Below are 69,216 nucleotides of genomic sequence, written 5' to 3'. Positions count from 1 at the left end.
TTTTCAGTGTAATCTGTCTCTAATAGTTAGCAGAAGGGGAAAAGCCCTACCTGGTTTTGAATATTTAAACCTCCACATAAAAACCGTAAACCCCAGGAGCGCGAGCGCATTAAGGAACCTAATATTATCTTTAGGGGAGTGGGCTGCCCCCCCGTCCCCCCCTCCCCAATGCAAATGTCCCGTTTTTATCTGTGGCTGACAGGCGTGTCGCAAATAGGATTAGAAAACCATTCTGTGAAATGGAAACGAACAGGATTTAATGGAAAAACCAAAAGATGGTCCAAGACCCATTTTTCCTTAATGGTCTTTCTGGCCAGGAGGCACCCCTAAATCACCTGCCAGGTTGCACCCCCAGGACACCTTCCCCCACTAGAAGAACAAAAGGCAGACAGAGCTAAGGGACCCGTAAGAGGGGGCACAGAGAGGAAGGCCATCAGAGGATGGATCCGCCAGCAAAATTCACTTAACGGCTTTGCTGGGGCTTGATTACCGTGAACAACTTAATCCTCGCCCTGGAAGTCCACCCTGGGCTCCTCTGGGGACCATCCTCCAAGCCCCAGGCCCAGGAAGGACGCAGCTGGGCACGCGGACCTGCAGGCCAGCCACACACCCGCAGGGGCTTCTGACGTGGGGGCCGCCGGCCCGCCCAGCCCTCTGCCCGTCGCCGGGGCAGCCCAGGCCGATCACTTTTGACAGATGCTGCTCAGCCTGCTCGTCCCTCACCCCCTTCCTCCCCAAAGAGAGAGGGAATTCCAGAGTCTCCATGTGGCTGCATAGGAAGCCACGGCTCCTGCCCACCCTCGGCCCAACCCCAGACCCCGCCCCACAGGCCCGCTGCCCAGGGCCGTCTGCCTCCAGGGGGCATGAAGGCTAGAGCACAAGAGGGGGTGGGGATGAATCACGTGCCTCAGGGGCTACTTGCCCCGATCTGGCCAGACCAAGCGTCGTGGGCTGGAACGTGTGCCCAGATCTGCGTGCTCAAGTTCTAACGCCCACAGCCCAGAAGGGCTCAGGCTGAGACGCAAACGTCTGCTATTTCAGCCCCAGGCCGTGGTCCTCTGTTCTACGCAGCAGCCAAGCAAACTCCAGGCCGGGAGAGGAGGAGGAGGAATAATGGGAAACCGGGCCAGGCGGCCAAGGCATTAGGGAGCCATGGATGGTGTGTGAGCGGGGCAGGGCCACAATCAGAGCCGTGCTTTAGGGAGCTCATCCTGACAGTGCAGACCAGACAGACGGCCGTCTATCTGTCTGCCCCCGACATACCCACAGCCCGTGGGCATCTGGGTCTGCTCAGATATGTGGCCCAAGGCCATCGCCTGGGAGCAAGTGGCCACTATGCAGAACGCCCTCCCCCTCCCCACAGCCAGAGGGGCAGGACCGAGTGAGCCCCACTCTGGGCTGCCTGGGGGGGTCAGGGAGCTTCCAAGACCAAGGGGCCTTTTTATACCTGAAATAAAGCCTTCCTCAAAGTGCTCGTCTCCCCCCAGCATATGCTCAGAGGGACGCAGGGGGTGGGCAGGCTGGAGCATGCCCCCCACCCCAGACCACCCTCCTTCTCAGGGAGACAGGACGTTTTCACCCACAGGACGAGGCAGGCCATGCTGAACCCCAACCCAGGCTGCTGTGGTTCCCCGAATGAGTGAGTTAAGGAGGAAGGAGCCGGGAGGTGGAGCACGCCCCCCCCCCCCCCACCGCCCCGCTCCCGCCAACAACCTTGCCCAGACGCTCCCCAAGGGCGAATGTTCCATTGGGTTCCGGGGCCTCACTGCAGGACTCCAAGTCTCTTGGTTGGAAATGAGGACTCTTCGTGACTGTGCCCACCGCTCAGCTTAAACCCAGCCACTCTGTGTCCTGTCCTTGCAGCGACCTTGAACATTCTAGGAGCTCAGATACCCAGGGACTGGGGGCCCAGTCTGCCTCCCCCCACCCCCACTCCGCTGATGAGCGGATGTGCCGGCCACTGCAAGCTCCCGTCAGCTGTCCCCAACATGTCACCAAGCCCATCACCCCTCGGGTGAATCTGTGGATCTGAGGGCCAGCCTGGGAGCTGAGTCGGTCAGGCTGCCTCTGCCTAGGCCTGCCCGGGAGAAGTGAGGTGTTACTAGGCATGAGAAAAGAAATCTTCTTTTAAAAATCAACTGTTCAGGTATAATCCCTTAAATTTCTTTTCATTTGTTTCATCTGTTTCAAAACAGCTCAAGCTGGGACGGCCCTGGTGGTGCAGTGGTTGAGAACCCACCTTTCAATGCGGGGAAGCAGGTTCCATCCCTGGTCGGGGAAGTATTAACAAGATCCCACGTGCTGTGGGGCAAGTCAGCCTTCACCACCACTCCAGAACCCACAAGTGATGCCTAAGATGCCACAGGCTGTGGCCCAGACCTGATGCAGCCAAAAATAAACAGACGTTATTTTAAAAAAACAGCTCAAGATCATGGTAGGAAATCCAAGCACACAGAAGAGACAGCTGTGTGGTCCCAGGAGAAACCTTGCATCCCAGGATGCTTGCCCAGCATCCCCCCTTCCCCATGGTCTTTGCGCCCCTGGGGAGCAGACTTTGGGGCAGAGTCCCTCTCCTGGCATCGTGCTCCTGCCCCCTTCCATCACTGTTCTGCAGTGAACAGCTCCGAGACTGCACTTACCAGAGGCACCTTTAACAAAGACAGGACGCGGGGCTTACCTGGCGGCTCCATGGTAAAGAATCTGCCTGCCAACGTGGGAGACACGGGTTGGATCCCTGGTCTAGGAAGATCCCACGTGCAAGAGCCACTGAGCCCGTGAGCTGCAACTCCTGAAGAGCCCGCAGGGGAATCCACCACGATGAGAACCACCCTCGCCCCGACTAGAGGAAAGCCCACGCGGCGATGGCTCGGCACAGCCAGAAATAAACACATAAATCAGATTTCAAAAATCCAGAACAGAGACAAGACAACAGTTCCCTACAGCTGCCGTCCAGGCAGAGGGCAGGCCTGGGGCTGTCCCGGGTAACTCCACGGGCGACCCCGGCCCGTCCCGGGTAACTCCACGGGCGACTCCGGCCCGTCCCAGGTGTAACTCCACAGGCGACCCCGGCCCGTCCCGGGTGTAACTCCACGGGCGACCCCGGCCTGTCCCGGGTAACTCCACAGGTGACACCCCGGCCCGTCCCGGGTAACTCCACGGGCGACCCCGGCCCGTCCCGGGTGTAACTCCACAGGTGACACCCCGGCCCGTCCCGGGTAACTCCACGGGCGACCCCGGCCCGTCCCGGGTAACTCCACGGGCGACCCCGGCCCGGCCCGGGTGTAACTCCACAGGTGACACCCCGGCCCGTCCCGGGTGTAACTCCACAGGTGACACCCCAGCCCGTCCCGGGTGTAACTCCACGGGCGACCCCGGCCCATCCCAGGTAACTCCACGGGCGACCCCGGCCCGTCCCGGGTGTAACTCCACGGGCGACCCCGGCCCGTCCCGGGTGTAACTCCACAGGTGACACCCCGGCCCGTCCCGGGTGTAACTCCACGGGTGACCCCGGCCCGTCCCGGGTGTAACTCCACGGGTGACACCCCGGCCCGTCCCGGGTGTAACTCCACGGGCGACCCCGGCCCGTCCCGGGTGTAACTCCACGGGCGACCCCGGCCCGTCCCGGGTGTAACTCCACGGGTGACACCCGAGCCCGTCCCGGGTGTAACTCCACGGGTGACCCCGGCCTGTCCTGGGTGTTACTCCACAGGTGACCCCGGCCTGTCCCAGGTAACTCCACGGGCACCGGCAAAGGTGAGGCCACTGCAGGCCGTACCCCCTGCCCTGGGTCCGCGCACTGAAGCCAGAGGTCAGAGACTGCCCACGTGGTACTGAGGCTGGAGACCCACAGGACGGCATCAGGGGACACCTCCGTGCTCCCCTCGTGCCGGGCCACTAGGCCGGGCCACACCCATGCCCCGCACACCCCCAAAGCCCCCTGCACACCTCCCCTCGGGTCAGCGTCACTGGTGGCTGGCGTGTCTCCGCTCAGAGCGGACTCCGTCGAGGAATGAAAGCGGGCTGAGCCACTGGCATCCGTCAGGGGTGCAGACAGCCAGGAGCCCCCAGCCCGCCCCCCACCCCACCCCCGGGCTCCACTCCAGCCCCCGCCCTGCTGATCTGGAGAAGTGTGGCTCCCGAGGCTGGGTGTTTATGTAATTAGCGTTTCACACACATTTCTCAGCCCGAGCGGCTTATGGCATGCCACGTGCCACCCACCGTACCCCGGGAAGCCCGCCCGCTCCCCAGCCCCTCAGCAGCCTGAGGTCCCCGCCCCAGCCCGCCATGCAGGGGGGTGCTCCCCCCACAGCAGCTTCCAAGGCCGGAATGTCCCAGGCCCTGAGCTCCACCATGAATTCACAGTCCAAGGTTCTCGTGGGCGCTCAAGGTCGGCCCCTGGCAAAATGCAGAGACTGGAAAACCTGGGCCCAGCCGTGCCCCACGACTCTGGGGACCCTCCCCGTCCAAGCCAGCTTCACTCACCCCATCACTCGATCATTCCCTCAGCCCACAGCAGCGACAGGGCCCCCCAAGGGTACGCCTCCTTTCGAGGGTTCTGGGGGGTGGTGTGAGCCCCAGCCTCCCCTCGCCCCCCATCCCCCAGGGCCTGCTCATCAGGCTGTCCGCACCGGGGCCGGCAGGTGAGGGGGGGCCCGCCTGTGTGTGGAGGCGCAGAGGGGAGCCCCCCAGGAAAGACGGCAGCGAAAGAGCCCTGCCAACCGCGGCTCATTATCCCTGTGATTAGTGCTAACAGCTTTCCTGGGCAGCCTCTGCAGGGCCGGTTCCAGGAGCAATTAACTGTAATTATCCTCAGTCCCCCTAACTCCCCTCCCCCAGCCTCTCCCACACGTCAGGGGTGCGTGAGGCCCCGGGTGGCAGCGCCCGTCCTGCAGGGGCCCTCAGACCCCGCCCAGCCATGGGTGGGAAAGGGGGAGGGAAGAGGGTTCCAGACAGCCCGGGCTGGCTCCCCCTGGCCAGCCCCACCCGCCGCCCACCCAGGGGTACCAGCCCCCCAAGGCCGTCCCCCTCCTCACCCACCAGCACTTTCTGTGTCTCAGCGCTCTTCCACGCCATCGCAGGCCTCGGATGACGGGAAGGAGGCGGAGGCCTGGCCCCACCCGGGGGACAGGAATCCAAGGCTGGGGGACCACTCCGGGGCGGAATGGAGCCAGCCCTGGACAGGTGGCCTCCGAGACTGACCGAGAGATGGGTCTCTGCCTCCCACCACCCTGGCACGGCCCTGACCATGGGGTGGAGGGCATCACGAAAGGAGGCACCTGGTGACCCCAGCTTCCCACCCTGGACCAGGGGTAAACAGAGACCCTCCACTGGCCCCGGGGCCCAGGCAAAGGGCAGGGCAGGCTGAGAGCCATCATGGGACGTGCTGCAACAGAAGGTCATCCAGGGGACACGTGCAAGGGGCAGCTGGATACCCAGTCTGGAGCTAAATCAGCAGGGCCGCCAGCGGTGGGGGTGTGGATGGCACCACCCAGGTGAGGCTGCCGTGCCCCGAGGACCCGGATGCAGGGTGTGGGGGTCTGTGTGGGGTGAGGGGGTGTGGGCAGGCAGCAGGGACAGCGAGGGGACAGTATGGGGCTGGGGAGGGGACAGTCCAGGGCTGGGGGAAGGGACAGTCTTGCTGTCCGGGGCTGAGCTGTGGGGAGGGGACAGTCTGGGGCTGGGGAGGGGACAGTCCGGGGCTGAGGGAGGGGGAGGGACAGTCCGGGGCTGGGTGTTAGGGGCCATGGACGCTGCTTCTCAGGAAGCCCAGGGCCCGTCTGCGTGTCCTCCACCCAGCAGAGCACATGTGGCTGTGGGCAGACCCCACCATGCGTCCTGCTTCCCTTCAGACGGCAGGGCAGAGGGCCAGGACACAGGCCTGCTGGGGGTAGAACACAGCTGAGTGGACAAGGAGGCCCTCGGGGCAGCCAGGCCCCTGGGGACAAGCTGGGACCCTCCCCTCCATCTCCTCTACTTCTGCGGCTGAGGAGGCTGGAAGAAGCCAGGTGGACCCAGACACCAAGGCCGGTCACGAGGAGGCTGGCAAGAGCTGAGTGGTGTCCCCCCGAGCTCGCGTGTCCTAGCTGAGCCCCCGCCCCTCAGAACGAGCCTGCAGAAGGAGGCGGGCCTTGGAAAGGGGTGATTTGGCAAAAATGAGGTCCTGTGGGCGGGCCCCAAGCCAACGTGACTGGTTGTAAGGGGAGAAGTGGACACACAGGGGAACACCAGGGGCTTGGGACACATAGGAGTGGCCTTGTGAGGACACGGCGGGTGGGTGATGGCCATCTGCAGGCCGCGAGAGAGGCCTGGAAAAACCAGGCCTGCTGGCACCCTGACCCCAGACTTCCGGCCTCCAGGACTGCAAGAGAATAACCGTCTGACGTCTGAGCCGCCCGGGCTGGGTGCTTGGCTGTGGTGTGGGGGACACAAGGAAGGTGGACACAGATGTCTCACACCGAGGAACAAGGCTGAGGCCAAGTCCCAGCGGAGGACAGCCAGGTGATGGAGCTCAGCCCGTCTGGGGCCTCCTCCGGGACCCCAGCCCCAGCCCCTGAACGGCCCTCCCTTCCCTCACCTCCTGAAACCCACCCAGGTCCAGCCCTCCTCCTTGGAGCCTCCCCGGGACCTCACTCTAGCCACTCTGGGTCCTGTCCACCCTGCAGCCGCAGACCCCTCAGGGAGCAGGGAGCCGCCCCCCGGAAGCCCCCCACCCCAACCCCGCTCAGACAGGCCTCCGTGAGCTGGAGGACCTAACACCCTCCCTTCCCTGGCCCATCCCAAAGCAGCCTTTTGCCAAACACAGTCAATAAATTATTCAGTTTGCAAAATGCCATTATGTGTGAGTTTACTTAATTGAATAGAATAATTTATGGTAAAACCCGGGGAAAGGAAGATCGATGAGGCACGGTAGAGAAGAATGATTGAGTTTCAGGGAAGGCAATTTGATTTTTATCCCTCATTATAATAATGTTAAGGGGAAAACATCAACTTGGGTCAGAATCAATATTTGCCGAGTGGCCGGACCATGAATTTTAACTGGAGGTGGCGAGGAGGTGGGCAGGCGCGTCAATAATTAACGCCTGGTCCGCCGCCACAAATAACGGTGGGGTTCGGGCGCCGACACCTGCCGCCCGCGGACGCACGGGTGATCATAAAAGATAATTTAGGAACAAGTCTGTCCGCGACACGAGTGTAACACCCCTGACATGATTCAGGACGCAGCTCCTGCCGGCTTCACAGCAAATCACCCGAACAGACAGATGGCACGAAGTCTCGCCTCCTCTTCCCAGCGCCCTGCCTCGGTCATCACAACGCCAGCGGCCGGGGCCAGGCCTCGGTCATCACAACGCCCTCCAGCCCTGGTGTCCAGAACGGCCGCGGCCAGCTACCAGCTGTGGGACCCTGGGCACATCTCCCGCCAGGAACCTCGGCACCCTCGCCGGGAGAGCGGAAACGGGGGTCCTTGGGTCGGCACAAACGTCCGCTCCTGACGCTGCTCCTCCCTGACTGGAAGGAGGCTCCTGAGTGGACGTCTTCAGTCCAGATAACCTGCCCCGTCCACGTCCACAGGCGCCTGTGTGCGCACACCCGCTGCCCACAGCCCCCGCAGGAAACCTCAGGCTCCAGTCCTGCAGGTTCAGGGGCAGCAGAGGATTCTGAGCCCCCGGGAGGGACTCCCTGCACCACACAGCCCCTAGGCTTCCTGCCTCCTGGCTCTGGAGTCCCCTGAAGCCCCAGGGGCCCTTCTGGGCCCCCCACCCCCATAGACACCCATGTGGTCAGCTCCAAGAAGGACTCAGTGCCCTGAGCTCCTGGGTCTCTGTCCCCAGTTTACAGATTAGAAAACAGAGCCTTGTGAGCTCACGGGACTTGCCTGAGGCCACACGCCCAGGTGGCCCAGCCCCACCTCTGCAGGCCATCCGGACACTTCTAGAGGCAGGTCTGGACAGCAGGGTCAGGGTGAGACAGACCCCGCAGCAGGTCCTGGAGGCCGGGCAGGCAGCCCAGGGCACAGCCACTGCTTTGGGCCCCTGTGGGGACCAGGGACATCTGCTCTGAACAGAAAGTGGCATTCAGCTATTTGCCTTTATGGGCAGAGGGTGGTACCAAGGCCTGTGCTCACTATGTGACCTTAATCACGGCCTTCCCCTCTCTGGCCTGACTTCCACTTTTTAAGGACCCTCTCTGACCCTCTGACCCTGGGCTGGGTGGCAGGGAGGTGGGAAGCGGGCCATGACCCCCAGAGTCAGTACCTAAGGGACCCTTGCCCACCCACCTCCCCTCAGGGCACCCTCCCCTGCAGGCGGGTTGGCCAGAGCTCAGCCCCAGCACCCTCAGGACCCACGTCACCTGAACACCGACAGAACTGCACAGACCCCGCAGATACACCTCCCACAGGGGCTTCTCCTGCAGGCCAAGGGGTCTCCAAGGACAGGGGTGGAGTCTAGCTCCTACCTGTGCCCTCCTCCCAGTGCTGAGCCCTAATCCTGTTGGATAAGTGAATGGGTGGGTGCTTGGGAGGGTGGATGGGTGGACAGGTGGATGGAAGCAGGAATGAATGGATGGATGAGAGATGGATGGATGGGTGGATGGATGGATGATGGATGGGTGGGTGGATGATGGATGGATGGATGGATGGATGATGGATGGATGATAGATGGATAATGAGTGGATGGATGGGTGGATAATGGGTGGATGGATGGATGATGGATGGGTGGGTGGATAGATGGGTATATGCATGATAGACGGATCAGTGGACAGTGGATGGATGGAGGGGTGATGGGTGGATAAGTGGGTGGCTGAGTAGATAGGTGAGGATATGGAAGAGTAGGGAGCTGGACACACGGCTGGGTGCCAAGGAGCTGGAGGACAAGGAACAGAGAGGTCAGAGTGTCCGTGAGTAGTGGACGGAATGAGGGGAAGAGAGGATACCTGGGTAGCTGGGCGGGTGGGCGTACGGGGAGCGAGGTCCGCAGAGCCCTGGTGCTCAGTAGACGTTTATCAAACGAGTGGATGACTGGCCAGGTGGAGGTGGGCCACTGGAGCAGCAACTCCACCCACCTCACCACACTGGGATGACAGAAGAGCCCCATCGAAGGCTCTGAGCCTTCGATTTTCCCCCAGTGGTGGAGGGCGAAGCTGGGGCAGAGCTCAGAGCCAGCTCCCCAGGCCCCGCCACATCAGTGGACGGCGTGGCCCCTGGCCCAGCCCTGCCTCCCGGTCTACTTGCCGCCCCTCCTGCGGCTCAGGTCTCAGCTGGTGCCGTGAGCTCCTGGGGTCTGCAGGAGGCAGAGACCCCGCACCCTCTGCTCGCCCCCTGGGGCCCCCGCTGCAAGCAAGAGGGCCGGGCAGACCCCTGGGGCCATCAGACGGCTGCCCCTTGGAGGACACCGCCACAACTTCCCCGCCCAACTGACAGGCACCCAGATGTCTCATCACAGCCGCGAGGCTCAGCCCAGACGTCCTGCTCCTAACAGCGAGCTTGGCGGGACGCCTGTCAGCGCGGGGACAGGCCGAGGCGGCTGAGGGTGGGCAGGGCAGGCCACCGGTCTGGGGGCTGGGCTGCTGTCTGTCACCACAAAGGATGGGAGATTGAGATGGCCGGAAGTGGCCTGGAGGGAAACTGGATGGCGCTTTGGGCATGAGCCACCTTGGTTTCAAAAAGGGAATGCAAGGCAGTAGACCAGAACCCCAGCGCTGTGAGTCTCGGGGGCCCCTGCCACCCACCTGCCCCTCCCCACCCAACCCCACCAAAGTCAGCCCCCCACTGTGTCTGCGCCCCCCTCCCCTTAGCAAGTCCTGTCTGATTTATCCCCCCCCCCAACCTTCCCCACGAGCAGCGCTGGGTGCCTCCGAAGACCTTCCAGGTGACTCAGTAGAGAACCCACCTGTAATGCAGGAGGCACAGGAGACGTGGGTTCCATCCCGGGCTCGGGAAGACCCCCTGGAGAAGGGCATGGCAACCCACTCCAGTATTCTTGCCTGGAGACTCCCTCGGACAGAGGAGCCCGGCGGGCCCAGAGGGCAGTGGAGTCGGGCACCACTGGCGGGCTGAGCGAGCACGCAAGCGCCCTGGGAAGCAGCTCCTCCCTCCCGCCCCCGCCCATGCTGACAAATGGCGAAGCGCTGGCTCGCCGAGCAAACGGCTCGCCCAACACAGGCACGCGGTTTATCAGCAGTCTCACCGCCATAAGGACGTGTCCGTGCAAGTTAAAGTCAACGGGAAAGGACACCCCACTCTACCCTCCGGGTCCCACCTGGCCTCTGACGACTCCCCGCTCCTCGAGTTTCCAAGGCCGACCCCGTGGCCACAGATCCACCGACGAGGCCACGTCCCACACCCGGCTCTCCCCACTCGACTCGTGGTCGTGAGGCCCCCCGTGTAAGCCACGGTCCCACAGTCTCTCACCCTCCGCTCTGCCCAAGCCTCTATCCACACCAGCACTAAGGCCTGCAGTTACCAGCTTCCCACACCATGGCAGGGATTGGGACGTGATTCCATTCGACGATATTCAATGACAAATATGCTTCATAGATGGCTCACAAAAGCCCTGAAAATGTCGCCACACTCACTGGCCAAGAGGACCCAGCTCCCAGCTCGACCTCTACCTCCACACCCACCTGGCGTGAGTGAACAAAGGAATGAGCGAACAAAGGAATGAGTGAATGAATGGATGGACGAATTTTGGTCTCAGCCCAAAGCTTCCTTCTGGAGCCTCCTGCGGGTCCCCTGGAATGTCCAAAACATTCCAGACTAAGTGAAAGTCACTCATTCATGTCCAACCCTTTGCGACCCATGGACTGTAGCCCGCCAGCTCCTCTGTCCATGGGAGTCTCCAGGCAAGAATATTGGAGTGGGTTGCCATGCCCTCCTCCAGGGGATCTTCCCGACCCAGGGATCGAACCCAGGTCTCCCCCATTGCAGGTGGATTTTTTTAACCATCTGAGTCACCAGGGAAGCCCAAAAATACTGGAGAGGGTAGCTGATCCCTTCTCTAGGGGAACTTCCTGACCCAGGAATCGAACCAGGGTCTCCTGCATTGCAGGCAGACTCTCTACCAACTGAGCCACCAAGGGAGCCTTACTCAGACTAAACAGGTTCCCAAAACAGCACTGACAATCCCGTACTCTGGGGCGGCCCACTTAGAAAGGCTGAAGGCAAGGCCATACCCAGAGGCCCTGCGGGCAGGACACCGGCTCTGTGCTGGGTCCCACCCCTGTCCTCCAGTGGAGGGTCTAGGAGAGACCTGGAGCCATGGGCAGGGGTGCTGCGAGGGCTGAATGAGGTCTCGGGCGCTCAGCGGACTGCACAATGCTGTCCTCCCAAGGTCCCTCCTCAGCCTGGCCACCCCCGATGGGCCCCCCTCCTCCTGCAGCCAAGGCAGGAGTGGAACAGAGCTGCCCGCCTCACCAGGGACATCCCTGCCGTCAGGAGGACCCTCACCCCTGCCGGTCTAGTCCTCTGCCTTCCAGGATCCCATTAAGTGCCTCCTCTACCAGGAAGCCTTCCCTAACAACTTCTGCCTCAAGCGGAAGGACTCCCCTTCTCCTGAGTGCCCTACCTACGTTCTCTGCTTCTCTCCTAGCCTAGGTCACCTGGCAGATGGCAGGTCACCTGCTGGCCCATACCTCCTGCTTCTGGACCCACAGGCGCTCAGCCTGGGCAGCGGTGAGACAGGCGGCAGGTCCCTCTCCCTGCAACACAGCCTCACTCCCGCTTTGATGGTGCGTGGGGCGGAGCTGGGGTCTCTGTGGACGGTTCCCCCCCAAGCTGCCCCAGCCTTAGCCGGACCTTACCACTCCCTGCACTGAGCGTGGCATCCCCCTTGGCCAGAGGCCCCCTGGGTGGGCTGAGCGGAAAACAGAGCAAATATGTGTTTCGTTAAAAGAAAAGGAGACCCTCGGGGGCGTCCCTGAGGAAGTCGTCAGATGGACCACGAGTCGCACTCCAGGCCTGCCCGGCTGGTCCACATTGAAGAGCAAATCAGCAGGCACAGAGATGACCGAAAGGAGGCCAAAAAGAGCCAGACGGACTTCTCGGGAAAGACATGTTCTCCGTGAGTGAGATGCTGGGCTGGGAGTCCAGGGACACCGGGGTCTCTCCCACCCCACCCACCACGTGTCTGGGGGCCAGAGGCAGGGCGGGTGTGGCCGTGGGTGGGGGCGGGGGCCTCAGGGGCAGAGGGAGCCCAGGTCACCCCAGATTCTGGGGGGAGGATGGAGTTGAGACAGTGAGGGGGGCAGGGTGAGGGGTGGGGCCGGGGGCAGGGTGAGGGAAGAGGAAGCCCTGGGTTTGATCCCACAGGTGTATGGAGTCTGAGGGGCATGGGGTAGGGGTGGGGAGTGTCAGAATCACAGATCTGGGGAACATGAAGTCACCAGGCGGGACAAGGTGGTCCAGGGGGAGGGGGAGAGGCAGGAGGATCACTGCAAGGACTGGGAGCCAGCAGAATCCAGGAGGAGGGGCCCAGACGTCAGGGGCAGCGGCCCCATGTGGCACCTTCATCTGCAGCCTGTGACCTCAGGGCTGGAGGGGCAGCCCTGAAAGAGGGCCCCCCACCTCAGTCTCACCCCTCACGAGCCCCTCGCCAGCCGCCCTCCCGCCTCTCCCCTGAGCACCCCACTGCCTGCCTGCCTTGCACTGGGGTGCCGCCTCCGCTAGCAGGACCAGGTCTCACCCTGGGCCCTGCTCCTAGGCTGTGGGTCCATTTGCAAGTCTAACTGCTTGCTCCCGCATTCACACCCCATACATTGGCACCCACAGCAGAGATGCCGCCTGGGTGAGCCCACAATTAAGGGGCCCCCTCCTCACTTAACTTACACACAGGAGCCAGCCCCCAGGGGCAGGCAGGAAGGTGTGGGGAGAGGACCCAGGCCAGGCTGGGGCCTGGGGGCTTCCCGGAGGAGGGGGCCTGGAAGGAGCCAGGGTAGGGTTCAGTCCCCACCCTGCTTCCCCACTTCCCACTGCTCACAGCGGGACCACCCCCACCCCCGTCACAGCCCCCATCCCAGGCCTCCTGAAGCATTGACTGGGGCTCAAGTTCCCCGGTGAGCTCAGCTCCAGAGGCCGAGCTGTCCCGGGAATCATGGCACCGATGGGAACCCGGCCCCTGGGACAGCCCCCCGGGACTTCCAGGTCTCAGAGGAGCAGGGGCAGAGCCCTGGCCAAGCACAGGGGACCCTCTGCTCCCCCCCCCCCCCACAGTGGCCTGCAGCTCCCCCTGACACACACCAGGGGCAGATACCACCTGGCATGCAGGCCCCAGACCAGGGCCCTCCCCACCCCACTGTCTCGGGGTCCCCAGGGTCCTTGATGGGGAAACTGAGGCCTCAAGGGCGGAGGTCACAGATCAGGGCCAGCGCTGAGACCGAAGGGTCAGTGTCCTCATTTCATCACAGAGGACGGTGACGAACAGAGAGGTCAGGGCGCTTTCCTGGGTCACACAGCTGTGTTTCACGACGCGTCTGGGACTGGAGCCCACCCTCTAGGCGCCCCAGCATCTGCTGGGTCAGCCTCTGGCTCAGGGGCAGGGGACGGGGGAGGAGAGGAGGGACCGGTTCAGGCAGGGAGCAGCTGGGGCCGCCCTCCCCCAGGACCGGGAGTGGAGAATTCCAAGGTGGCCGCAGCTGAGCATTAGCACAGCGGCCGGAGCTGCCCCAGTCCTGCCCCCGCCCCTCCCGCCAGCTGCCCCCGCTCCAGCCCAGAAGCTTCCCTGCCCCTCCCCCGAGCCCCACACCTGCCACCTTCACACAGGCCCACTGGCACCGCCCTTCAGGGGCTCTGGGCCAGACTGCCCAGGACTCCGGGAGGCCAGGGGCCCTGGAGGCACGGCCCCTGCACGTGGGCCAGCCCACGGTCAGTGGTGGCCAACAGAAGCTTCTAAGAGAAAGTCCTTGTACGAAACTCAAGGGACAAGGGAGACCAAAGAGCCCGAGGCCCTGAGCTACACCCTCAGACCCCAGCCTCCCCTAAATCTGCCCGCTCAGTTCACAGACCCTGAGACACCTAGAACCTCATTGCCCTGACCCCCAGGCCCCTATAACCCCAGACCCCCTGTCCCCCAGGCTCCAGACCCTGAGCCCCAGGCCCCCAGACCATCAAAGGCACAGGCCCCCACGCCCAGAGGCAGAGGTTCTCATTCCTACAGGTCAGAGCTCAGGCCCCACCGGGGAGCAGGTGGGATAGAGTCGGTGGTTTGAGCAGAGCTCAGGGTGAAGGCCTAGAGTAGGTGAAAAGCTTCTAGAAGCTTCCATCACCCACCTAAAGGAATGACCCCCTCACCTATACTTCCCTCTCTGCGAGGCAGCCTGTCCCGACCCCAGCACTGGGTCGGGGGACACGGGGGCCTGCCAGTCAGGGGTGCGAGACCCTCCCCTGCTGCCTGAGGCCCCGTTCCAAGAGGGTTTCTGCTGGGGGTTGAGAGGGAGGCAGGGAGGCCAGAGAGCAGGGCGGGAGGAGTCTGGCTCCGAGGGAGGCCGGCAGGGAAGCGGCCTGAGCCAGAGTCGTCCCCCACCCCCTCCCACGGCCCCTCCTTCCGGCCCCATTCCCAGGGCCCAGGGACAGACAGGGGGCCTCCCGGGGAGCAGCCCCCCTGTGCTGTAAGTGCCAGGACCAGTCCTCACTCCCAGCACCCACAGAGGGCCGGCCAGGGGCTGGGCAGGTGACCACCCTCAGTCAGGGCCAGAGAGGTGGGGACTGGGGGCCCGGCAGGACAGATGAGGGAGGGGACAGAGGCCTGGGGACCTGGGGGCCAGTCCTGACCCCTCTAACTGCCTGGGCAGCCCCAGCCCCCGTACCCCCACCCCCTGGCCCCAGTTGCCCGCCCCTTGCTGAAGGAGGTGTCCAGACTCAGCCGTTCTGAGCTGACGGCTGGCCCCCAGCCCCCACCAGACCCCGGGAAAGGAGCAGGAACTGCAGAAACCTGGGGAGGGTGGGTAGCGGGGAGTCCTCCCTGGAGGCGGGCCCCTTTCTGCCCATGGAGCCACAGGCGTTTGGGAGACAAATGCTTCTGGAGAAACAAGCCTGGATGGAGGATGGAAGAATACTCATGTTTTAAAAGGTGCGTGCCTCCCAAACAGCACCGACTCAGCGGGCCAGACGGAGGCCAGAGCGCCGTCTCCTGCCGCCTCCCTGACCCCTGCTCCTCCTGGCCGTGGGCCCCCAGCCCCTGGGGCTCCAGAGAGAAAGGGTTCCAGGACTTGCCTGGCAATCCAGTGGTTCCCCGGGAGAGGCAGGGATGGGGACTGGGGGGGAAGGAAGGTTCCCCTACAGAGCTTCCTCACCTCAGCTTTGGCTGCCAGAAGCCTGGACCTCTGCCCTCCCGCCACCCCCGCCCCTGGGAGAGGGAAGCAGGGCTTCTCATCCAAGCCCGCCCAGGATGGCCCGGCTGCAGTCAGCCGGCAAGGCTCACTGGGGAGACTCTTACTGTGTGCTAAGTTGCTCAGTCGTGTCTGACTCTTTGTGACCCCATGGACTGTAGCCTGCCAGGCTCCTCTGTCTCTGGGATTCTTCAGGCAAGAATACTGGAATCCCCCTCCTCCAGGGGATCTTCCTAACCCAGGGATCAAACTTGCATCTCATGTCTCCTGCATTGGCAGGCGGGTTCTTTACCACTAGTGCCATCTACACTTAAAGTCCCCTGTGAGACCCAGTGGGGAGGCTGGTGAGGGGGCAACCCAAGGTGCCCACCAGGCCCTGCTCCCCCGCCTGTCCCCCCTGCAGCGCAGAAGCCCACCCCAGCCCCTTCTCCCCCAGCAGCTCAGGGGCCCTCCTGCTACCCGGCTGCCCCAGAGCCTGCATGGACCCTTCATCCCAGCAGCCCCAGGCATCCAGCCACGCCAAGTTTGGGACCCTCAGCCCACCCACCCTCTGCCCCAGGGTCGCACGCTCATGGATCGGAGGTCACCGTGGAGCCCCTGAGCTGTCCCCACAGGACCAGGGCAAGGGGAGAGGCCGAGGCTTCTGGTGGGGATTCCAAGAGCCCTGAGCACAGAGCTCAGGGCTGGAAACTCCACACGTGTGTGCATGCATGTGTGCCCATGCGTTCCAAGTCATGCATCTGTCCTTCTGGGGGAGGCGTGCTTCCCACCAGCTAGTCCCTTTCCGGCTTATTAACAAATCGCATGGCCTGACACGCGCTTCCCCCGGGACTAAATCTCCCCATCAAATCAGCATAATGTGAACTAAGTAAACACTGGGATGCTCAGGCCACGCTCGGCCGGCGGCCACCTCCCCGCCCGGCCACCCCCCCACCCCCACCCCCACCCCGGGGCCCTGCTGCAGGACTGGCTGAGTCTGGACCCTCCCCCCAGCACTCAGAGCCTTCCTGATTCCCAGCCCACACTGCCTGTTGAGGCCCATGGGGGGAGCCTGGGACCCCTGGAACTATCCCTCGGACACCCTAGTTCCCCTCACACATGCACCAGCCCTGGGAACCTGCCCCCGCCCATCCTCCTGGATGAAGCTAACTGAGGGTCTTCAGGGCGGGCCCTTGGAGTCACTGTGGCATCTGCAGCGAGGCAGTAAAGTGTGTGTGGAAGCGCCCAGCCTCGGCTCTCACAAGGGTCCGCGGGCTGGAGCATGAGGCCAGCCTTGCCCTTCCAGGCCAGGCAGGGGCACCAGCCCACCCACGCCATGGCCACTGCCTCCCGGAGCCCCGATTCCCTTCCGGATGGTGGAGGAGGAGGGGGTGGGAGGAGCCCCAAGGCAATGGGAACTTGTAGTGCTCCCGAGGACCTGGGACTCGGAGGAGGGGTAACTGCCAGGCGCGCAGTTCACAGCTGTCTGCTCTGCTGCTCCGAGGCCCCAGGATCTAGGGACCAGCAGGCATGATTCCAGGGTCTCCCTCAGGCCAGGGTCTCCAGGGCCAAGGGCCTGAAGACAGGAGCACCGGGCTGATGCTCACCAGGCCCGGAGGGTACCTCAGCACCCCCCGCCTAGCCCATGACACAGCCCAGGACAGTCCAGACCCCAGGCCTGCTGCCCAATGCCCCGCTCTGAGGGGACCTGTTCAGGGTTTAGACGTTTGCAAGATACATCAACATCTAGGGATACGTTCCTGAAAGGCACAGTCCAGCCTGGCTTCCAGAAAGCCCAGAAACCCCCAGAAGGCCCCAGAAACTCCAACCTAGAAGCAGGTGTGGGGGGGTGGGGGTGGGCAGGGCTGCCTGAGCTCCTCCCCAAAGCCCTGGCAGGGCCCAGAGGTGTCAGCCGGGAAGGTCAGACTCTGCGGGGCCGAGTGTCCTGCTGGAATGTCACTGATGGGCAGTGACCACAGGGACCAGTAGGTGACGTCACATCTGGGAACTAGAGTGTCCTGGGGACAGTCCCCCGAGCAGTTCCCCATCCCAGGCCTGCCACTCCTCGCCCGCCCGTGTCAGAGGCGGACAGGCGGGACCCACCTTCCTGCCTCTAGCCCCGCCCACAGTAGCCCTGCCATGCCCTGCCCACATGCACTTGGCCCCGCCCATATGCACTTGGCCCCGCCCACGTGTGCCCGGCCCCGCCTCTCCCCCACGAGTGCCCCGCCTCTGCGCATCCTTGTAGGTCTGGCTCCAGGAGCTCAGCGCCTCGTTAGAACCCTGTCCACTTCTGGGCAAATCAAATCACCCAAAGGTGAGCCTCCAGAGACTACAGCGGGCCCTTTGCTCTGGGGAGGAGGCAGACGGTTCTTGGGGGCGGGAGCAACACCCCAGCCCTACCCCTGGGGGGCGGGGGGGGGGGTGTCCAGCTTTCCAGGAGGCTGCACTCCCAGGGTGGGAGGGTGGGGGGCGGGACCATGAGTCCAGGACCCTCCCGGGTGCTGGTGCTTGCTGACACACGTGAAGAATTGTGTACGTGGAGCCCCCGTGACCCTCCCCATGGCCACATCGCCCTGTTTTGAGATGGTGAGACCCCAGGTGCAGAGCTGGGGTTCACACCCAGGCACCGTGCCAGAGCCCACCTGTGGCATCGGCATCCCTGGGAAGCACCGCTCAAGACGCCCTCCTCAGGCCCCCAGGCTCCCGGCCACCCCCACATAGACCTCTCCTGCCCCTGCACACAGGAAGCCTGGTTCCCCGCTGCTGGATCTGGGTCTCCAAAATCTGCTCCCCTGGGTTTAGCTCCAGACACACGGCTGGGCACACAGGGCTTGGAAAGTCCCCACCAAAGACTGTGTCATGAGAATTCCTTCCTGAAGCCAGATTTCAAGGTCCCTGGAGCAAGCACCAGCCTCTTCTGGCCCTCAGTCTGGGGCCCAGACAGCGGCTGATCTGGGTCGGGCTCAGAGGACACAGTGGGGACGGTGAGCGGATGGGCAGGGCCGGGTCGGGCTGTAGATCACCCCCGTCCTGTCCCGAGTTCTCAGCTGAGGCTCATCCCGCCTCGTAAAGATGCCAGCAAGCCCCGGGCCAGCACAGGCAGGCCCACAAATCAGCAGCAGGCGCTGGATTTAGAGCATCACCCCTCTGCCAGGCAGATCAGCCTCGGCGGACGGCCACCGAGGCCGCAAGAAATACAGCAGCACGTCTCGGCTGCTGGAGAAACAGGAGAGATTTATTCCAAACCAAGGAGGCTGAGTACGCTGTCGGGGCAGCTCAGACGGAGCCCTCCTTCCACAGGAGGGGAAACCAAGGCAGAGGAGGGGGAGCTGCCGGGACCCATATGCCACGGGGGTCCAGTCCCGGGGGTGCTCGGGTGACTGGCAGCCCCCACATCGGGAGTTTTCTGTCAATGGAGCACCTGAGCCATCTTCTGAGGACAGCTGAAGCCAGTTAGTCACTTGGACCATGCTTTCCCAAATGACTGAGAAAAGCGGGAGTCAGTACATGTGGGAAAGGCGGGGCCCATGGCAGCCGCCCTCCTCTGGACTGCGGGTGGGGGCAAACGGCTGCCCTGGGGGTGACTGGGCAGGAACAGCAGCGGGGGACGTGCAGACCAGCTGGCTGATGGCTGCCCGGGGGTGGGAGGCTGACCTCACATTCCCCAAGTGATGACAGCATGCAGGCAGGTATAGGGTGACCTCACCCCGGAGCCGCCCTGTGAGTTCTCAGGGACGTCACTGCCCCTTTGCCAGCCCCAGGGCCAGGTCAGGCAGCCAGGGCACACAGCAGTTAGAGAGGCATCTTCATAGGCGCTGCGGATGCAGCCCCAAGCCCTCCAGCTGGCAGACGGCCTCCTGGGCGCCCCTCCCCAACGGGCAGCCACTGAGTTCCCTGAAGACCCAGAGCCTGGCACGGGCTACGGCCAGGCAGGGGACGGACCCAGCCTCAGACAGGCCCCAGGGACCCCATCACCACTCCCAGGTCTCCGTGGCTGCATGGGGGGGGGGTGGCGGCTGCCTCCCCGGCACAGCCTCTGACCCTGGAAGCTCCCCTCAACTGGGGAGCCCCAGGAGAGGGCCTACGTCGACTGCTCCCCCCAGCTGGACACTCAGAGACCGCAGACCCCCTTCCCCAGTGCCCCAGACTGCGCCCACAGACGGGAGGCTGGCGAGGACAGTGTGGCCACCGACACAGAGTCAGCAGAAAGCCCAGCCTGGGTGGAGAAGGGCCCAGATTTGCCCCTAGATGGCTGGTGGGCCCCCCGGTCCAGTCTAGACCACCCGGGGAGGGTACAGGGGCCTCCAGGCAACCATCAAGGACCTTCAACATGACTCTGGCCAAATGCAAGGGCTCCCAGGGGCCGAAGATGGAGGATTTTAGTCGCAAAATTCAGTAGTATTGGGGTGCAGCCCAGCATATAAAACAAATATCCTCAAGTCCATTCCTGTAGACGGGAGTGATGGTGTAAACCAACGGGGGAGAAGAGCCCGCCTGCTTGTGCAGGACAGTAATTTATGGAGGCACTCGTCCTTCCACCCTGTGTCCTGGGCAGGACCCTGGACCAGAAAAAGGACGCGAGGGGAAATCGGAACCAAGTATGGACTCCAGTCAGTAACGATTATAACCAACCACTCTAGTGTAAGATGTGGGTGTGAGAGGAAAAGCGTCAGGTGTATGGGAAGTCTCTGCTCTGGCTTTCAAACTTTGCTATAAACCGAAGAAAACATTTGTTTTCGAAAGGTGATTCTGAAACAAATACAGGACTGTGGGAGGCTGATGTTGGGGGCAGCTGGGTGGTCAGTACATAATAAAGTTCTGTGCTTGCCTCTGTGGCAGTGTTTCTGGTGGTACAGAGATGGGGGCAGGGAGGTGTCCAGGGCCGGCTACCAGGCCCCCTTTGTTTGGAAGGCTGAGCAGAGCACTGAAGGTGTTCAATCCCTGGGTCAGGACGATCCCCTGGAGGAGGCCATGGCAACCCACTCCAGCATTCTTGCCTGGAGCATCCCGCGGACAGAGGAGCCTGGCAGGCTGCGGTCCCCGGGGTCACAGAGTCGGACACGTCCGAGTGACTGAGCACGCACACTCCTGGCTGCCCCGGGTGGAGAGGAGTGTGGAGGGGGTGGCCCTCAGGCAGAGCAGTGGGCCTGGAGGGAGGCCCCCCAGTGACTCCAAGGACAGCCCCTGTGGAGGCCCCACCCTGGGCCCCACCTCACCTGGAAGGCCCTCCCCTGAGACCTCCCGAAGTCCCTGACCTGCCCCTGGGCCAGGGTGCGCTGGACTCTGGGGATGGGGAGACACAATGCCCCTGGGCCCTTTCCGCATCTGATGGGGAAACGTTAAGAGTCCCTGGGCCTCAGCGTCCCGAAACACAAGGTGGGCTGGGACACAAGGCCTCCTGGGCTCCCCCGCCCCGGGGAGGGGCCTCTCTCAGCTCGTGGCTGACCTTCCCCCAGCCTACCCTCTGCAGACCCACAGGAAGCGCGGTTTCTTGGCCAGCCCAGGGAATTCCTTCCCGGCCCCCTCCCAGCCTCCCAGGTTTCCTGTGTGGAAATGGGTCTGGATCCTGCCTTGGTAAACACAATGTCAGGAGGGAGAGATCACCCTTTGAGCTTCCTGTTTGCCGGGAGCAGACTCCAGCCCCTGGGGGCTTCCACGCAACCCCCCCCCCCCCCACCCCCAGACAAACCTTCCCCCACCCCGGGCTGCAGGACCCCCTGGGACCACACGGCCAGGGACCCACATGAATGTCGTGCACCCTGTGTAGCGGGAGGCCAGCTCCTGGCTGGGGGGGGACCAGGGGGACAGTGACACTCAGCCACGAATGTACAAATTGCACCAACCAAGGCCCCCGCCCTCCTGCCCCAGACCTCAGGAGAGCACAAGGCGGGGGCAGGCTGGTGGGCAGGCCGGTGGGCACTGGGCAGAGACCTGCTGTCTATCTAGGGCCCCAGGTACCCCAGGCCACCACCCTCAGGCTCAGTGGGAGCCGCACAGAGGCTGCTGCTGTGACTTCACCCCCGTTTCCCGGGGGGACAGAGGCCAGGAGGGACAAGGCCTCACAGCTGGCCTCCCTGGGGCTGGAGCCCGGGAGACAGACGGCCCCACAGGCAGAGGAGGCCCCTGCGGTCTGGGCTCCAGGAGGCTGTCTGCAGGCACCCCACCTCTGACCCTGCCCCACCACCATCCCCGCCACTGCCCCCACCCCAGGGCCCTGTGGGTGAGTGCGGGCTGCTCAGAGGCTCACTCTCGAAGCTCTGGACTCTTCTCCCAGCCCCTGACCCTGGGCGGGGTCGCCGGGCCCCTGGTGCAGATGAGGCCCAGGAAGGAGGCAGGATGCTCCTGGGGGCTCAGGCCAGCTGGTCAGTTCCGGCCCCCCGTCCCCACCCACCCTACCTCCCTCCCTAGCTCTGGCCTGTTCCTAGCCATGCACTGGGCCCAGTGAGGCCCCCATGCGGCCCGGCGTGACCCCCGCCCGGCTCCTCCTCCCCTTGCGGGCAGGGCGGGCGGAGCAGGCCTGGACTCGCAGGGTGAGTCAGGCGGGCACCTCACCCGGGGGAGCCAGCTGGCGGGGTGCCAGACCTGCCTCAGAGGCCGTGAGAGACACCGCCTGAGCAGGCTCACGCCCCTGGCCCCGAGCGGCCCAGGCAGGCCCCCTGCCCCCTCCCTGGGGGGCCAGCTCCCAGGCCTGGCTGATCCCCGCCTCCACTGGGAACGGCCCTCTTCCCAGCCCTGCCTCCCCTCCCAGGAGAGGGGACACCTGGGCAACCCCGCCCGCCCTGGGTCTCGGCTTCCCCGGGTGTTGAATGAACAGGGTGCCCACAGCCTCACAGGAGCAGCTGGGTCCCAGACGGCTCCGCCTTCCCATCCATAAAATGGGCGTCTTGTCCTCAGCTGCTCCCTCCCTGTAATGACAGGGCTGACGGCTTTGATGGCCAGATGAAAGGCCGCCCAGGCTCCCGGGCTGGCCCCAGGATGGGGGGCTCCCCCCACCATGGGAAAGGCAGGCACCGCCTCCCAAGCCTCCCCTGGACTGTGGCAAGTGGCCACCAGCCCCGAAGGTCACCTGCACCAGCCTCGGCCGGCTCCACAGAGGACCCTGCCCAGGACAGGTGCTGGGGTGGGGGGCCAGAGCGGGTCTTGGTGGGAAGCAGGCTCTGGGCCCCTCAGTGACTGAGGGCGGGGAGGGGGTAGGAGGGATTTGTGCAGAAGGAAGGGGCTTACCCAGCAAGGCCCCCACCTCACCCTGAGTCCCACCACATGTGTCTTGACCCCCCATGACCTCCAAATTCAGTGATGGAGAAGCAGTTTGGGAGGCGCCTGCCTGGGTCCCTGCTGGGAACCAGACCTGACCCCAGAACAGACACCTGCGGGGCGTGGAGGGGGGTGGGCGTCCGGAGTCCCGCAACCTCCCGGCTGACGCGTGACCCCGATCCCAGGGGTCGCGGGGCCATTGACAGCAGAGAGCAAGGAGGCAGCCTGGGGCAGGGGCTTGGTACGGGCGCCCCTGCGGTGGACCGGGGGTCACAGGAAGGACCAGACCCACTTAAGGACGGGGAGGGGCCTGCAGACTGGAGAGCTTGGGCCCTGCTGGACCCTCCTCGGGACGGGGCTCACGCGTCTGTTCACCTTGTGCCCCGAGGCCTACTCAGGCCCAGCCCTGCGCCCGACAGGGGAGCAGCAGTGAGTCACCCCACCACGCCCCCGGGGGGCCCCCACGACGCTGGGAGACAGGCGGAGAGTGCAGAGGATGCCCCGGGCGGGGGCTGCACCCCAGGACAGCGAGGCCACCGGGCAGTGGGCCCCACACTCGCCGGCTGGGGGGTGGGGAGTCCCAGGCACTGGCGGGCTGGGCGGGGCTGCCAGGTGCCCGCGTGGGTGCGTGGGGTGGGGGCCCCCAGGGCTGCCGGGCGGGGCGGCCTGAGCACAGCAGAGAGGCACGGAGGGGACGGTGACGGTGCTGGGTCAGGGGCCCCTGCCGGCTCAGGGGGTCCTGGACCCTGACCCCGCGGAGCGGCCGGGCATCTGTATTCTGGAAAGGCAGGCGGGGTACGGAGACGGGGGGCTAAGGAAGGAGCTTGGGTGTCTCTGAGGGGCTCCTCCTCACCACTGCCAGGGTTCCCAGCTAACACAGCCTCTGGCAACAGGGTCAGGGACCCCCCAGAAAGTGCTGGTTCCTGTCGGCCCAGGCCCCACCCCCGGCTCCCTGCCCAGGCCCAGCCCCCAGAGAAAGGGATGGGAGCAGGGACAGAACGCAGGTGGGGGCTGGAGCCCCGGGCTTGCAGCAGGACCTCCTCCCCGTCAGCGCCCTCTCGCCGATGGCTGGCCCCCGCTGTGGGGTTTGTGGGTGGGGGCCCCCCGCAGCCTCCTCGCCCCAGGACCCTCAGAGGACGGCACGCCAGGTGGACTCAGGAGCCTCATGAACAAGGGACGCATCTTTTATTCACAAATAAAAGCTGCAGCAAGCTGTTATCTACACGTTTGTACAAAGGTTCGGACGACCCTAGAAAATCCACAACGGTCGGAAAAAAAGAACCCGTCATGACGGGAACGTCCTGCTCCTGTTAGCAGGCTCATCCGGGTCTGCATATGGCCTCCCAGGGGACCCCCACCCCGGAAAGAGCCCAGCCGCAGTGACACCTTCCATAAAAACCATAAAAACATAGAGATCATTTGTCTTCAAGTTCCCACTGCAAATACCGCATCTGTAGGCAAAATGATACAAAAATACGAACCTAACAGCACCTTTACAAGACCCTTATCTCCCAACGTGTGTGTGTGTGTGGGGGTCTGTTTTGTTTTGTTTTGTTTTTTTGCTTGTGGTTTTGGTAAGAATTCCTGCCGTGGAAGAAGGCGACAGGTGCCTTCTGTTCAGCCCTTGGGCGCTGCCCTCCTGGCAAACTCAGGACAGAGCAGGTCCCGCCCGGGGAGGGAGAGTCAGCATGGCTGCCCCCGCCACCCAGAAGACCCACTCCACCCCAGGCTCCATCTGAGATCAGCAGAGAGAACACACGGGGGGTCTGCAGACCCCTAAGGCCGGCTCTGTCGAGAGGAAAACGGCTCTGAAGGACAAGTAACCCTGAAGCTAAAGCGGAGCCTGGCGAGCCCAGGGCCGCTCTGCCGCACGGAACCGCCCAGCCGTACCCCAGGCGCGATCCCATCCGACAGCCGGGCCAGCGGCCCCCAGACGGCCACAGGCACCGCCCGGGGGCACGCTGTGTGCTGGTGTCTGAGTCCTTAGCACCAAACGCAGAAAGGAGAGAAACCCAGTCCCAGGTAAAGGCACTTGCGTCACAGTCCTCCGTGTCCTGCACACTCGCTCCTCCGCCCGCGGGCTCGGCCGGCCCCTCCCGTCCCTCACGCTCCATCGCCTCCAAGACGCCCCGCCCCCGCCCCCGCCGTCCCACAAGGGACCCCGCACATCCTCGTCCCTCCGACCCCCAGCACATCCTCGCTCCATCCCACGTCCCATCCTCGAGCCCCTGACGCCCTGTCCCCTCCCCCGGGGGGCCCGTGGCCCAGCCTCAGACGTCCACCTCCTGGGGCCCCGGGGCGGCGGCAGGGGTGGCGGCACTGATGTCGAAGCAGGTGACCATCATGACGTGGGCCTTGCACAGGTTCACGCACTGCTCCAGGGCGGCCGTGGCACGCTCCAAGGCCACGAGGTACTCGGCCGACTCAGGCTCCAGCCCCGGGTCCACCTCGACTGCGGGGAGGGGCAGCAGAGAGCCGGTCAGGCCCGGGGTCCCCGCAGGGCTGAGGAGACGCCTCTCCCCCTTCCAGCCTCCAGGTCCCCCCACCGCCCCTGGGCCCGGGGTCACGTGGCTGCACTGGGGTGCTGGGCGGGGCTGGGGGAACTCACACTGCTCCAGCCAGCGGCCCGGCTCCAGCATCAGCCGGCCCTGGGTCTCGGCCAGCTCCCCGCGTAGCAGCTCCCGCTTGGCCTGCACCTCCTGCAGCCGCTGAAGCCTGCGCTCGGGCAGCCGCAGCCTGGCACCGACGCACACCGGGCCCTGGGCAAGGTGAGGGAGGGGCGCGTGGGGGGCGGTGCTTAGGCATGGGCGACGGCCTGCTCCCCGGGGCTCCGACACCCCAGCCTTGACCCAGGCCCCGCTCCACCCTCCAGGCCTGGACAGGCGCACGGTGGGGCCTCCAAGGCAGGCAGGGGTCAGGCCCTGCCCCTCCCTCACCGCCCCCCTCCCCACCCCTGCAGGGCTCAGACCACGGGCCCCCGAGGCCGCCTGTGCCCGCCTGGGACCCAGGCCCAGGATGAGCGCCATTGCCATGGGAATGCCCCCCACCCAGCCCAACTCCAGGGCACAAGAGAGGTGGCCATGGGACCCTTCCCCTGGCAGGGGCTCAGGCCCAGCGGGGCCGCTCCTACCTTCTCTGAGCTCTGGGAGGGCTGTGGACGAGAGGGGAAGGTGAAGTCAGCGGGCTGCTGGTCGCACCAAGAAGCCCTCCCGCCCTCCCAGCGCCCCACCGCCGCCCCCACCTCTGCCGGGCCCTCCCTGGGGGGCAGACGGCGACGCTGCAGGCGCTCCACATCGTCAATCTCGTACACCTTGATCTCGAAGGGCTCCTTCAGCGCGCCGGCCAGGGGCGGGGGCAGGTCCACCCACTGCCCAGGGAGGCTGGGCTTGCGGCCCAGGGCGGCGGCATCGGGCAGGGGGGCTGGGATCAGCCGTCGCCGCTGCAGACCTGGAATAGACAGCCAAGCGCTGGACGCGCAGAGGCCAGCCCCCAGCCCCCAGCCTGGCTGCGGCTCTGACGGGCAGAGCCCACAGGAGCCCAATCCCGAAATGCTCAGCCTAGCGCTGGCCGGAAACCCTGACCAGCCCTGCCCCGTGGAACAGACGGACTCCAGCCAGACCCCCGCCCAGCACCTCCCGCCTGGACAGCCACAGCAGCCTCCCAGCACGGCAGAGCCTCAGGGCCACAACCCTTGACCTCTGGCGGTCACCCTTGAACACCCTAACGGGCTGCACGGCCTCCTAACTCACAGGCCTCTCTACTCCCACTGCCCCCGGACAGACCCCGAAACCAGGCCCACACTGGCACCCCCACGTCTCCGGAGGCACCCCTCTCTACCACCCCTGCCAGCCTCAGGCTTTCCCACGCCCATTCATCAGAGCGTGCATGCCTCCCTCACAAGGCCCCCGAAAGCATCCACCGGTGCCCAAATCCCCCAGCCACACTCAGCCTGCGAAACAGCCCACCCTAGCCGGGTCCGCAGAGACAGGGGTCCAGAGAACGGACACAGGGGGCTTCCAGGCAGACAGCTGGGCGCCAGCCGCAGGAGCAGCAGGCTTGGTAGCCCCCCATCCTCTCCCAGCCCCTCACGCCTCGGCAGGATGACCTGGGGGGGCCCACGGGGGGGGGCCACCCTCGCCATCCCACGCCAACAGGATGAGGACCAGCCTAGGGGCAGTGCAGAGGGGCAGAGAAGGGCACACGTGGGGTGCGTTTACAAACCGCAGAGAGTGGGGCACGCCTATCCCCTCGACCTGCGTCTGGACCCGTCAAGGGTGCGGTGACCCCAGGCCGAAAGGGCAGATAAAGCCCAGGAGGGTCTGGGAACGCAGGGAGTGGACTCCCAGACCCTCATCACCCTTCCCTCCCCGACGGCGTCACTGTTAATGGAGCAGTACAGCCTGTCTCCTCTCCTGCCCCGTAGGAAGAAGGTATTTGCCGTACCCCTCCCCACCCAGTACACCTGCCTCATCCATTCAGCAAACGGCCCGCAGGACCCCCATCCCGCTCGCTGGAGCCTGGGTGTAAAAGCGGACTAAGGACCCCTGTTCGACGTCGGTTCTCCCTTGAGCTGGCCTGCTGTTTTAACAGCATCTCCCACTCTAATAAACTTTATTCTTCTTTCGTTTTGTCTCATGTCTGGAAATTCTTGCCCAACCCGCGCCCGGCCCACGACAAGCGGCTGCCTGCTCCTAGGATCCACCGCGGGGGTGGCCGGCGGTCCAGGGTGGCCCGCGGCCGTGACGCACACCCACCTGTGGCCCGCTTCTTGGGGGACTTGAGGCTGCGGGAGCGGGCGCCCGGGGAGGCGGCCCCGCTGTCGCTCATGGAGTCGGGGGCCGAGGAGGCGCTGCCCGTGGCCTCGCTGTCCCGCAGCACGCTCTCGTAGCCGCTGCTGCCCCCGCTGTGGTAGAAGAGCGCCGTGCGGCCCATGGCGGGTGGCAGCTCCCCGCTCAGCACGCTGCTGTTGTCGCTGCCGTGGCCGCTGCTGCAGCGCTGCGGCCGCCGGGGCGCCGTCACCGTGCTGTACGGGGAGGGCAGCGCTGGCCGCTCCTCCGACACGTTCACGCCGCTGTCGTTGCCGCTGTCTGAGTCGGCCGAGCCCCAGGAGGCGCCGCCCCGGCCACGGGCGCCCCCGGCCGCCAGCTCGTGGACGCGGCTGTGGGTGGCCCGCAGCGCCTGTTTGGTGCCCATGATGGTGCCCCGGCTGGCCTTGGCCCCGACGCCCGGCGCCGCCCGTGGGGCTGCCCTGGGGCCCGTCACGGGGCCGCAAGGGGCCCTCCCTGCCGTGGGGGCCAGCGGCTTCGCCGAAGAGCCCAGGGCCCGGGGCCCGCCGGCCACTGCGCTGCGGCCCTTGCTCCCGCTGCTGGGGGTCTTGGGGGCCCCCACACCCTTGGCGGGGCTGCTCCTACAGGCCGGCGCGGGCCCGGGTGTGGGGCTGGTGGGTGGCACTCCCAGCCGGGGCACAGCGCGGGCCGGCCGGCTGGGGGCTTCCCTGGCCTTGCTGCTGCCATGCGCCAGGCTCTCGCAGCGCTCCAGAGACCCGTGGGTGGCGGGTCGGCATGCTGCCTCTGCCTTGCCAGTCCGTGCCTTCAGGCTGGACGTGGCCCTGGGGATGGAGTGGTCAGCCCGGCCGCCAGGCCTGGCCTCCCCGTCCCCTCGGAGGAAGGCAGCAGCCCCGGGCCAAGCTGGGCTCCCGGCCTGCGGAGAGGACAGCCCTGGGCCAGTCTTGTGCTCCAGGCTGGACTTGCGCACGGGGGGTGCTGGAGGGGCAACACCTCCAGACCTCGCACAGAAGCCCCCCTTGGGAGCCGCACTCTTCTTGCTGGCAGGGGTGGCCTTGGGGCTGCCCAGGCAGGCCGCTGCCTCCACCAGGGAGTCCCCAACGGAGGCGGAGGGCGTGCTCACCCCCAGCGTGGTGGCCCCCCTCCGCAGGGGTGGGATCGGAGCCACGACTTCCGGCCTGTGGGCCACCTGGCCCACCTCACAGCCATCCACCACCCTGCGGGCACAAGCCAGCGTTGGGGCTGGGCTGGGGGCCCTGCCGGCTGAAGCCAGGGGCAGCGGGCCACAGTCATCGGCCCGGAGCAACCAAGGATCCTCAAAGAGGCCTCCAGGGCCATGCAGGCCCGCAGCCAGGCGGGGGCAGCCCACGCGACTGGCCACGGAGGTAGTCCTCGGTGTGCGGGGCAGGCTGGAATGGAGGGTCTGTGCAGGGGCTGGCCCCCGGGGAGACACGGCAGACGGCTCCCGACAAGGTTGACCGGGGGCTGCCATGGCCTCCTCTGTGGGACGAGGACCGCGGGCGGGCCCGGGACTGTCCAGTCTGCGGCGCTCTGAGCGCTGAAGGCCGCTGTCCTCCGGGGTGCCGCCGTCCGGGATGGAGGAGCCCAGTGAGGGGGGCCCTGCCAGCACCTCGGAGCCGATGGGGTCTAGGGGGCCCGCTGGCGTGGGGCCAAGGCTGTCGGCCGTGCACACGCTGACCTCACTGAGCCAGGAGCTGCCGGACGAGCTCTGGCTGCTGCCCGCCCAGGCCACCTCGTCCAGGGCCCCGCTGGGGGGCGGTGAAGTGTACGCATCGAACTCGTCATTGATGCTGCTTATGATGCTCACCGGCCTCGAACCCGAGGCCAGGGCCTGCAGGGAGCAGTCGCTGCCGAAGCTGGCCAGGCTGGAGGGGCGCCCGGGGCCGGTGAGCCCCCCCAGGGACAGCTCTTCCACCAGCGTGAACACCAGCTCATCCTCCCCATTCAGCTCCACAGGCTGCTGCAGGGTGACCGTGGTGGTCAGCAGGCCCCGCTCCAGCCGGTGGCCGCGTGTGGGCAGGCAGGGGCCCTCGGCCTGCCCACTCCTGCCCACGGGGGGTGTCCGTACTGCACCTGCACGATCGCCCCCACCAGGCTCGTCGGAGGCCCCGCCAGCTTCTGGCTGCCAAGGCGGGGGCGGGGCCGGGCTGGGCAGTGGCCTCTCGCCTCCGCCTGCCTTGGCCTTATCTGGCGTGGGCAGTTCAGGCCTGGTGCTGCCCTCCTCTCTCTGGTCAGCGCCGGCCTTGGGGGGCTCCAGGGCACCCTGTTGGGCATGTGGGCTGGGGCTGCCGCGAGGCGTGCTGGAGGCCAGCGGAGCACCCACAGGCGTCCTGGGGACCGCGGTCTCGGGCGGCAAGGGTTTCCTGCCCACGCGGGCAGGGCCAGCCTGGGCCCCAGGGGGGCCCTCAGTGCCGGGAATGCAGCCCAGCCGCTCCTGCAGCTCCGCGAAGGTGCTGCAGCGGAAGTGGTCGGCCTCCCGCGGGCCCGGGGTGGGGCGCGGGCGGCTCAGGGAGGGGATGATGGGCACAAAGTCGGGCGGGCCCTCACTGTCCGTGAGCTCGCGGTCCGACAGTGCCGTCCCGCCAGGCCCCACGTAGATGACTGTGTCACAGGACTGCTCGCTGCTGGAGGAGTAGTCGGGGTCGCCGGGCGAGCTGGCGGCCAGGCGGTCGGGGTCTGGGGCCAAGGCGCGTGGGTGGAAGGGGCGCAGGTGCGGGGGGCGGCGGGCATGGCCTTCCTCGCATGAGCTGTCCCCGCCGGAGGAGCTGGACGCGTACTGGGGACAGAGCAGGGCCCCCCTGAGCGGCGTCCTGCCTGCCCGTCTCCCCCAGCACCCCCAGCCACACACGCCACACTCGAGGGATGGAAGTGATGGCACGGCCACCAGCAAGGTCTCAGGTCCCCAACACAAACGGACCTTCTCAGCAACATCCCAGAAAGCAGCAAGCCGAGTCACAGGGAGGTGAGGATATGCCCTCAGCACACAGAGCGTTAAGTGCAAACCCAGGGTTCAGACCCAGGGTCCAGGCCCCAGGGCACCCCGACTGCATCCTCCAGACCCAGTGAGGGCCCCAGGGTGTGCCCTGCAGGACCAGGCCTGGGAGGGTACAGGCCACAGCTCTGGCCACATGCCTCCCCGGGGCTGGGTGAACAGAGACCAGGCCACCACAGTCCCCAACGTGAGCTGCTCTGGTTCTCCTGGGGGTGACCGTGGGCGTGGACCCCGCCTCCTCCGGGGCACCAGCATCACCACGCAGGCAGGGGCCTGGGAGGCGGAACCTACCTTGACCTTCTTCCTGCGCAGGCGGTGGACGCGGGCAGCCAGCTGCACGGTGCTGAGCGTCTCAGCATGGTGGGCCGGCGCGTCGGACACGTGGGCGATCATGGTGGTGCGGCAGTTGGCAGTGGCCAGCGTCTCCCGCAGCAGTGCGGTGAGCCTGTGCTCCCTGGGGGTCAGGGGGCGAGGCTCAGAGGCTGAGGGCCTGGGAGGGGTGCTGGGGGACTGCTGGGTGTGGGGGCTGCTATAGGGCTGGAGGGAGGGAGGAGGGCCTCTAGCTGGACCAGGGCCGTGCCTGGGGCCCCCCGGGTCGGCTCTGACACCTACCTCTGCCCCCGGGTAGCAAAGCCAGTCACACAATGAGGAAGAAAGGACGGAGGAATCAAGGGCCATGGACACAATGGACACGGCTGAGGTGGGCTGGGCCGGATCCCCAGGCCCACCCAGGAGCCCGCACTTACCTGTAGGGCACGTGCTTAGCTCCGCTGACCAGCGCCAAGATGACGCTGCCCAAGGCCGACAAGGACAGGGACGGGGGGCCCCCGGGGGCCTCTTCACAGCTGCCCAGGTCAATGAGGTGCAGGCGGCTGCGGCCTCCGGACACTGAAACCACAGGGCAGGAGGTGAAGGCTCAGCCCCAGGGCCCCCAGATCCAGGACGCCCAGGACTGTCCGGGGCGGAGGGGGCCCGATCCCACGACGCGGGCGCGCGGCCACCTACTTCCGCCTCTGCCGCACTTCTCCACGCGGTACTGGTACACGTGCAGCGTGAAGAGCACGTGGGAGCCTCCCCGGGTGTCCTCGCGGGCGGCCAGTGCCGCGTCCAGGTAGAAGGCCGCCTTCTCAGCCGTGGGCGCCCGCAGCTCACTCTGGTTCTGGAGCTGAGGACAGATAAACGGACGGACAGGGGGGTCGGCACCCGAGTGACTTGGAGCCTAGCCGTCCCCACGGCACCCCACCAACCAGCCCGCGGCCCCGCCCCACTCAGCCCGCGGCCCCGCCCCCAGCCCGCGGCCCCGCCCACAGCCCACAGCCCCGCCTCCGCACCAGCCCGCGGCCCCGCCCCCCGGCACGGTCAGCGTACCTGCGCACCGCACGCCGGGTCCTCCCGCAGGTACACGCCCGGGGACTGGGCGTCCTGCAGGCTGCCGGAGGCCACCTCGGCCAGCAGGTCCCGCAGGCTCTGGCCCCGGCCACACACCTCCACGGCCGACACTCGGACGGAGAAACGGGCGCCCGTCCTCTCTCTGCGCTCGTCCATGAGCCTGAAGAGCCAAGAGATGGCGCAGGGCACGACGCCCAGGCTCTGCGGCGAGCTGTCCCTCCCGATCATGGTGTAGGACTTGCCTGGGGGCCAGGGGGACGGGCCCTCAGAGCCAGCCGGGCCGGTGGCCCCGGCCCAGCCCAGCAGCTCGCTCTCACCCGCTCCCCGGCCGCCTGACGTCCAGGCCTGTTCTCTCGGCTTCCTCTCCCACTGCCCTTAGGGGACAGGCCCAGCACCGGCCCCCCAAGAAATGGCCTCCAGAGACTGCAGAGTGGGCGGTAAGGGGCACTTACCGAGGCTTGAGTGGCCGAAGGAGAAAATGCAGCCATCAGCCCCGCTGACCACCGACTGGAGCACGTCGGCCACAGTCCCCGAGCAGACCTCGGCCTGCAGGAGGGCCACAGAGTCAGGCCGCCACCCCGCCTCCTGCCTCTTCCGTCTCATCGTACGTGGACAGTGAGTCCACGAGGTGGCTGGGAGGACACCAGGACCAAGGACACAGAGATCGCCATGTGGACACACAGCACACACGGACGGGGCACAGACACACACACTCGCAACGTGAGCCGACAGACACAGCGGAAGGCACACAGGGCACACGCACGCACACGGCACACTGTCATTGTGGCCAGAGCGGGCTCACACCACACACACGTGCTCACAGAGGGCACACACCACACCACATACGTGCTCACAGATGGCACACACCACACCACACACGCGTTCACAGCAGACACACGCCACACCACACACGCGTTCACAGACGGCACACACACCACATACGTGCTCACAGAGGACGCACACCACACCACACACTCGTTCACAGAGGGCACACACCACACCACACACGCGTTCACAGACGGCACACACCACACCACACACGCGTTCACAGACAGCACACACACCACACGTGTGATTACAGCAGACACACACACCACACACGCGTTCACAGATGGCACACACCACACCACACACGTGCTCACAGAGGGCACACAAACACCACACACGTGCTCACAGACGGCACACACCACACCACACACGTGCTCACAGAGAGCACACAAACACCACACACGTGCTCACAGACGGCACACACCACACCACACACGTGTTCACAGACGGCACACACCACACCACACACGTGTTCACAGAGGGCACACACCACACCACACACGTGTTCACAGAGGGCACACACCACACCACACACATGTTCACAGCAGGCACACACCATACCACACACGTGCTCACAGCAGACACACCACACCACACATGCATTCACAGAGGGCACACACCACACCACACACGTGCTCACAGAGGGCACACACCACACCACACACGTGTGATCACAGCGGGCACACACCACACCACACACGCTTTCACAGAGGGCACACACCATACCACACACCTGTTCACAGTGGGCACACACCACACTACACACGTGTTCACAGACGGTACACACCACACCACACACGTGTTCACAGAGGGCACACACCACACCACACACGTGTTCACAGAGGGCACACACCACACCACACACATGTTCACAGCAGGCACACACCATACCACACACGCATTCACAGAGGGCACACACCACACCACACACGTGCTCACAGCAGACACACCACACCACACACGCATTCACAGAGGGCACACACCACACCACACACGTGCTCACAGCAGACACACACCACACCACACGTGTGATGACAGTGGGCACACACTACACATGCTCACAGAGGGCACTCACACACCACACACGTGTTCACAGAGGGCACACACCACACCACACACGTGTTCACAGAGGGCACACACACACACCACATACGTGCTCACAGAGGGCACACACCACACCACACACGTGTTCACAGCAGACACACACCACACCACACACATGCTCACAGAGGGCACACACACCACACACGTGTTCACAGAGGGCACACACCACACCACACACGTGTTCACAGAGGGCACACACCACACCACACACGCGTTCACAGAGGGCTCACACCACACCACACACGTGTTCACAGAGGGCACACACACACCACACACATGCTCACAGAGGGCACACACACCACACACGTGTTCACAGAGAGCACACACCATACCACACGTGTGATCACAGCAGACAGACACCATACCACACATGTGTTCACAGAGGGCACACACCACACCGCACACGTGGGCACACACACACCACACACATGTTCACAGAGGGCACACACCACACGTGTGATCACAATGGGCTCACACCACACCGCATGCATGATCATGACAGGCACATACCACAGCACACGCATGATCACCACACACACAGGACACACAGAGGAGCGTCCCGGGGAAAACAAGGTCTGCGTGGAAAGCTTCAGAGGGCGGGCTCTGGAAACTGGGCCTGAGAAGCAGCCCAGGAGCTGGTGGACACACACGAGGATGGGGAGGCCAGCAGCGAAGGGAAAACACAGCCAGTCTGCCCAGCCGCACCCAACCCCCTGCACCCGGGCCTCCTCTCATCGTCTCCTGCCTGCCCTGCACGAGAAGGGGTGCAGGTCTGACCATCTCCCATCGTCATGAGCTGCCAACCCACCCCGCCCAAGGCCGCCCCGCCGCCTCACCTGCTCCGAGTCCTGGGGGAAGACTGCGTCGAAGGCAAACATCTTGGGGACTGCAGCTGTGGGGGCGCGTCGGGGGCCCGTGCTGCCCGGGGGCCCGGCAGCTGGGTCATAGAGGGTCACCTGCTTCTTGCGAGGGTCCACCTTGAGGAAGGACGTGGACTCGGCCAAGCGCTGGGCCCCCTGCGCAGGCCAGATCCGCAGCATGACCTTCACCTGGGGAGGCGGGCGGAGCGGGCCTCTGAGCGGCGCTAATTACAGGGCAGGGGCAGCCTCGCGCGAGTCAGGACAGCGGGCCCGACCGGCATGGGGTCCCCGCCACAGGAATGCGGCATCCGCACCCCAGCCCCAGGCGGGAGCACATCCCACATGAGGTCAGCAAGGCAGGGAGGCAGGGAGGCCTGGCGGGAGGAGCACGCCAGCACGGATCGGGGAGCCCGCAGAGCGGGGCACAGGGTGGCCAGAGGAAGCAGACCACAGCTGCCCCAGTGGGCAGAGAGAGAAGATGAGGATGGGACTCAGAGGGCACCCCCGCAACGCAGGGGTCCTCACACCCTCTCGCTGGCCCCAAGCCAGGACCGGGGGAGTAAGCCCAAAGACCTGGGCCTTCGAGAGCAGAGTCACCTGCACAGGCCCCCCAGCTCTGCCGGCTCCCCAACCTCGCCAGCCATTACAGTGACCTCCCCCCAACCCCCAGGCCCGCGCAGGCCTGAGAAGGGAGGAAACGCCCTCAGAGATGGCAACTGTCCCACCTGCGTCACACAGCCTGCGAGCAGGTCCCCTGAAATCCCAAACCCCAAATCTGAGGGTGGAGCGAGAAGGGGAGAGCGGGGGACAAGCAGTAAGGGGAACAAGACCCGGGCCCTCCCGCAGGGCCCCCATCAGAGCCTCAGGAGTGCTCCCGGGGGCGTGTCCTCCCCCGACGCACTGCCCCCGCGCCATGGGTGGACAGGGGCTGCCCCTGGGCAAGGCCCTCCCCAACTCCCGACTCCCGACCTCAGGCGGGCTCTGCACACAGCAAGGTGCGGCCCAAGGAGAGACGGCGGCGCATGAGGCCGGGCGGACAGGACACAGAGGGCGAGGGGCCCGCCCCCATCCCCAGTCTCGTCCAGCCTCAGCTCCTCCAGGGAGCCCTTCCGGCCAGCTCCCAGCCCCAGGACAGAGGCCCTCAGGGCCCTGAGTACATCCTCCCCAGCCCGCGGCCCAGGGTGGGCAGCGAGAGCGTGGGGAATGAAGGAGGGACAAACTCTGAAGCGGGACAGGCCAAGGCCCGCGCCACCCTTGGGAGAAACAGGCTCCGGGGCTTCTGACCCCAGAGCTGCCAGAGGCCAGACTCACACCCAGGACCAGGCAGGACCAGAGACAAGCCCGTCAGCACGAGGACCAGGAGGAAGAGGGCAGGTTGATCCAGGAGGAGACGGGGATTCTGAGGTCAGGAGTCAGGGGAGATGGTGGGGAGACCAAGGCCGGGGTGACAGGCGGGACAGGCTCTGCTGAGTTCAGGGACCAGCAGGCCGCCCGGCAGCCTCTGCCACTGTGTGTCCCCCAAACCCAAAAACAGATGAACAGCTGCCCGTGCCGCCCATCGGCCTTCATGCCCAGCTTCCGGGGCTGGACCCCGAGCCCCAAGGCCCCCAAGCGAACAGAAGCCTGGGGGCAGGGGGTGGGGGTGGAGGCCAGAAACTTAAGATGCAAGAGCCCAGAGCAAGCTGCACTGCATACACCCCAAAACCTGCACAGAGAACCCAGACCCCGGGCCGAGAGGGGCCCAGAGCTGCCGGGCAAGCCGCCCCGGGTAAGCGCCGCCCGCCCCCCCCAGGAGAAGGCACTAGACCCCAGCTTTTACAGGAGGACACCGCCCTCCACTGAAACCTCCGATTTCTCCACCACAGTGTAAATCAAATTACCAGGCTCATCTCAGAGCCAGTATTTTTCACGGATTTAATTGTAAGTGACAGATACATAACGCTGGCAAAATTGGTTTACCGTGGGTAGTTCGCGCGAGGCGCCACCGATGCCCCTTCGGCATGTGGCAAATTGACATGCAAACCCGCTCCGCTAAGGAGAGGCGGTCCTGGGGGAGACGCGGGGAGAAATACTCCTCTACCGAGCTCCTCCAACCCAGGCTCCATTAGACGAGAATCGATTCTTTTATTCCCCAACGACACGAACAAAACTATTTCATTTCCAAACGCCGCTGCCAAGCAGACGAAAATGTGCACTTCCCAGTAATTTTTGGCAATTTTTTTTCAGTGTGAACTCCAGGCCACTTCAGAAGCCAAATGGGTTCTGCAGATTGGAGCGTGTTCCCGGCGGGGAAAAGCCCGCTTGGGCTGCCCCGCTGGGGTCCCCACCCCCATGCCAGCTCCACGTCTGTGAGGGCCTTTCATTACCAGGGGAAACGACAGGGTCTCCCCGCCAGACAAGCACATCTCCCCCTAAATGTTCAGCTATTGCAAAGCGCCCGCTGAGTAGCTGCCAGGTAGGGAACAAATACATTTTGCATAAAAAGGGTCTTCCACTCCTAACAGGGGGCCCGGGCAGGCGTGGGGGGAGGGGCCGTCTTCTGTAATTCTGAACGATGATGAATTATCTTAAGTGGCACATTAATGTCAAGAATCGAGCGTAATCTAACTTCTTTTCTCTGACAATATTAAATGCCTTTCAGGAGGCATTTCTGACTATGTGATATTCGTGCAAATAACATCATCCAGGGAGGCAGGGAGAGGGGCCCTGCAGGGGAGGGGCAAGGGGAGAGGCCTAGAACAGTGGCCACGGGCTTCCTGCCTCCAGGGGTGGGGTTCTGCCAGAGAGCAGGGGGCGCCCTGCCCGGAATACTAGACTGGGGGACCCGGGCCCCCCCGGAGGAGGGGGAGGCCTGTGCATTCCAAGCAACAGGGCGGCAGCAAGAAAGGCAGGTCTGTCCTTGAGGCTCCTCAACCCTCTAGCCCCCAGCCCCACTGAGATGGGCCCAGGGCCCAGGGTCCAGCGACAGGCCCAGGTCAGAGCCAGGCCCAGAGTGTTTAGAGCCCCTCCCCCACGGCCAGGTCCCTCTCCAGACCCAGAGCAGAAGCCCCCGGGGGTGCTACCTAGGCAGCAGGATGGACTGAACCCAGGAGTGTGCGTCCAGACGGTGTGGGCCTCCAGGCACCGCAGAGGCCGGGCCCAGGGCCTGGGTGGGAGGCTGAGGGGGCCAAAGGGGCCCATCCTCAGGGTCAGGGCCCCGCCCTTCCCCCACGGCCTTCTACGGCTCAGGCTCCCCGCCTGTGACGGCACACGCCCCCCGCACTAAGGTGCTCATGCAGCCTGACCCGGGCCTGGGGGCAGTCACGAGCAGCCCAGGCGGGGTCCAGATGGAAACCGTCTCAGCAGAAGGGACAGGAGCTGAGAGCCGGCCAGCTGTGACAGGCAGGGCCCTTCACGCTGTGGGCCTGGCCCCCCCGAACCCAGGAGCATTCCCACTCGGCTGAGCACCCCGTCCCCTGTTACCATGTCAGGATGCGGCGGGGCTTTGTCCGGACTCTGGCGAGCCGAGGGACCCCAGCCGTGCCCCAGCCCTGCCTAAGAGATGAGGTGCGGAGGGAGGTTACTGGAGTCAGACCCCAGCCCTGAGTCCCAGGAAGCCCTGGTCACCCCACCCTGCTCTGGGAGTGGCCGGTGTTCCTGGGACCCCTCCCCAACCCATTTCCCGTATCGCCCCCCACCCCCAGTCCCCCAGGCTCCCCACCGCCGTCTGGAGCATCCAGGCGGCCCAGGCCTCAGTCAGCCCATCTGGACACGGACCCCCCTGCTCCAGCCCTGGAGAAGGCAGCAGGGTCTCTCACTGCCCGCTCTCCCACCCCACACGTGCCCAGACACCCCAGCCTCGTCCCACCCCAGGGTCACCCCCAACTCGGGGTGGGGCCTACCTTTCCAACACTGCTGGGGTTGTCCTTGGCCTTGGAGGTGGCCCTGAGCAGGCAAGGGGGTGCAGGGGGCGGCCACAGCTGCAGGACCCCGCTGAAGTCCGTGGGGTAGGTGGAGGCCCGGCGCGGGGCGGGGGGTGGTGGCGGGGGGGGTTTCTTGCGCTTGGAGGCCAGGCTGAGCTTCTGGGCGGCCCTAGTGGGGGACAGGGGGACAGGGGGACAGGGGGCAGGGCACTCAGCGCTGTCCTGACGCCTGCCCCTCCCTGCAAGCAGCTCTCAGCCCGCACTTCATTTCCCGCCAGCCACGCAGAGGCCCCCGGGGCTGCAGGCTGCCACATCCAGCCCCTGGCGGCTTGGCCAGTTCAGGCCAGGTGAGCGGGCCCGGGCAGACGCAGGACCCTGGCCCCTCCCCGCACCCTGCACCGAGCACATCCTTTTTTTTCCACCGTCCTCCCCCAGCTCAGTCGCTGGGCTCCATCACTCCCAGGCCGTGTGACCCACACGTGGTGACTGAGCGGCTCCATGCCTCAGTTTCCCCACCTCTAACGTGGGAGACGTGACCCCACCCCCCAGGGGCCCTCGTGAGCGGCCCTGGTGCGCTAATGCATTCAAGGCGACACCAGGTGACAGAGGAAGCAGACGCTGGGCCTGGGTCCAGAGGGCCCCGGCCGCCATCAGCCACCCCCGCCTCCCTGCCCCCACCTCCCAGTGAAAGGGATGGGAGGCCAGGGCTCAAAGAACCCGCCCAGCCCGGCTCCCCGGCATGCTCCTGCTGCACACACCCTTCTCGTCCCAAAGCCCCGGCCCTGGTCCCCACTGTCCATCCCACAGCCCAGCCCTCAGCGCCCACTGTCCATCTCACAGCCCCAGCCCTGGTCCCCCGTCTGTCTCCAAAGCCCCAGCCCTCAGCCCCTCTGTCCATCCCACAGCCCCAGCCCTCAGTCCCCTCTGTCCATCCCACAGCCCGGCCCTCAGCCCCCTCTGTCCATCCCACAGCCCTGGCCCTGGTCCCCCCTGTCCGTCTCCAAAGCCCAGGCCCTCAGCCCCCTCTGTCTATCCCACAGCCCGGCCCTCAGCCCCTCTGTCCATCCCACAGCCCCAGCCCTCAGTCCCCTCTGTCCATCCCACAGCCCGGCCCTCAGCCCACTCTGTTCATCCCACAGCCCCGGCCCTGGTCCCCCCCCGTCCGTCTCCAAAGCTCCCGACAGGAAGCCCCACACCGCAGGCAGCGCGGCCCCTCAGCCTGCCTCCCACTCGGCAGAGCTGCCGGCGTTTTGCTTAACTCCTCTCATCTTTAATAGGAGTTGTCTTTTAAGAGACCCCAGGGACGGCTTTCCTCCTAGCGCGGTGTCATCCAGGAAAATAAAAGTAATCTACGCTGCGTGGCGGCTCCTTAATAGCGCGGTGGGGCAGCCGGTGCACGCGGGGTGGGGAGGGCCTGGGGCGTGTGAGCAGGCCGGCACCCTCAGCCAGGGAGGGCCGCGGCTTCTCTGGCCACAAGCGGATGTAGCCCGTTTCCACCCGGGCCCTGAAGCCTCCTGGACAGAGGAGTCCCGCATCCCCCTCCCGCCGCCCCCACCCCACACATGCATCACACCCGGGGCAGGGAGGAGGCTGAGAGTGTCCGCAGGTGCAGGGCGAGAAGCCGGGACGGGACTCAGAAGGAAGGACGCGGCCGCATGACCATCTGGGGAGGCGCCTGTACTGGGCAGGGTGGGGGCAGGGGGCCCGTCCAGCTCAGCTCTCGGGGCTCCTCCCACCCCGCCCACTCCCCAGCCCAGCCTGCTGCCCTGGACTCCGGCCACTCCAGGTGAGGCCACAGCTCCGCACCCACCACCCCTATGGGAAGACACGACCGCCCAACTCAGAGACCTGCAGTGCAGCGGGCAGCCCTGCCCCAGGCCCTGCCCGGGGACAACCAGGGCAGGTGGGCTGGCCCCGAGCCTGCCTGGGCAGGGGAACGGGACATAGACGTGCGCCCGTGGGGTCGGCTCACCTCCAGTGGGCACCGGGGCCCCACGGCCTGGACGTCAGGGAAGGACATCACAAGGACTGCCCAGAACCAGCCTGCCCAGGGGGCTCCGACCAGACCCTCAGGGTGACCAGATAGATCAGCAGACCGCCACGGCCAAGACGAGCCCCCTGCCCTGCTCCTCCCGGAAACAGCCGGGCCCCCCCTCAAGGCCGGGGGGATATCCAGAACCCACACCCGAGGCTCGAGGGCTCATGGAGACCAGGAGGATGGGGGAGGCGCCGGGGGAGGCCGGACACCATCCGGCTGTGGAGCCCACGAGCAGAGGGCAGGGCTCAGCCTGCCGGGGCACCTGCCCGCTCCATGACCCCCTCGGGAGCCCAGGTTCCGGCACGGGCCTCACTCAGCCCCGCCCCGACAGCTCCAGGCCTCCGACAGCGCCCCGGGAGGCGCCCTTCCCCACCAGACATGCCCAGGTCTCGCCACTGGACAGACACTGGGCCCTCGGCCGTTTGCGGCCCCGCCAGCCCCGGGAGGCTGGGACATCCCTGGCCAGGGTCTCTGCCCCATGGTCCGACCGAACTTGGGTGCCCCCTCCTCCCTGCCTGCGCTGGGTCAGCCCCCTGGGGCGGGGAGCCAGGAGGCTGCGCCCCAGCCTGCCGGCACTCCAGGTCTCTGCTCCTACAGGCTCAGCTCAGCAGGGGTGACTCAGAGCGCCCCGGGACACCATGCTCCCCTTTGATGAAATCCAGGCCCCTTCACACCTGGGACAAGCCCGTCAGCCACTGGGGACTGCATCTCAACTCACATGGCCTGGGGTGGGTGGGGGGCGCATCTCTGCAGGGCCCAGCTTGCTGGGGGCGCAGACCTGGTTTCTGGGCAGTGGGGATGGGCGAGGAGACCCCACACTCAAGACTCTGAATACCCACTGCTGTGCTGGGGAGCAATGGGCAGGGGGAGCTCAAGGTGGGACCCACGGGGGCTGTGGGGGTACCTCCCCGTGGTCCAGTTCTGAAGGGACGACTTCCTGCACACACAGTTCTCGTCGTCCTCAGAGGACACCTCCCCCAGGAAGCCTGCCCTGATGCCCCCACTCTCAGCTTCCTCCCACTACCAAGGGAACCCCTCTCTGCCCTGAGCGTACATGGCTGAGCCCCACCCCGAGGGAACTCTGCAGGGCAGGTGTTGGCCCAGGCCAAGGACCCAGGGGACACAGAGGATGGGGCCGTGAGGGCAGGAGTGAGAGAATGGGTGCGGGAGCGAGTGAGGGCGGGAGGGACCCAGCCCCTCTAAGCATCGCCCTGAGCCCCCAGCCCTCTCACCGGATCCCAGAGCCCTTTTTCCGAGGCTCGCAGGCCCTGCTCGCTGATTCACAAAAACAGAAAGGAAAATATTTGCCTTTTTTACAAAGAAAAATGGCCTCTTTCAAACAAGAAGGTAATTTCACAGGCAGTTGGCCTTGAAGGTGAGGCCTTTACTCACCCCAAGGAGACACAGGGCCCGTTTGGATGTGAGCGGGGTCAGTTACCAGCTTCTGACCTGGGCCGCCAGGAGGCTGGAGGACTGGGCCATGCCCCGCACGCCTGGCCTGCTTCCACCCCCGGGAGGGGCCCATCAGGGTCCAACGGTGCAGGGCAGCTAAGGGGGGCCGGACCGCCGAGGCCGAGGCCCAGGGTCCCAGCAGCCCTGACCCTTGTCGTGCCTGCCTGCATTCTCATGTCACCTGGGGCCTTCACCCCGAGGCCCCCAGGCTCCTCGCCACGGAGCCCCGCTGGCCGGGGGCCTCTGGGCAGCACCCATCCCACCCTGGGCCCCCGCCAGGTACCACCCTGACGTCCCGTGGCCTGGCCATCCGGGCAGACACAGAGGAGGAGGTGCCCCGAGGCTGCAGTAGAGTGGGTCGGGGGTGCCTGGGAGTGCCGCCCGGAGCGAGCCCACCACCGCCCCTGCTGAGGGGACTCGCAGCAAGCTGGCCCCAAAATCACCTTCCACCATGGCTCACCCATGGCGGGTAAGGGGCTCAAAGGTGGTCGGGAAGACCCAGAAAAGCCCGAGGCTAGTGTGCCGGCCCCCAGGGGGCACTCAGGGACCCCCCTGACCCCTGAGACCACCCTATTCTGCCTCCACTGGGCAGACACCAGCCTCCTACTCAACCCTCAAAGCCTGCCTCTGTGCCCTCAGCGCTTGGGCGACACTGCTTGGCCCCTTCAAAGACTGCACGCTGCCACCCTGCCCCCAACCAACTGGAAACCAGGGGACAGGGGACAGGCTGGGGGTTGGCTTTGCCCCCTGGGGGACCACAACCGGGCAGAGAGCGTGCCCTCAGCTTGTTCCTGAGGCCCCCCCAGGGGTCCAGGAGCTCCTCACCTCCGGGGGACTCCAGACAAGCGCCTCCCCAACACAGAACAAAGAAGGGCACGAAGCTGAAACCAACCCCTCAAGACGGTGAAGCATCCGCAGCCCCAAGGAGCAGAGGGTCTTGGACCCAAATCAGGCGCAAGCCCGGGGCAGTGTTCCCAGCTTCAACACCCACCCCCAGACTGGGCCCATGACCCTCAGGAAGCTGCTGAGAGCGGGGGTGTCCAACAGGCTGGCAGTAAGGACAGCTGGCAATGCCCCCAGCCCCAGCCCCCGCGCTTGTTTCTATGGTAACTTCCCAAGGTCAGCAGAGGCAGCCTCGCTCCCTGGAGACAAAAGGAGCGCCCCGTCCCGCGGGCCCTGGAGCCAGGGCAGCCCCGGACCCCCAGGGTGGGTCTTCCTCCCCAGGGGCCCTCAGCCTGGCAATTCTCCAGCAAGCGTGTCCTGGAGGGACGTGGCTGCTGCCCCAAAGGCTGGGGCAGAGACCGCCGGGCCTGGGACCACCCCTCAGGAATCCAGATCGGCCCTCTGTCCCCTCCACGGGGCTCCTGGGCCGGCTAGGCAGGCCCTACCCACCCCACGGCAGGAGGCCCAGCCCAGCGCCTGGTACCCACCTGGGGCTGTGGGCCGGCACAGTGCCCACCGGCCCAGTGCCCCCGCCGCGCCCCGGCCACCTGCCCCCCCCCCCCCCCGCCCACTTCCCACAGCCCCGGGCTGTGCTGATAAGACGCAGGCTCCTGCGACAAGGATGAGCTTATCACGCCCACAGGGGCTGACGGGACAGTGACCTGGGGGGCCGGCCATCACCACTCATTGCCATCATTATACCTGGGACCCTCCCCCCGGCAAGGGGGGCTGGGCACGCGAGGGCACCACCAGCGAGGCGATGTGCCGGGGGCCCCCGGGCAACAGGAGCCCCCAGGACACCCACCGCAGCTCACGCCAACCTCGCCGGTGGCCCAGGGACGCTCCCTCGGGCCCATTCCGCCCTGTGCCCCCAGCTGCAGGACCAGCTGCCCTGAGGCCTGCCTGCCCCTGCCTCCCGTCCACGCCACCCGCCCCCTCCCGCCGGAACCGGCCCAGGACCGCCTGGGGACGTCCACCAGCTGCGGCTGAGGTCCCCCCGCCGTCAGCGCGCGACGCCTCCCAGGAAGCACCACCGGATAAACGAGGAAACCAAGGCACAGAGGGCCCAGAGATCAGAAATGACCTGCCCAAGAACACCCAGCTGGGAGAGGCCTCCGGACGTACGGTCGCCACAGTGACCCAGGAGGCCCCAAAAACCCCCCTCTGCTCGGCTGGACAGCAGGCAGGCCACAGCCCTCCCCGGAGAGGCCCGCAGGCCGCCAGGCCCCGAGCCCGAGGGCCCTGTCAGGCCACCCCCGGGTCAGGCCCCCAGGAGGACGTACCTGAGGAAGAAGGAGGCTGCAGCTGACGGGCCCGTGGAGCCCCCCGGGGGAGCACCTGGGGCAGGGCTGACCAGGCCCCACGTCTTCGACGCGCCATCGGAGCCCACGGGAGGGGGCCCATCCCGGACCGTGTCCGCCACAGCCACGGCGGCCACCGCTGCTTCAGCCTGGAGGGAAGGAGAAGCCGGCGTGAGGCTCGGGCACCCCGCCCCTCGCCGGGGAGCCAGGGGGGCAGATCCCCGCCCCCCAGAGACCAGCATGCTCCCTGGACTCCACACACACGGGACCACCAGCTCGGGGCCACGCGGAGGAGAGGTGGGCACAGATGCTCCCCGCCCGGAGGCCTGACTTTCCCCCCCACTTCAAGCTCCAGAATCGCAGGGACCAATGTGGTCAGGCAGATGGACAGGGACCCTCCGTCACCCCGGGGTCGGCCGGCTGGGGGCACCCAGAGGCACGCTTAGAAAAGAAACCACAATAAATATTTGTCAGGAACACTAATTGCCCTGTGTATGATAATGTATGATCTTCCCATCATCTGAAATACTACTCTGGCATTTCCAACTAATTAGCTAAAATAAATTCCAGAAAGGGAGACAGCCTCGTAACACAGCACAAATGTAATTAACCACTCCCCAGGATGGCCCTGGCCAAGTGGAGACCCAGCCGCCATATATTACATTTATACACACGTGTCGGGCGCTGGACCCCCCTGCGGGACTTGGCCTCGGAGGGTGGGTGGACATGGCCCTCTGGCAGGGGAGGAAGCGGCCTGCCTCAGCCCGGCCACTCCAGCCCCAGCCCCTCCCCAAGGGCCCAGCCTCTAGGGCCCCCCAGGCACCACGGCCTGGCCCCTGGGGTTCCTGGCTACAGTTGGCCCCGAGGGCGGTCACAACCATCGTCCGAGGCGTCCTCTCTGCTCGACCTGGCAGAGGACAGGGGTCTGTCTGGTGACCCTGCGGGTGAGGAGCCCAGGTAGCAGCCACACTCGAGGGCCCAGCGCCCTCAGGGTCTCCCAAGGGACACGGCCACAGGCCAAGGTGAGACTTCAGCAGAATAAGCCCCCTTGGGCCTCAGGAGGAACATCCCAGCAGGAAGTCCAGCCGCCTCCCCGCTGGACACCCCTTGGCATGATGGAGGGTCTCAGCACCACCCCCAGCCCACGGTCAGCACCAGCTCCCCACACCTCCCCTGGGACATAGCAAAACCACGTCTGCAGAGGAAGTTCACAGTGAGCCCCAGAGTTTGGGCTGGAAGGAAGCCCAGCGACCCCCCCTCACCCCCGCAGCACCAGCAGCCCCCCAAGGCTGCGAGGACAAGTCCCAGCCGGGAACAGCCCAGGCCCCCACCAGGCCTTGTGCTGGCCCACCACGCCCTGCCCCCTGCCTGCGTCCGCCTACAGGGCAGGAACTCCTATGCATTCCTCAGAACCCAACACAGCCAGCCCTCTCCTCGAGGCCACTCCCTGGGCCTGCCCTGGCCTCCCGCAGCCCTCAGACCTCCCCCCGCTTCTCCCGGTCTACCCAGGGCTGCCCGCTCACAGAGAAACCGGGCCATGCTCAGCTACTCAGCACCGCACTCCCCAGCACCCCCAGCTTGTGCCCGCACCCAGAGCATGCCAGGAATCCAGGGCCCAGAGGGATCCTGTGCCTGCCTGGTCCCTCCACATCCCTGGTACCCTGCCCGGCACACAGTAGCTGATAGAAACACCTGCCCTCCAGGATCGCACAGCCTGGAGGTGAGCCCCGCGCCCCAGGGGGAGGAGGCTGCAGGCACAGAGGGGGTACCCGCTCCTGGGGAACGTTCCTGAGGGGAGGTCAGCCAGGCCCAGACCTGGGCCACTGGGTACTGTTTCTCCTCCTCCGGGCGGTGCTGGGGGCTCAGGACAAATGAGCGACATGGGGCAACCGAGGCGCCAGCGGCCTGGGCACAGCCTGGCTCCCCTGCAGCGGCCCAGGGCTCCATGCAGCGCGTCCTGGCCTCAAACGTCAGTCCCCTTCTGTCACCTAACAGACGTGCTCCCCGTGACGGGTCTAGACTCCTCGATCGAGCAGAGTGGTGGAGAAGCGGACTAATGTTAAAAGCTGCGGCATCCCCAGGGCCTGGGCCGAGTCTGGTTGGGGGCCCCCTGCGAGCAGCACAGAGTGGGGCTCCCGAGGCTCACCCCCCACAGCACCCTGCTACCCGCTGCTCCAAGCAGCCCGAGGTGTGCGCCCCATCCAGTAGCCCAGGCCCGCCCAGCCACGCTGCCCCGCACGACCACCTGGATGGCAGCCACGGCCCCCGAGGGCCCCTCCACTCACCCCCGTGGGGCCCGAGCCAGCCCACCTCCCACGCCTGCATCTGTGCCTCCAGCCGGAACGGCCGGCCCCACAGGCAACGGTGCAGGCCACGCGGCGTGCCTGTGGCCGGCTGGGCCCCACACTGACCTGTCGGGGGTCCCGCACGCGCTGCGGCTCCGCCGGCCGGTGAGCTGCCGATACCCGGCTCCGGCCACCGGGAGGCCGCTGCCAGTTCCTGCCGGAAGCAGAGCCCGGACGCGCCAAAAGAAGCCGGGGCGGGGTGGGGGGGGTGGGCGGCAGGAGGGGCGGAGGGGAAGACCACACACACACACACACACACACACACACACACACGGGGACAGGAGACAGGGGGCCGGGGTGGGCGGGCGGGCGGGCGAACAGAAAGCGTGATGGATGCGCCAGGGCAGCAACGAAAGGAAAGCGTGAAGAGAGGAGAGCGTGAGGGGAGCCCGCCGTCTCGGGAGGCCCCCCGTCTCTGCGGGGTGCCCACCACTGGGCGCGGGGTTCCACGGAGCACTGCTTGGGAGACACCCACTCTTCAGGAGCCCTCCAGGGCTGAACTCCACATCAGCAAGATCGTGGCCCAGGAAAGGCAATGTTCCCCAGCTCCCGCGGGGGTATTTCATGCCAAGAGGTGGGGAGGGCAGAGGAAGGGGTGGCCACGGGGCACAGAGCTGCAGCTGGCCCTGCAGGGCACGGGGCCTGCGCTGAGCACCGGGGCCCCCCTCAGAGCCCTGCCTGGTCACCCCGGGGCCCCAGGCTCGGACTGTCCCTCCCCCGGGTCACAGGAGCAGGCTCACAGGGAAGTGCGGGGGCAGCTGCTCCAAGCTCTGCTCCTCGGGTAGGTAAACTGGGGCTCAGAGGGGCCCCAGTGACAGTCGGCCAGGCCAGGACAAAGCTCCCCCCACCCCACACCGTTCCCACCACGTCCCCAAGGACAGCTGGGCACCCACCAGGGACCCGGCCAGGGAAGTGGGGGCGGCAAGCCGGCTGGCACAGGGGCAGCAGGAGCAAGGTCCCCAAGCCAGTGCCAGCCTACCTCCACGGACAGAAGGAAATCCTCGCCCACCAAAACAACCTTGCCTCCCACTCAGAGCCACGCCTCCTCCAGGAAGCCCTCCATCCTCCCTGGAGCCCCTGCACTGCCTCAGCCCCCGCGGCTGACTGCGAAGCCTCTGCTCCAAGTCCTCTTCCCCGGGACCCTGGGTGGGGCCTGGCCCTTGTCGACAAGACTACGGAGGGTTGGAGGGTTCGTGAAGACTCCCGGGCAGGGGCCCGAGGTGGCCACACCTTTCACCCGGTTACTCTGCCCCACCCTCAGCGGCCCCAGGCTATGCTACCTCTAGCCGACTTGTGGGGTCAGGAGGCCAAAGCCACAATCTCCAGGCATCTGGCTGCAAACGGATCGCAGGTGTCCTGTGAAACACCTGATGGGACCCTACGCTCCTCGGGGAGACCCCCCGGTTCACAGCCGTGTCCCGTGCGACCGGCCAGGGCAGAGCACTTGGGGGGTGCCCACGGGCACCTCCAACCCCCAGGGCGGCAAAGCTGCTGGAAAACAACTGCCCAACAACTGCCCAACTGCACCCGCCGCCGGGAACCATCACAGGACACTTTCCAGGAGGCGGATGACCCGGACAGGGCTGGGCTCTGCGCTGCAGATGGGGGAGTGGGCTGCAGTCTCGATCACAGCGTGGCTGGCCAACATGGGGCCCTCTAGATGGCCACGTGCACAGACGGACCCCCGGCAGTCCACGGGGCAGGCACCCAGAACATGCCAGACCCTCACTGCCCACCTGGCCAGCCAGACCCACATCCGCCTAGAGACAGTCACGCCCGGGGTGGGGGGTGGGGGGTTGCGGCTGATGGGCCATGGCCAGGATTCATAGCACGTCCCTCCAGAAGTATTTAATTCTACAGCCTAACACGCGGTGTTTTAACACTCCAGGGCCATCTCTAATGATCAATGCCCGGGTTCAGGGGAAATTACCTCATCTCAGTCCTAAAGTTCTATTTATGGTTCTAATAATCTCTCTATTGATCGCCAGGACTGTTGTCTAATTATAAATCCATTCCCACCCACCCTGAACGCAATCAATGCACATATAAAACCAAGAGCGAGCCTTAAACGCTCACGTTTTATGATGTGCAAGCTGCCGGGAGGGCTGCCCAGCGAGAGCCCAGTGACCCACCACCCCCAAGGAACAGGGAGGCAGACAGCCCACCAACGGGGCTGTGCCAACCCGCCCCTCCCACCGCCAGCTCACCCCCACCTCTGCCTCCTGGGGGTCTCTCTCTACCTGCAAAGCTGCACTCAGCTCCCTCCCCAGGTAAGGAGCCCCCTGGCTGTTCTCACACACCTCTGGCAGGGCCCATCATCTCTGACACTTACCCCCACGCCCACCCAGCCCAATACCACCTCCGCCAGGAAGCCACCCAGCTCTCTGGAGCTCTCGCGGCACATTCCTCCCGGGCAGCCCAGCTCTCGGCCAGGAGGCACCACGGGACTGCACGACCGAGGCTGCCTCCCTCTCCCTGGCCTCGCCCTGGGACTCAGCCAATGGAGGAATCAGACGTGGCGAGGCCACACCCAGGGTGCACCGTCACACCAACCGAAGGCTACTTCAGAAAGTTCAGGAGGCAGAAGCTCTTCCTGGAAGCCCCCCAGCTACCAAGGGCCAGGGAGGGCCCCAGGACAGCGCAGCCTCAGACAGATTGGCCCCAGCAGCGAGTGCCCAGGGGTCCGCTCCCAGCTCGGGCAGGATCTCGTCAAAGGCCACAGTGAAGGCGGCATCATCCAGCCAGCACAGCTCAGCACCTTCAGAGGGGTCAGCAAGCCCAGAGTGGTGGCCGGCCGGGCTCTGCCCTGCAGCGGGGGCTGTGTGGGACTTGGTCCCAAGAGCTGGGGTCCCTTTCCAGGGCTTCCACCCCCACAGCCCCTCGGGGGAACACAGGGATCCCAGGAGGTGTCCGCCTGACGCTGTTTCAGAGACACCCACTGGCGAGACGGTGCAGCCTGCTCTGGGGTGCCTGGAAGGTTTCCACGGCCACTTCTGATCTTATCTCCTGTCCCTGGGACTCCACGGTGGGGGCAGGGGGGCGCAGAGACACAGCCACAAACACCCGTGTGGGCCCTGGCCAGACCACCCTCAGTCCCGTCCGCTGATAAGGCCTCCAGGCCTCGACACAGACCCTGCCCTCCACTGGGAGGGCTCCTGTGACTTCGTCCGCTTTACGAGGCTCGGCTGGGCCCTGGGCCTCAGCCCCCAGCTGAGCAGCTGGTGCAGCTGAGGCACCCCACCCCCATCATGCAGCGGGGGCCCTCTGGGGAAAGACCCTCCCGGCCCTCAGCTGGCCCCGTGTACCACCAAACCCAAACCAACCCCCCAGTATCCCAGGAAACCCCCGTTCTACAACCCATCCTCTCCTGCGCCCCCGTCCTGGTACCTCTCCTCCTAGATGGGAAACTGAAGGTCACGCAGGACAGTGGGGAGAAACGCCCAGCAGCACAGCCCTGTGACCCACGGGGGTGAGGACCCAGCGCCACCCTCCAGAGCTGGGGTCTCCTCAGACCTTGTGGGCTGCCCCCTGCCCCGAGCGCACGCGGTCTCCCTGGTCCCCAGAGCTGGTTCCACGAGGCCATTCCACGGCTGTGAGTAACAATCGGGCGGCCCCAGGAGGGGAGCCCTGGAGGGCGGGGGCAGGGGAGAGTCCCAGAGTCAGAGGACACTGGGGAGAAAAAGGGGACAGGCCCCCGGTCGGCCCCTGTGACACTCCTGGTTCTGGGACCTGTCCATGGGGCAGGTGTGTCCCCAGGGCCGCCTGTGCTCCAAGCAGCAGAGGCCTGGATGGGGCGGGACCACAGGAGACGCTGGACGGTGGCCTGACCTCCTCCCAGCAGCCCGCGGGCCCGTCCGCCAACCCCCAGGGCCACAGGTGGTCTCAGAGTGACCAGACCACCCCAACCGTGCGCTGCGCGGGGCAGGAGCGAGGCTCCAGGGGACGGGAGAGGGCCCTGCCCCCCGACGCACCTGACGTGGGCCACGGGAAGGTCTGGGGCCTCCCCCAACACGCACAGCCCCCCTGCCCTCACAGAAACTGCACCGGGGGGGCCACCACCCGCACCTGGGCACTCAGCCCGGTGGAGTCCAGCCCTGCCCGGTGTCCCGGGGGCCCCCAGCCCACCGCATGCAGGGCGCTCACCAGGCACGTCGGTGGCAGGAAGCTGTTGACCCTGGAGACGCTCCACATGCCCTCCAGGCACTGCTGGGCCTGGATGGTGACCGTGCTTAGGGCCCCGCCCAGGCCGGCGGGCGCCACGGACACCTGGACGCTGGGCCCCGACGGCCAGGCCGGCCCCTTCCTTCTGTCTGGCCCCGTGCGGCCTGACTGCCTCCCCGCGGGGCCTGCCGGCGCCGGTCCATCCCTCAGGCTGGGGGCAGTGCTGGCGCCAGGGGGCGCGAGGCTGGGGCCTGCGTGGGGGGCGTCGGTGTCCTCGCGGCTGGTGGGCCCCTGCAGCAGCTGCAGGGCCTCCCGCGTGAGCTGGGTCAGGTGCGTGGCGCAGACATCGCAGCGGCGTTCGGCCTCCGGGCGACACGCGGGCAGCTTGTCCAGAAGCAGAGCCGAGAGGCAGGGGTCCTGGGGAAACAAGAGACGGAGGTGGTCAGGGTCCGGGTGCCAGGACCCACCGCCCAGTTCTCACGTCCACGGCAGCCGCCACACCATCCACTACCAACTGATAAGCCCCGAATAGTGCTATCCGTACGAACCCACCAGAAAATGATCATCGGGGCTTGAGAGGCCCTCGGTGCCCGTGATAGCGGCCCACCTCCTCCCGGGTCATGACCATCCCGCGCTCAGATAATGAGGCATCCACCGGATCCCAGACGATACAGCCTCCAACAGGCTGTGTGCCTAGGCAGCAGCCAGGGCATCTGCAGAAGCGGGGCGGCCACAGCGGGCTGGGGGCAGCCGGTGCCAGGGCCCCAGCTGGAAGCAAATCTATTCCAAAGCCCGTGGACGTGGCACTTGGAGGTTGGGGGCCTCTCCCTGACTTTGCGCCTTCTCTAGTCCTGGTCTGCAGGACCGAGTGGGCAATTCCAGGTCCCCAGGAGGACGGAGGCTGGGCGCGGCTGGCAGGAGGCTGACGAGACGGCCACCACACTTCATCACAGGTGTGGACTCGGCCCCTGCAGCCTGCCCCCTGCCCTGGGCTGAAGTGGACACCTGGGTCTCCCCGTAACTGCAAGCCGGGTGTCAGGAGCCTAAGAACAGGAGCCAGGGGAGCCCAGCAGAGGCCCTCACCTAGCCTGGAGGGTCAGGGAGGGGGGCTTCCTGGAGGAGGTGACATCTCTGGAAGAAAGAAGATGAAGAGGACAGAGCCAGTTCTCAGGAGGAGCCTCACTGGAGGGAAGCTGTTAAGAGTCCCACTCCTGGGGCCCAGGCCCAGCGCCCCAAGAGCCCACCAGGCTCTGCCTCAGCCCCTCCCCAGGGGCAGTCCCCCAAGACTCAGGGCCTGCACCAGGGCCAGCCCCTCAGCATTCGTGCCCTTCCCCAGGGACGAGCCCCAACACGTGCGGGGTCTGGGACTCCCTCCATGACCACCCAGGACGTTCCCACCACCAGCTGAGAAGGCCGGGGTCTCCACTCCGGCAGCTGGTGGGTCCAGCCCTCCTTGTCACCCCCAGCCTGCAGAACGGGGGCCTCCCCCTCCCTGATCTCAGCTCCCCTCAAAGGTTCTGGCTCCAGCCCAGCTGCCTGGTTGGCCACAAAAGGGACTGTGACCTCCTCAAACCCTCAGATGCAAAGGCCGACGACAGCATACAAACGGGGGTGCCTCAGGCACCCCAGCCGGGACCCCCCCGAGCCTGACCTGCGGCTGGCCAGACCAGTGTCCACAGACCCCTGGGGGGGCTTCACGGGGGTGACGGCTGAGGTCGGGTGGCCTCGCCACGAAGGAACACTCTCGCCAGCATTAGCTGGCGATCGCCCTCCTCTGTGTCCCCAGGACAGGCAGACTCAGAAATGTTTCTGGCTCGGTCCACATCACTGTGATAGAGTGAGGACTGAAATAAATCGAGTCAGGTGGCTTTTTCAGCTTCCCAGTTTCGAAAGCTTCATGCTCACACTCTACTGCAGGTTCTTCGGTGTACAACAGCGTCGGGTCTAAGAAAAACAATCCAACACTGAAAACCAGTGTGAATTGAAAAACAACGTTGTCAGGAAAACTGCGCTGATAGACTTCCTCTGCGGAGGGGGGCCACAAGCCCTCAGTCGGTTAAAAAACGCCGGATCCACGAAGCATGATCAAGCAAAGCTCGATGAAACGAGGTCAGCCCGTGCCACCCACGCTCCCTGCAGGCCGGGCCAGAGCTGGCCCCTCACACGCCCCCCAGGGACCAGGTCGCAGGAGGGCTGACCCGGCCAGGCCGGCCTCGCCAGCTGCCTGATCCACGGGCTGCTCCGGAAGGCCTGGCTTTGCTCCGGCCGGGGCTGGTGGGCCCCAGAGCCTCTGAAGTGCCCGGTGGGCCTGGTCCCAATTAGCGGACATCCCCGCCCCCCAGCTCCCCCATGGCGCCCCGGGGAGGCCCGGAAATGCTTCGGGGACCCCACTCAGGATGCCCACGGGCTGCAGATGGAAGCCAGACGCCCCATCCCCAAGCCACACGGGGCTCAGACAGCCCCGGCTGTCACCGTCCCCCCCATCCCCCCTGCCCATTTTTTCCAGACCCGACTCTGATGACTCCGGTTTTTCCACTCAGCGGGAGGCGGCTAATAGTGGGCTGGCGAGGGGAAGGGAGGGCCGCCTGCTACAGCCATTAACCCGACTTGAAAGACAGCCCCGCCCCGCCTGCCCCAGGCCCAGCGGCCCATTGTTCTAGGGCCTCTGCCTGCCATGGGGAACCCAGGCCCCCAGGGAGCCCACCCTGGTGCCCCCTCCATGCTGGGCTGGCTCAGCAAGCCAACTGCAGGGGCTTCTGCGCTCATGGAACCCCCCAGACCACAGATGGTCTCCCCGGAGTTCCCAGGAGGGCCAGCCCCAACTTATCCAGGCCCCATTCAGTGCCCAAAGCCCCCGTGAGGGGCCCCTCTTCTAGCACCGGCAGCCAAGTCCACCCCTCAGGAGACCCTCACCACCATCACTGGAGAGGGCCCACTGAAGCCCCAGGACTCAGGGGGGCTCCCAGCGTGGGGCAGGCCCACCTCTCCAAGCCCTGTAACACACGCGACCCCAGCAAGGAGGTCACCCCGTCTGGGGTGACCACACAGGAAGCAGGGAGCCCTGAGCCCTTCACCGAGGCCAGGCAGCGTGGGCTGGGCCAGCACGGGGGCCAGAGGGCAGTTCGGGCGGAAGCTGGGCCGCCGAGCATCCCGGGACAGTCACTGCCCTCCGCTCACTCGGAACCACAGCCCACCCATGAGACCACGCCTGGGGACCAGCAAGCCTCGGGCGGGGCCGGCCCAGAGCAGGCCCCCCGCCCCCAGCACCCTGGCCTGGGGCTCGGGGACTCCACGAGGGGGCTTCTCCTGGGGGTGGGCACTGGCCACTCCCAAGATGGGCCTCCTGGACACAGGAAGGTGAGGTGCTGACCCAGGGCAGCCCCCAGGGAGACAAAAGCCCTCCCCTATCCTCAGCCACCACCCTGTCCCAGCAGAGCCCAGCACAGCAGGGAGCTGGGGGCAGGCGGGAGGGGCTGCCCACCCTCCCCGGGGTCTGGTCTCCTCCCCCAGCCCTGGGGCAGCTGCGGGCAGCACCCTGGGCCCAGGCCCCTGAGGGGTCACAGCCCCAAGTTGCAGAATTTTAACCACCCCGCCCCAAAAGGCCCAGCCAAGGCACCCACCTCCCCCCTCGGGAGCCCCGTCCCTTCAGAAAGACAGTAATTACCCCGCCACAAAATATTACTGTTAATTTCCTCCTTATGGTCTAATTAAACAGATATTTTACTTGCATGAGGAAAATGTTTTTCTTCATTTGATTCAATTTAGCACAGTGTACCACCCACCCTTGCACACTGCCTGGCTTTCAGGGAGTTTCCCCCACTTAAAAATGATGCCTCTCCATTCTTCATCTTGTTTCTGGGGTCTCCAAGCTGCTTTAAGTAATCCTTCCATTTTCTCCTGTGAGGGAGCCCCAGGGAGGGGAGTCCCGCTGCCCCACCACAACCGCCAGGACAGGCTGCCCCCGCCCAGGCCGGCCAGGCCCACCCAGAAGGTGGACGGGAGTGACCAGCAACTGCACCCCGCCCCCAGAAGCGCCCCACGGGACGGGGTGGGGGGGTCAGGTCAGAAAAGCCCCCGGGCTCAGGGCTGTGAGACCACCCTGTTGAGCCCCCATCACGCTGGGTTTTCAGAAGGGGGTCCGGCATGGCCCGCCGGCCACAGCCCCCTCCTGCCCACTCCCCTTCCCTCTGCAAACAAAGCAGCTGAGCCGTGACCCGTGCGGCCCGCGTTTCCGGAGTTGACAACAGTTCCAGGAAGGGACCCCGGGCCGCCGGGCGCTGCCGTCGAGGACATGCCCAGGTCCCGTGCAGCCGGGCGGGCTGGGCTGCGGGTCGGGGGTCAGCTTTCCCGCCACCCGCCTCAGCCATCCCGGGTCCTCCCACCGTGGGGCGCCTCACCAGGGGCCCACCCCCAGCCCCGGGCCCTGCCGCCCACTGCGTCCAGAGGGAGACCCGAGCCTCCCTCTCCCACCCCAGCCTGCAGGCCTGCAGTTCCGAGACCCCGAGGTGGCGCTGGAGCGGGGGGCGGGGGGGGGGGGCACAGCCTGGCCCACCCAGCACTGCCCGGCACCCGTCCCCAAGGCTCTGTGCCAGGCGCCGGCCAGCTGGGCAGCTCGGGGTACACACTGGCTCATTGAGACCTCCTCCCCTCAATGGTCTCCCTGTCCTCCACCCGGCGGGTGCCCGGGAGGCAAGAGGCCAGATGGGCAGGAGGGTCCGGTGGGCAGGGTGCCTGGAGCCCAGCTGGACGCGACCTTCAGTCCAACTGTCCACCCCGGCTCGGACACCGCGGTGGACGTCAGTCTCCTCATCTGGACCACCGGGTGATAGAGCGCCTCCACGGGCCGCCCAGACCCACCCAGGGTGGGGTGTGCCGCCCCCCACAAGCCTAGCCACGGCCCGAGTCTCCCAGTACCACTCGGGGAGGTGGGGTCTGAGGGCCACGGCAGGCCACGGCGGCCACCCGACCCTCCCCACCAGCCACCCCGCGGGGAGGACAGGCGCCCGGCAGGACAACTGGCATCACCTCGACACCCGGCAGCCCAGGCCTCCCACGGGCTGGCCGCCCCGGCTGGAGAGAGCCCTCAGGGCTCCAGGGGGACCAGCCTCCCAGGCACCCCCTCCTGCGACCCAGCTCACCTGCGGCTGCTTTACAGACGGAGGCGCAGAGACACAGAGACAGCGGGCCCAGGCCACACAGCTCAGGGGGCAGGCCTGGGGCGCAGGGGGGGCCACATGGGCAGGGACGGGGCCAAGCACAGGGGCCGCGGGAAGGAGGCCGGGGCATCTGCGTCCAGGTCCAGGGCAGCCACCAAGCGGGTCAAGCTAAGAGGGCTTCCGGACAAGCCCTCAGGTTTCAAAAAGGCCAGGCATGTGGGGCTGGTGGGGGGGTTCCAGGAGGCGAAGTTGGGGGCGGCCTTGCACCAAGGCCGTGGTGGGTGGTGCCAAATGGGGCCAGGGCGCCTAGGACGGGACCCTTAGGAAGGAGCAGGCCCGGGGCAGGCCCAGCGCCCGGCAGGCTCCACCAGGAAACAGAGCGCCGGCCCGCACCATCGCATGGGGTCAGAGGGGAGCGGGCACAGCGGGGCCGGGGCGTCCCCCCAAGGCGGATGCGGCGGGGTCGGGCCGTCCCCCCCGAGGCGAGCGCGGTGGGGTCGGGCAGCGGGCACTGGGCCGTGGAGAGCTCTAAGTCCACCGGCCCCGGGCCAGTCCAGCTCCCACAGCTGAAGCCAGGGAAGCTGCCCGGGGTGGGAACCAGACCAGACGAGGCCAGGGAGCCCCCCCAGAGGGCCAGGAACCCCGCAGTCCACGCGGCTCCCTCGGCCACAAGACGTGGCACCCGGAGGGGCCAGAGGGCCACTCAGCCGAGGACACTGTCCCCAGACGGGGGGTCCTGCCCGGGAGCGGCCACGCCACAGATCGGGAGAGTGTCCCATCAGCCACGCGTCCACCCAGCGGGAAGGGGAACCACGAAGGTCAGGGCTCAGGGGTGGACGCCGGCGGGCAGCTCCCGGAGGCCAGGCCTCCCAGCCTGGCTGCTTCCAGAAACCTGAGAGGAGCCCACCTGGCCCTGACCATCAGCACTGCCCAGCCCAGGCTCCCCGGCCCCAGGGGGCAGACGCGTGCACGCCTGCCAGGCGCCCGACGGAGCACTTCTGCCCAAGGGACGCAGGGCCCACTTCTATCCTGTTTATTTACTCACACCCTGCCTCTCCTTCCACACAAACTGCGGTGGCTTCCAGGAACCAGTTGGCATGAACTGGAGGCAAAACCACGTGGCTAACGACCATTCGTGTTAGAACAAGCAGGAGTGACCAGTTCTGACAGACAGGTAAGAAAGGGCCCGTGTGACGGGCAAGAGCTGAACAGCGCATTTGCTGTGAGCTTCCTGGCAGGCAAAGGAAAAAAAACCCAGATTCTGCTCGCCATTTAAGACAAGAACCAGCTCTTCCGACTTCCAGATTCAAGATTCCTTCAGAACCCCTGACGGGGCCTTGAAGAGGCCCCAGTGAAAGTGTCAGTCCCTCAGCCATGTCCCACTCTTCTGGCTCCTCTGTCCCTGGAATTCTGCAGGCAAGAATACACTCACCCCCGACCCTCATCTCAGACCAAGACAAGCCCCCAGCAAGGCTCTGAGCAGCTGAGAGGGGGGCTGAGCCCTGGCTCCCCGGCTCAGCAGAGGGGCAGTGAGACCCGTCACCATCACACGCTCCCCTGCTGGGCCCCACCGCTGACCACAGCTGGACTCCCCTCAGGAAGCTCCCTGCTGCAAGACGCAAAGCCCCCTCAGCAGACCATGGCCCCCGAAGCAAGCCCCATCCCCGCTTCAGAGGGCAGGCGCTCATGATCCAAAGCTCAGTCCCGCGCCCCACAGCCTGGCCTCACCCCCCAAACCCCAGACCAGCAAGGACATAGGATGGACACACGGAGCCCGCCATTCCATCACGGGGCCCAAGGAAGCCCCCAGAGAGAGCAGGAGACACCAGCTAGACCGCCATTCATCCAGGGAGCAGGGGCCGCCCAGGCTCGGGCCCCAGAGTGGCCGGGAGCCTCCAGGTCCTACGGCCTGCACCCTCCCCAGCTGAGTCACTAGGCCCCTGCCAGCTGGGACGGTGCCCGGCAGCCAGCTCCAGGGAGCACCGCCCCCCCACACCGCCCTGCTGCTCGGGGGCCTGCAAACGCCCGGCTCAGCTGGAGAATGCTGCTGATGCCAAGCGCCCCGCCCCGGGGAGCCCCCAGAAGCTGGTGGGGCTCTGTCCAGGCTTCAGACAGTGCGGGGAACCGGATCCAGGGATCTGACCCCAGGCAGCAAACAGCACCAGCTCGGCCTAGCCCTGGCCCACCCCGGAGCCCACCACTGCAAGCCAGTGTGGTCACAGCTGGAGGCCCTGGGGGCAGGACACAGAGAGGCCCGCCACCCCCAAGCCAGCGTGGAACGGTGTCCAGGGTGGATGGGTCTTCCCAGACAGAGGTGGAAAGGTCTCCCGGCCTCCCACCTTAGGAACCTGGCCACATCACCCCGGGCCATGCACGGGATGAGCCCACAGCCTCCTTGGCAGCCTTCAGACTCGACGTCCAGCTCGGGGAAAACACGAAACAGTGCTGGGACCGCAGGGCTAGGCGGTGGTTCTGGAATCCGCAGGGCCGGGGAGGACAAGAACCCCCCTGCCCGGGTGAGAGAGAGATTCATGAGCGTGAAAGGAGGATTGATCCCTTTCCCCCATCGGGGCAATAATCCATTCAGCGCCATAATGACACGTGGAAGTCGCGGTTCCGAGCTGCCCCCTTGGCGTGGCGCATCTGGGTGGCAGCTGGAGCGGACCCCCAAGCAGGAGCCCTGCACCCCCGGCAGCCGGGGCCGGCTGTCCTCCACGGGGCGGTCGTCGGGGCAGGGCTGGGCCCAGGGTCCAGCTCAGCAGCCCTCCCTGTGAACCCGGCCGGTGTGGGAGGGACAGTCCGGGCCCTCCGTCATTCAGCAAACTTCTCTGGGGGACCCGGCCCCGTGCCTGCCCTGACACAGCGCCCGGCCTGGGAGAGGGACACCGGCCGCAGAGACCACACAGCGGCCGCGTGGAGGAAAGGGGCGAGTGGGAAGCGGGGATGATGAAAGGGGTCTGCGAGAACCCGGTGACCAATCTGCCAGGGAGGACGGGGCCTCGGTTCTGACCCAGGACACGGAGTGGCCAGTGCTAAGCTGGGGGGCACTCGGCTGTGGCCGAGGAGGAAGGCCCAGCTTCGGGGCCTGGTTGCAGGGCGGGGGGCGCCGGGAGCCCCCAGCAGAGGCCTCTCAGAGGCAGGGGCAGGGAGAAGAGAGCACCGCCCAGGGACGTGAGGGCGCTGCGGAGGCACGGCCCAGGGAGACCGCGGGCCAGTCCAAACCGCACGGCTCCGGGCCCCGCAGGACGCCCAGGGGCCACTCAGAAACGAGGTGCGGGGCCCTGTGATGGGAGAGGGGCCCCAGCCTGGCCACTCCCCGCCAGGCCCGCCTCCCGTCTGGGTTCAGGTGGGACAGCCTCCGGGTGGGCTCCAACCTGGGCGGGCAGAGCGTGTTCCCTCCCCCGTGTCCTCAGGGACACCGGGGCTCGGAGGGGGCGGGGGGCACATCCTATCCGCTCTGGGGAGGAGGCCCCCGGATGGGAACTGCAGTTACCCTCACCGCCCAGATGGAGAAACCGAGGCAGCCAGGGAGACGCGGGTTCTCCACCCAGGTCGCCCAACGGCTGGGCAGGCCTCAACCGCCACCCACCCCCCGAGGGCACCAAAGACCCGGACACAGCGTGACCCTGAGCCCACCTCCCAGGAAGAGCACCCAGGGCCAGACACGGCCCCACACACTTGGCAAACGGGTGCAAAGGGGTCCTGGGTGCTGCCGTTCCGCGAGCTGCCGTGTCCAACTCTGCTACCCCACGGACTGCAGCACGCCGGGCCTCCCTGTCCATCGCCATCTCCTGGAACTTGCTCAAACTCATGTCCATTGACTCAGTGATGCCATCCAACCCTCTCATCCTCTGCCGCCCCCTTCTCCTCCCGCCTTCAGTCTTCCCCAGCACCAGGGTCTTTCCCAGTGAGTCAGGTCTTCGCATCAGGTGGCCAAAGTATTGGCCCTGGGTACAGAGAGGGAAATCGAGGCCACAAGCTCTCAGCGAACCTGCCCGAGGTCCCACAGCAGGGAGCCGTCCGTCTGCGGGCAGAAGCGGGTACGAAAAGCCAGCGAGGGGTCAAGCCCCGGCCGGGATTCCGAGGGCAGAGGACAGGGTGGCTGCGGGCTGGCGGAAAGATCAGCCTCCATTCACACCTGAGACCCGGCAGGGACCCCTGAGGCGAGGGCCTCTGGGCCAGGCAGGGGCCCAGCTGCACCCTCACTCACCCCCAGCCCCAGGAGCCCAGCAGGCCACCTCCTGCCCTGGGCCTCCCCAGATGCCCCAAGCGCGAGCCTGGGTGAGATGACAGCCAACAAAGCTCTCTGTGAACTGCTGAGCTCATCTCCTCGGGACCAGAAGCAAGAAAGGGCCCCCCAGGAAAATTCTAGGAACCACCTCTGCATTCCAGAGCCTCCGCCTCTAGAGCAGAGCCCAGTGCCCCTGGACCGTGGGGCCAGACTCCGGGGAGGACCCGCAAGACCTCAGCCAGAGCCGGTCACCCAGCCCCCCAGCATCCCGGCCGTCACACAGGGATGCCCTGCAATCACTCCCACGCTGAAAGCAGACGCAGCCATCCGGGCACCACCTTCCCCACTGCCCCGAGGGAAGCTCTGGGCAGGCCAGGAGAGGCCTGCTCACCCAGGACAAGGACACCCGCCGAGACCCGACCACCCGTCCCGGGGCCCGGGAGGCCCCGCCGGAGAGCCCGCAGCCCGCTTGGGCCTGCCTGCACCCCCTCCGGAGAAACAGTAAACGACAGGGCCTTCCCTCCCTCGGGCACAGCAACCCCCAGATTGAACAGCACCCCCCAGAAAGGCCCCTGGAGGCTATCCCCAGCTGACAAAGGAGGAAACGGCACGGGAGGGGACCATAGAGAGGAACCGAGCTTAGGACCTTGGTCTGCTGAGTGCCAGGGACAGTTGGGGAAGTGGGTGAGCCCTCAGCTGGCACTGAGGGGTACCCGTCGCCAAACTCAAACTTGGGGAGCCCAGGGGAGGTGGAAATGAGCACTCTGGGTGTCCAGGGCCTTTCCTGATGAGCTGTCTGCAGGAAAAGACCGCTGAGACCTCCCAGGTGAGGGACCCTGAGTCCACCAGTGACTGGTGTGACCTGGAGCTCTCGCCACCAGGATCACCTGCCCACCTGCGACCCACCAGCCGCACGTCCAGCACCACCAGGCAAAGCCCGACTCCGTCACTAAAGCCCCTCCTCTCTCTGGCCTCATCTGCCCCTAATGGGGGAGCACGATGGCCCAGTGGCTCTGACGCCCCCAGCGTATATCCGCAGACATGCTCTCCCAGGGCCTGAAGGGCTGGTGGTGTGTTTTTAAGCAAACTCAGGCCATCTGGGGCACAGAGCTTGGCAAAACTGCACCCCCCCCCCACCCCCCACCCCCGCTCAGAGCAGCAGATGTGGGAGGTTCCAGCCCCAACCCAGGCCAGGCCACAGGCCCCCTCCCCTGACCACCGAGAGAGGGTGCTCGGGACACACACCAGACTCACGGTCCCCTCCAGCCCCCTGCCCACGCCCACACTACAGGGAACACAGCTGGACTGCAGGAGGCCAGGGTCTCACCCAAGACCGCGGGGCCTCCTTGGAGAACTATATTTAGATTCAATGGGGATTATTCGGCCTTACTTCCCAGGACAGCTTTCAGAAAGGCTGCAGGTCAGGCGGGAAGGGCTTCCTCTGGAGACCCCCGCCCCCCCACCTTCCCAGGCTGTGCAGACTTCCAGGGTGCATTGTTTCTGGAACAATGGTCCCCGCTCCTTCCAAGACCAGGGCGAGCCCATTGGCTGCAGATCTCAGCAGGGCCCCGGCCACTGGCAAACACCTTGGCAGCTGGAAGGGAGCCTGGGGGAGCACCCGGATGACGATGGCCTCCAGTGGCAGCGCCCCAGAATGCGTCCCTCACATGACTCTCGCCCATGAGGCGGGAAGGGAGCAGCAAGGGGCCCCTCAGCCGGGGGCCCACCCCCTGCCCTCCCAGCCCTCCCGCCCCAGGTGTGCAGTTTCCAGACACTTGGCTGGGGGCCCAGGTGCCCCAGGGCCACAACACACCGGGTGACCTCTTCTTCAGGCAGGGCAGGAGCCGTCCCGCCCAGGGTGGAGGCCCTGCCACCTCCCTCTCTCCCCTCCCCCTCCCACACACAGCCTGGGTTCCAGCTGCCGCCCTGCCCAGGCCCCCTCTGATCAGACCCCGCCACCCTCTGAGAATGAAGCCCCCCAGGGGTGTTACAGACAGAAGCCCAGGAAGCAGGGGATTGGCCAAAAATCCATGGTGGAGCCTTGCACCTGCCTCCAGCGCCCTAGTCTCCCAAGTTCCAGCATGGGCCCTGCCCTGGGGACCGGCCGAGGAAGAGTCACTTACCCGGAGGGGTGTCCCAGGCCCGCTGACCAGCTTCCAGGCCTGTCGCTTGAGCTCGGCGAGCTTCGTGTGGCAGTGACGGCACCATCCGCCTCCACCGGCCGAGTGGCCTTGCTCTGCGCCCGGCCCGGCGCCCTCGGGCGCAGGGCGGCTGCCGCATGGGTCGTGCTCGGGCCCAGCGGTCAGCCTCTTGCGGGGGGACACTTCCAGCAGCTGCAGCGGCTCGCGGACCGGGCCGCCCTCGGCCACCTGCGGGAGGGGGAAAGGGGACGACAGTGAGCCTGAGCCGCTGGGCTGCGCCACCCCAGGACCCAGTACCGGCGACTCCAGACCTCGGAGCGCCCCAGCCCCAGAGTGACGCGCTCGACAAAAGTTAGGAGAGCTGGGCGCCAACCTGCAGCCCACCGCGTTCTTCCATCCCAGAAGGTCCTGACGGGGCTCCCCCTACCCCAGCAGGAGGCCCGGCGCCACCCGCGCGGTGATCCAGGCTCCGCCCCCAGGGGACGCCGTGAGCCCCTCGCCCGCCCGCCCGCCAGCCAGCATCCTCGGGGTCCCTGGATCAGTCCAGCACCGCCCGCGGCCCGCAGTCGCGCGCCTCCCTCTCGGGCCCTCAGCGCGTACCGCGGGTTGCGCCGCGCAGAGGGGGCCGCCGCGACTGCCCATGGCCTGGACGCAGGAAGGACTGGGCGGGCGCTTCGGGGCCACCCGGGCTCTCCAGGGGCGCCGCGGCTACGTGATCCGGCCCAGGGACGCCCCCATGGCCCGTCCGGTCGCTCCGAAGTTCGCGGCGCGGGCGAGTGGAGAACAGAGCTCGGCGGCGGCGGCGGCGGCGGCGGCGGCGGCGGCGGGCGAGCACGGAGGCGAGGGCGGGGCCGGGGCGGGGCCGGGGACTCCGGGGCGGGGCGGGGCGGGGCTCCGGGAGCGCCGGCCCCCCCCCCCCCCACTCCGCCCCCGCCGCCCAGGCCTTCGCTCCGCAGCGCGTGGGGGAAGGGGTCCCGCATCGCAGCGCGGCCCCACCCGCTCCGAGGCCCCCAAGCTGTTAGGCGAGTCTCAGTCCCAGGGAGGGGCGCTAGGGGCCCTCGGTGAGGTACCCCGTACGCGCGCGCGCGCGCGCCTGGCCGCTCCGCTCCAGGGTCACTGGGGTCTCCTGGGACGCACCAACCCACTCGCCACTCTACAGGCGGGGAAACTGAGACCGCCGTGGGGAAGGTCTTGCCCAAGGTCACACATCGAAGTGGAAGTGGATGAGCCCCAGCCCCCGGACTCCCGACCGCTTTCCCCTGAAAATCCAAAGCACTCCGCGTGTCGCCAAGACCACCGTCCGGGTCTGTCGCGCGTGGGTGAGGGTCACCGCGGTCTGCGCCCCGGAACGTGCGCCGCTCACGCCGGTGCATCTGCTGTGTCTAGGCGTGTCGGCAGACAGAACGCGGGGCTTCGCAGCCGCGCGCGTGCAAGAAGGCGAGTGTGCGCGCCGTGCGCCCGGGAAGCGGGAGGAGGTGGCCCCGGGGGTGCGCGCGGGACCTGTTGTCAGCCGGCCTGGCAGATGGGAACTTAGCTGCGGAATTAATTGCCTGTTTGTCTCCGGCTGGGAGGTCGCCCCCCACCTCCTGCTCCGGCGACCAGTTGCTCCCGCTCCGGCTAGGGCCTCGGGGTCGCCGCTCTCCGAGACGGCGGGCGGCGCGGCGTCCGGGCTCTGGATCCGCCCGAAGCCCCGGGTCGGGGTCGGCGGGCGCGGCCGCCCGGCTGCTCGTGACGCGGGCGCCCCCTGCTGGTTGCCGCGCCCCCGCCGCCGCCAGGCTCCGGGGAGACCGCGCGCCACGCGTCCCAAGCGGAGAGGCGCGCCCAGGAAAAACCGTGGTCCGGGCGGAGACACCAGCCGCTGCGCGCTCCCCGGAACGCAGGGAGACCCTCACACAGATTCCACCCGCTCCCCGCCTCTCCTGAGCCTCTCAAAGCGACTCCTCCTTTATGTTTTGCTCCCACCCTCCCTGTCGCTTGAACTGGCCTCACTCCCCAAAAATAGAGAGGAGAGCGGTGATCATCCCCCTCCCGCCTCTCCGAGTCTTTAATGGCCTGCATCGCGGCGGGGGACGCACAAAGTGGGCAGAGGCTCCTCACTCTCACTCCACGGCCCCACGCCGTCCAGCCCGTTTCCACCCGGCCCGGCGGCCGAAGATCCCCTCTTTCCCAGCTCCTCTAAGCCTCCTAAATGACAAGGGGCGTTAGCCCCCCGTCCGCATCCCCCGCCCCGCAACTGCTCCGGGACACGGACACACACGCACACACGCAGGCCCAGGAAGCGCGGCTGTCCGTAACACACCCACGCGCACACTCCCCACCTGCACCTCCAGAAACGCGTCGGCGCAGGAGCCCCGGCCCTGTGTCCGGGACCGGCCACGCCCGCAACTTTGTCCGCACGGTTGCGACGCTTCCAGAAGCACACGCTCGCACCCTGCACGCGGGTTCCCAGGAGTGGCCAGACTCAGCCCCGCGGAACCTGGACCACCTCGGGACTCGGGATCAGCCCCGAGACCCCCGGCCCTCTGCCTCGCCCTCCCCGGCAAGGCGCGCGGTGGGACGCCGACGGTCCCGGTGAGCGGAGGCAAGGCAGCACCGACGGGGGAAAGTACGGCCCGGCCTGCTGGACGCTGCTCGGGACCTGCCGCCTCTTTCCCGCACCGCGAGCCGCGGGAGCCGCGCCGCAAAGTCGCGGGACGGCGCCGCTGCCGCCAGCCGGGGTCCGCCGCCTGGCCCTCACCTTGGTTCGGCGCCGCAGGAGGTGGCTGGTGAACCCCAGGATGATCTCCGAGTCCAGGCAGAGCGCCCCCATCTCCAGCAGGCTGGGCACCTTGCGGGGCGCGCCGCGGGGCGGCTCGGGCGGCCCGGGCAGCGCCATGGAGGAGCGGAGTGCGGGGAGCGCAGCGCGGGGAGCGGCCCCGAGCTCCTCCCGCCGCCGCAGCCGCCGCCTCCTCCCCGCCCGCGCGCTCACTGGCCGCGCTCCCGCCGCCGCCGCCGCCGTGCACCGCACGGGACCGCCCGCCGGGTCCCCAGTCCTCGGCGGCCCGCGCCCGCCGCCCCTGCGCTCGCTCAGTGCCGCGCGCCCCCGCTCTCCGGCCCCTCCCGCCCGCGCCGACAGCGCCCCCTTCGCCCGCGCGGCGAGCTAGACTCCCGGACACGCAGACTCGAGGAGCCAAGCGGGGGGCGAAAGCCCTGCAGGCCATGGGGTGGAGGATGGGGGCCAGGAGCTGGCCTGGGTCTGCATCCCCCTGCTTCGCGCGCCTCCTACGCGCTGCTCTCACGGCGAAGCAGAGCGACCTGGAGGCAGCGCCAAGGGATTCCTCCAAACCAACCTCCAGTCCACCCAGGGGACCCCGCATCTTGGGGCCCCCGGTCCCTGGCCACGTAGAGGGAGTCCAGTGACCTTGCGATCCCCCCTCTACCCACAGCTACCCTGTCCGGGGTCCCTCCTCGGGAGACCTCCATTCCACACCCCAACCTGGGCCTACCGACTCCTAAGGCCCACCCCACCAGGACCCCAGAGTGCCTCCACTCCAGGGACCCTGATTCCGCACCCATCTGCATCCTTCTCTGCCCTTGACCTGGGCTCCTCTGGCCGATCCTGGGACTCCCCACTGCCTGGAGGATCCCTGCTCTTCACCGGGCGCAACTAAGGGTCGGAGTCTGTGGCAGGATGCTCGGGGAGCAGGGGGTGGATTCTACCGGGATACAACTGGGCCCGAATCCCACGCTCCTACTGTGCGCAGCCCCCAGCCTCACAGGCTGACGGGGCGGCCCCTAGGGGAGGAGGCCAGGCAGTGAGACGCCTGCCTGTGGAGGATGGTGCCCCAGGATAGACTGAATAACTGAGGCCCACAGGGAGGTCTTTGGGAGTTAAGGCGGAGGGGCCAGGGGGTGGGGGGGTAGGTATTAGGGACCCTGCCAGGGGCAGATGAACCTGAACAGGACCTGGAAGGTAAGCAGGTGCAGAGAGAAGACCGAAGCGCCAAGAGCCTGGAGGTCTCAGCGCCGGGACCATCCCAAGGCGCAGGCGCGCTGTCAGCCTGACATGATGCTGGGCCAGCCTCGCAGCCCCCTCTGCACCCTGGGAAGGACTGTGAATCTCTCGCCCCCCCCCCCCCACTCTTCCTCTGCCGGGAGACCCTCCTGCTTCCCGAAGTTCCACTCCTGACATTCCTAGTGGCAGACGAAAGACTTTATCTCCACCTGACTACACCAATGGGCTCGCCATAAACGCCTTATCTGCTGGGCACAGGACTGCATGACCACTGCTCTGCCCCACCAGGGCCTCGGTCGGTCGAGACACTCCGGGGGGAGCTGCCCGCCTCCCTGTCCTCGTGGCCAACCCTGGCCTGGGGCAGAGATCAGGACAAGCCGTAAAGGGGGCCAGAGTCCCCTCCCCTCTGCTCCAAAAGGCCACCCCGGGGGACCTCCCAGCCTCCTCCCTCCTGCTCGGACAGGCTCTGCAGAGGACTGTCCTGCCTCCCCTGTCCTCCGACACCCTGAGCCTGGGGGGGCTTCCTCCAGTGAGCCCTGCTTTTCTGGGAGGTGGCCCCCACAACCTAGGTGGATTGATTAAAGCCATCATGGGGATTTTTTTAACATTTAATTTACCAAGCACGCCGCGGCCAGTCAGAGCTGTCCCCAGGGAAATCTAGGCCAAGGGAGCAAAAGAGAAAAACCCCTGCAATTGAGCAGAGCTCTGACAGGATTAATTGCAGGACTCGGCTTCCAATCAGACCCCACGTGGCAATATTTCAAGAAGGCGGGAGGACACCAGGCTGCAGTGGTCAGATTCCTGAACTGGATGTGGGGAAGCCAAGCTCACCGTACCACCGCCACCATGATCTGCTGGGGACATTGGAAACTGCCCCCCCCCAACTCCACATGCCACCCAAGTTCCCGCCAGGGGTTTCCAGCCCACCCCCAGCCAGCCTTTCAAAGAGGGGCCAAGCCCTTCCAGCCAGCAATCTGAAAGCCAGGCAGGCACCCTCCCAGGCATCCACGCTGCACTTCGGAAGATAAACACCTGGCAGCCGTTGCTCCGTGATGGTGGGAAACTGGACCAGTGGGCAAGTGGGCAACAAACCCTAACCGTTGATCCTTGGTGAGAGCAGACACAGGTCAGAGACCGGGGCTCTTGGAAAGATGCCCAGACAGTGTGCATGCACTGCACGGTGAGGTGTGCGCTTCTGGAGGGCGTTTATGCCCGTAAAGGCCCGGGCCTTTCCTGGGGGAGATGCTGCAGACAGGTAGGAGTTGCTGCTTCAGTGCAGAAGAGAGGGTGGGCCAGGGAGAGGCCATGTGGTCTTAACTCTCATCTGGTTTTTAGCCATGAGTTTCAGTATTTAATCAAGAGGTCAGCAGGGGTTGGAGTGCCTACGCTGCCAGACATAAACTGCTCTGAGGTCCGAGACCTAGGACCGCACTCAGCATGAAGCAGCCCCTCCCCCCTTCCACGGACAGGGTGGGGGAGAAAAAGGGGGCTTGCAACCCTCCCAGCTTCCCCATGTCTGGTCAGCTCCCCAGGCTCCCCGTCAGCGCCCCTCGAGAAGGCTGGGCTCGTGTCTACAGTGGGGAAGTTTGCCTCCAGAGGGCAGCCCATGATGACAGCTCCATTGTGCCCGTGAGAGAAGCCCACCTCAGCTCAGGGCAGGGACCCCTGTCCAGGCTTCACCCCTCCTCCTCCAGGGAGGGTTGGGAGCAGGTCAGCATTTTTGCCGGTTCTCCTCCAGGGTCGGCTGAGTGTGTGACGGGGTTCGGGGAGGGGGAGGCTCTCATCTTATTCTCAGAGCAACCCTAGGAGCGGGGCTGCTTCGATCCCTACCACACAGGAGAGGAGACAGGCAGAGCGTGAAGTTAGCCTGGGTTGAGAATGTGTGCGGGGAACCCCTTGCCCCCGGGGCCTGGCCTCCGTAGTGCCGCTGTGCGGGCCAGGACAGGGCCCTGGCCGGGGGGCTCCCTCCTGCGCTCACCTCCCCCGCCCCAGCCCCAGCCCGCCGCCGCGGACTGCAGGATCAGGTCGGTAGTCAGGTAGCAGGAGAGCGAGAACAGCAGGGCGGGGCTGGCTCCCTGAACAAGGACCCTCACAGGGGCCAGCACCGCCCCCCTGCCCTCTGCCCACCCTCTGCCCCGCACCCCCGCCCAGCACCCCAGGCCAGGAGGAGCCCCGGGCCCAGAGAGAAGGGACCCCCTCCGGCACGGTGGTTTCAGCACCTCGGCCAGCGCCGGAGCGTGGCTCCCGCTGGGCCAGAGCCGCCCCTCCGCCCTCTCTTCAAGACAGGCAGCGGGGGCCCAGGGAAGGGCAGTGGACAAGGGGGGTGGGGGTGGTCCTGGGTGTTGGGCTTCCGTCACCACCTGCTCATTCATTCGCTCAGTTCGATCACCCTGGAGCCGTCCTTGACTCCTGCTGGCTCTCAGCACCCTTGGGCCCCATCCGTCAGCGTTTCCTCTTCCTGCCCCCCTGACAGAATGTCCAGAGTCAGGCTGCTTTTCCCAGCCTGCGCCGCCCAGGCCCCATCTCAGCCACGCTCGTGTTTACTGCAGAGGCCTCTCTCTGGAGGTGCTGTGACCACTGCTGTCCCCCTGGGTCTGGTCTCAGCTCAGCAGCCAGGGAGGGCTTTGAGCAGGTGAGCGAGAGGCTCAGAACCTTTGCTTCCTTCCCCTGCCCTGGGGGCCCCAGCATTCCACAGACTCCCCGCTGTCCCTGGGCACACTCCCTCTGGGGCTCACTCTGCTGATTCCACCACAGGGGACGCTGGTCCCCAGACATCCACTCTGTTCTCTCTCTTCTCTGGAAGGTCATCTTCCCAGCAAAGCCCTCCTTACCCACTTTACCTAAAACCCCAACCCCTCCCAACACTCCCCAGCACTCCAGTGCTCTAGTTTTCCTGCTCAACACCTACCATGCTTACTGTGAATGCTTCTTATTTGTCTTGTTGATGGTCTATAATCCCTATTAGATTCATTGGAAGGACTGACACTGAAGCTCCAATACTTGGGCCACCTGATGAGAAGA

At 66.2% G+C, this 69,216-nt stretch overlaps 1 protein-coding gene across 1 annotated transcript; it reads right to left on the bottom strand.

Annotated features, from left to right (window-relative positions):
• Positions 1-23,738: 23,738 nt before the first annotated feature.
• On the bottom strand, positions 23,739-62,843 carry KIF26A (kinesin family member 26A). Its single transcript, XM_061159534.1, has 16 exons — positions 62,802-62,843; positions 62,184-62,429; positions 50,656-51,090; positions 44,150-44,316; positions 38,414-38,603; positions 34,509-34,721; positions 32,193-32,286; positions 31,720-31,982; positions 31,357-31,516; positions 31,098-31,239; positions 30,643-30,805; positions 27,309-30,135; positions 25,796-26,001; positions 25,685-25,705; positions 25,163-25,313; positions 23,739-25,006 (listed from the first exon to the last, which is right to left on the bottom strand). Exons 1-16 carry the CDS (start codon positions 62,841-62,843, stop codon positions 24,825-24,827), a joined length of 5,502 nt encoding a protein of 1,833 aa, XP_061015517.1. The 3' UTR covers positions 23,739-24,824.
• Between the last annotated feature and the right edge of the window lie 6,373 nt (positions 62,844-69,216).

The sequence above is a fragment of the Dama dama genome, chromosome 13, assembly GCF_033118175.1.
Source record: "Dama dama isolate Ldn47 chromosome 13, ASM3311817v1, whole genome shotgun sequence".
Taxonomy (NCBI): Eukaryota; Metazoa; Chordata; class Mammalia; order Artiodactyla; family Cervidae; genus Dama; species Dama dama.
The sequence above is the reverse complement of the archived record's forward strand: the minus strand, read 5'-3'. Positions and strand labels throughout refer to the sequence as shown.

Bases quoted from the DNA above. Each gene is read 5' to 3' on its own strand.
- KIF26A (XM_061159534.1), bottom strand. From the start codon at position 62,843: ATGGGCAGTCGCGGCGGCCCCCTCTGCGCGGCGCAACCCGCG. The intron at 62,430-62,801 runs GTACGCGCTGAG...CCCCTCCCGCAG, and splicing joins TCTGCGCGGCGCAACCCGCG to GTGGCCGAGGGCGGCCCGGT. The intron at 25,007-25,162 runs GTGAGTTCCCCC...CCCTCCCCGCAG, and splicing joins GGGCCGCTGGCTGGAGCAGT to TCGAGGTGGACCCGGGGCTG.